Source organism: Glycine soja, chromosome 2, assembly GCF_004193775.1.
Source record: "Glycine soja cultivar W05 chromosome 2, ASM419377v2, whole genome shotgun sequence".
NCBI classification, from domain to species: domain Eukaryota; kingdom Viridiplantae; phylum Streptophyta; class Magnoliopsida; order Fabales; family Fabaceae; genus Glycine; species Glycine soja.
Window position 1 is genome coordinate 7,023,429 of NC_041003.1, and position 72,089 is coordinate 7,095,517.

The window sequence follows — 72,089 nt, forward strand, 5'->3', positions numbered from 1 at the left end:
ACTTTTTAAAAGTTATCTTATAAAAAAAAATCTTCTTTAAAACTTTATATTCATTTTACTTCATACTACTATTTTCTCATTATATATATATATATATATATATATATATATATATATATATATATATATATATATATATATATATATATATTTGTTAGAAAGTCTATGCACGCAGTCCTTAGATTTATTTGCATCCCATCAGATAGATAAAAGCTGCTGACAGTCGTAGGTTCAGATGTTGAATGGAGAACATACATCATCACAAAGAAGTTTCAGTTACATTTTCTCGAGAGTTTTCTGTGTCAATGATAAGATTCAATTTAGATTCGACACAGCGAAGAGGTGACGGTACAACGCTAGCTGCTAGATGACGTTGAACAATGATCAACATAAAACTATGGTCTGATTTTGTTGCATGTCACCCTTCTGGTAAACATTTGCATTTTCAGCAAGTGACCTTCTGGATTTTGTTCTACGTACTATCCACAAAGCATAGATTCATTGTCCATCAGTGAAAGCCACCTTAATTACCTGCTTTTTGATATATTATATTTGTAGACTTTTCCATTTTTTATTTTGGCTATTTGAATGACGTTGTATGCTTCAATCATGGATATGCACGTATGGATATATATAGCAAGATTGTTATATGCCATTTTTAATACATTGATTTTGCCTACAAAAAAAAAAAAACAAGATTGTTATATTGGGGCATTGCTTTCATTTTACTAGCCGTAGGTTCATGTTTGTATTATGATAATATTAGTAGTAATAATTATGATTCATCTAGTGAATTAAAAAAAATACTAAACGAGGATCTAAAAGTTGAAATTTATATCAAAGAATTGGGTCCATGTCTGTGAGTTTAATCTCTTAATAAGTTTTTGCATCAATCAAATTTTTTAATGGAAAATAAAATGAGCATATATTAATTAAGTTCACAATACTTTTTGAATTCATGTATAAGAGAAGAATTATTACATGAAGACGTGTGATTAAATGGGTATTATGAACTTCACCTGCTTGAATATTTTACTCTCTTAATTATTATAAACAAAAAAATCTTATACATTTTTAAAGCGATGTGTATTCTCAAAAAGTATTTGGTATGAGTGAAACTAAATTTTACTGTGCAAAGTCTTATGTTGGAGCCTTATAAATGTCGAAAAACATAATTAAGTTAAATAAAAGGATAAGGTTAATCAAGATTACAATTAAATAATACTAGTACTATTAATTATATATACGGAGGCAGTCATGACTTTTTGGAGTACACAGTTGTTAAATTAAGTGCCTTCTGTACCCCAAAAAAGTGCCTTAAAATCTCTAATTAAATGTGTTCAAATTTCTTTGAAATACTTAATGTTCAAGGCTATATATATATATATTTGAATTTTAATTTAATTTAAAAATAATTATATGCCATCTCTAATACTAATAATAAAGTTTAATAAATATACATTGTGTGTATAAAAACATTTTACATTTTAGTGTATATCTATTTTCTCTTGAGAAATTTCCGAAAGAATCGTCGATCTTTATCATGATGATTTTAGGTTTCATTAAAGCTATTTTGGGTTCTTTAATTGAAAATATCCATTTTCCTTCAATATTAATCTAGAATACGTCTTTTTTAATTGTTCTTGATATGCAATGTGGAACACCTCATCTGCTCTAGGGTAACCCATATGGTACTTTACTATTTATAATATATAGTTATTCAGTGACTCGAACTTTTGTTGTTCACCGCGTGTCTGGCACTAACGTCCAGAGTGATAAATTGCTTGCAATCAAAATATCATATTACTGTTTGGTCGGCAATTAAAATAGGATATTCCAAAATCTTTTTTTCTTTTTTTAAAAAATAAAATTAAACCTCAGGTATGCAAAAACTCATTATATTGACTGAAATACTTGTTAAATTAAAAATCTGAAACGGAAAATTTTTAAAATGGTAAAAATAAAGTTCTTATGATGAAATACAAAAAATAATAATAAATAATAGTTGTTAATTAACTTTTTATTACTTAATAAAAGATTAGAAAATGATTTTACTAGTAGTTTCAATTCGACAATTTTTCAAAGTAACAAAACTTTCATTTAAGGCCCTTCATTTAGCCTCTCTTTTCTTTAAATTATTACTTCTGAATATCAAATGTTTTATAATTTCCTCGAAATATCGATCACTATATTTTAATTGATAATTTATTTCATACTTAGAATATGAAAATAAAACTGTAAACACAAAATACTACGCCCCCATATATATGTGTGTGAGATTCAGCTGACAAACTAGGCCCATATATTAATAAAATTTATTTCCACCCCAATTTTCAAAATCCATTCAAAGCATATCTTATGTACTGGTCAAACCCACGCTAAAATGAAAATTAACTCTACACACAAATGTATCACATCTCATTATCTAATTTACAAAAAATAATTTAATAACTAGAACTAAAATTAAAATTAATCTTAAGAAAATGATCAAGTAAAATAAGATAGGATTTCTTATCTAACAAGTTATAAGTTCGAACTCTATTTTTCGGAGTAAGATAAATGTAAGATTCTTTTTACCGTGTTTTTTTAAGTCCAGAAAACTTTTTTATGTTAGACTTGGATGCTATTATCTCTCTTTCTAAGTTTCAACTAAAAAAAGATTTAAATATCTTTTTGAGTGCTTAAAATATAGTATTTTTTTATTCCTGTAAAATTAATTTTTTTTAGTTTTTATAAATTATATTTGTTTTATTTTAATTTCTTAAAATATTTTAAATAACACTCTAAACAATGAAAAAAATATTATTTAAACCACTAAAATACGAAAAGTGCATACCGCATTTCATCCGGTCAATTAATCATAAGAGCAAATTATCACTTATTTATTTTATTTTTGCTTAGAGTAAAATTGCAAACGCTTTAGGGGAAAAAAGTGTCATAAATGGTGTAGTGATGATCATGTGCTTAACATCAACAAGATATGTTGATGGTCAACAATGGAAATCTTCTCGTTCCAAGAACAGTAGTGGAGACTTTTTCTTAGAATGCATGATTCTAACCTTCAATTCAGTAGAATCTAGAGATAATTGAAGGGTAGAGAAAATGTGTACCTTACCATAGTTGATATAATACATTTATAACTTGTTGAACTTATTTATGATCGTTATAGTTTCCAAAATTATTTAGAAAAATATTATAAATAATATTGAGTTGAAGTTTTAAATATGCAACCACATTAAATATTTATAAAAAAAATTGTTTATAATAATTTTTTTTGACTCAAATAAAAATTGTTTTATATAATTTTTTTATTATGTTATTAGCACAGAATATTTATCGATTTTATCGATAATTAATTTTTATTAGAAAATTTGATTAATTATTTTTAATAAATTCTTTATTTCCTCTTAATACTTTTTAAGATGAATGTTAATCCTTTACATAATTAAAATATAAATTTTTTTATTAGAAAACAAAAAATTATGCTTCTATAATTTTTTTTGTTGCTTTCTTATGATTTGTATATTAAATATTTTTTTAATTTCTTAATCAATATTCTAAAAACATTAATTTAACTATTTTTTTAAAATTCATAAAACTCTAACTTAAAATTATAAGATGGAGTTTAATAGCAGTTAGCTAGATCAATAAAATGTTGGTATTGTGGAGATGATTTCTAACAATTCCTACTTGATTTAAATGCTTGACTAATACAGATTTAGCATGTATTGTAGGTTTTGGACATTAATTGCACCGGCTTCCCTAGTCTGCTGGGCAGTGTCTGAGTACAGAGCAGATGGATTTCTGTGCCTGATGAAGCTTTCCTACCTAGTTACAACGGATTTGGCCAATGATTAATAACAGTTGAATTGATGATAGTATAAGCTTAAACAATAAAATTAAACACTGAAGAGGGGCTTTGTGAATGAGATTGAGTAGAGTACCATCATCTAGCATCTATCAATTATTACTAGACAGTATGATTTTTGGCTCCAAGAGAGAGACTTTCTGCGTGCATGTGTCTCTATGAACGAGGGTACTGCAACGGGTGCGTTTATGTCTCAAACTGTAGCTGTGTAACAGAATATTTATTCCTATCCGTAGGTGGTAAATGCATGGCAATCAATATTGTGGGGCACATCCTTTAACGCGCAAATAGGCACCATTTTCATCAGAATAGACAAAATTGTAGGGCACCCACAAGTCAAAGATGCATGCAAGATTGGCATCTGCCAATTGCATTATTTCGAATAATATAAACAGCGCCTCTAACCCCGGGCCTCTCAATCTCTCTCTCATCAATCCTTTTTATCTTGTCTCTCTGGTTTTTACATAATTTTGCTTAAAACGTACGTGGCTTGTTTTCTGCATAACGTAAAACTCAATTTGATGAAGTCATGCATTTGTTATATATATTACTATTATAGTTGAACTAATTAATTACTAATAACAAAGTACGAGTATGTGTCCCATCAGGAGTAGAGTTTAGTGGAATATGGACCAGTTCCTCATGATAAATTAACCCTTTGATCTTATTCCAAATAAGATTGTTTCTAAAAAAATACTCATGAAAAAACAAAAAAGAAGTATAAATTTGAGAGGGTTTTTTTTTTTTTTTAGATCATAATAAGAAGGAATTTTTCTGTCTTGCCTAAATTACTAATGCCCTTCATTGCGTTTCCTTTCTTTTGCCCAGAGAATGTGTAAGTGATTGTAAAGATTTCCATTAATAATTTAGGGTCCAATTGTTTGAAATTTTTTAAAAGAAAAAGTAATTGTTTAATTAAAAGATATGTTTTAAAAAAATTTATAATAATTATGTATTTTTTAAGAAAAGAATGTTTATATTTTTCTTAGTAGTTAAAATTCATTGATAATTTTTCTAAAAAAATAAAATCAACACTCTAAAAAAGTTTATTATAAAATTACCTTGAATGAATGACAATTATGTTTTGAGATGCATTATTAATTAAGGTAACAATTTTCAGTTTTGTCATTTTTTGTAACTTAATTTTACAAATTTATTTTAATTTGTTGTTTATTCCTTATAAAAACTTATAATAAATAAGGAATATAAATATCAGCTGTCAGAACAGATATAATAATATGTATTACTTGTCAGTAAAAATGAAGAAAACGGTAGAAGAAAATTTTTCTATCATGGAAAGTACAAACAATACCAACAAAATCAAGAAAACCACATAGAAAGGGAGAGATGGATGGCAGCAAATACTATGTATGCTTGAAAATTCAAGAGAGTGGGATTACAGACACATTAAACTTATGAATAATATATTATTAGCACGTGAAAGATAGTATTAATGCAGGTTTAATTTGCATTAATTATTACAATTTTAATAATTAAAATATAGATAGATATGGTGTTATGAGAAAGTTTATATATATATATAAAAAAAAAGAATAAACTAATTCAAGAAATTTAATAGAGAACCGAATATCACCAATCATTTTGTAAGATCAAAAGAAACTAACATGAATCTGTCTATAATTAATTGACAAATGTAATGAAAGGTTATAATTTGCATTGGTCACTGTGAAACTGGAATTAAAATAAAATAAAACCTCAGAAAATCAGACCATCAACAATAAAGAGCAGAATTGGATACCCACCAATCCGTATGAAAAATACCGACCTGTACTATTTCAATTGAAAATTCCTCCCTTGTATAGCATCTCTTAGACGTACATATAAAATATACCAAAAGCATAATATAATCTATGCACTCCATTACTTCTAAAACTGACCGCTATATATACCTCTTTTCTGGACCCTTTGTGTTTTTCTGGGGATGCAAACTGTAGACAAAATTACCAAAATCAACTCTTATACTTTTTTCATTATATATATATATATATATATATATATATATATATATATATATATATATATATATATATATATATATATATATATATATATATATATATATATATAGGTCCACAACACTTATTCTTTTCACAAGTACATTTTTTTCTTCTTTAAAAAACGTGATTAGCATTAGATGCTGATGAAAGCTTTAACAAAAATAACCAAATTGACAGCAGAAAAAATTTACCCGATAAACTATGTTGAAGATGAACCTTTCATTGCTTTTTTAGTACTGACACTCATGAAGAGAAGCACATATCTTTGTGTTCACTGCAAACAATACAGTTACCGTATGCGGTGTTTTAGACTCAAATATATTCACACAGTGAGTGAGGTTATTACTCACACCTCAAAAGATTCCTCCCTGCTGGTGGTGGACCCTCCTTCAAGGGTTTATGACTCCATGTGTGATGCTGGCATTTTCTGCTACTGGAAGGGCCCTGTTAGAACACAAAGGGGTTCGGTCACTGTCCCTACAATTTAAGCCTATTTTCTTATTCTTTTTTCTTCCATTCATTTTTCTACTTTTGCATCCCATTTTAATTTCTCTGAGCCAAAATTTTACACTTCATTTCCATTTTTTTTAGAACCAAAACCTATAACCAACATTCTCTTCTCTCCCCTTGTACGTTTTGAAGAATTGCTACTGAGTTTGTGGAGAGCAGGTAGGAGAATTAAAAGAAAAAATTAACAAATTAATTAATCAAATAAGCAAGATAATGTACAATGAAAGAGGAAAAGAAACAAAAATCATTGACAAACATTTGAAGAGTAACAAAATTGAGAAAAGGAAAAATTCAACGAAAGAAATATTGAAGAGGAAAAGAAACAAAATAAAGACAAACCCCCCAATTAATCAAGGTTTATTGCTTATTCATTTTATGTTGAACCTCGCGTCTCAAGTCTGAACTTTTTTCTCTATCATATATATAACCTTCCCCCTCTCCCTCATCAAGTTATTTATTTAGCTAAAAAAAATAATTAATTATTTTCTTTTTTCAAAACAAAAAAACATATAATCTTACTGACTATATGCTGCTATTGTACCAAGTACTTCCAACCTAGATTCCCCCACCCTACTGGCTACCCCTATACCCATGTGTAATTCTGAAGTAAGTGCATTTTCAAAATCTTCAATACAACCCCATCACCATCCACCACCACCACCCCTATCACATTTCACTCCCACACCACCATTTTCCGACAATCCTGAACCCAAATTAACCCACCATTCTCTAATTAATGCACTTTTTCGTTGATATTTGTTTCTCTCACTCTCCAGAAGCTGGTTTGCTAGCTACTATCTCATAATTATCACTTCCTTCGTCGTCCTCGTCCTCGTCTTCATCTCCAATTTCCTTGTCGGCTTCGTCCTCCTCAACTTCCTCGTGCCGCCGGTCCATGGGGTCATTCTGGGCGTCTCCCATGGTCACTTCTGGCGGCACCACGTGCGTTTGAGGAGGCCATTGTTGCTCAGGCTGCACCATGAGCGGCGCCATCATGCTATCCGGCTTCATCTGCCCCTCTCTCTTGTTCTTCTCCCTGTATAGAGCCTCCAACTGGTGAAAATAGGGACAAGTCTTGGAATCTTCTGGCCTCTTCTTGCTGCTTTCCTTGACCTTCTTGAAGTACTTGTTGATGTTCTCCCACTTCTCTTTGCACCTTTTGGCATTCCGGTTGTACCCCATTTTCCTCATCAACGCTGAGATCTCCTCCCACAGTGGCCCTTTTGGTCCATTTTCCTGGTACTTTGTTTCCAGGCTTGTTCTTAGGTTTATCAGTGCCTGTACCTCCATTTTTGGCCACCTTGAAGAGCTCGCTCCCATCGTCAAATTCTCACCGTTATTGTCAGCTTTATTGTTTTCAACATTACTCACCACTATTTGTTGTTGTGGTTGTGGGGCCTCAGGAACTATTGTTGTTTGTGCTTGTTGTGGTGTTGGTGTTGGTGTTGTAGTTGTTTGTGGCACTGGTTGCTGTGGAACGACAGTGATGCTGTTGTTGTTGTTATTCAATGCTGGCTCAAGATTGATTTCTTGTTGCTGATGTTCGGCTATCTTTTGCAAAAATGTCATAACAGCAGCATCTTTTGCTGCAGCAATGGACCTCTCCTGTGCTAGAATCTCCCTTTCCCTGTTGATCCTTTGCATCTCTTGCATTCTCCACGCTTCCTCTCTCACCACACGCTCTTGTTCTCTTTTCTCAATGGCCTCCAAGAACCTCCTTTGCAGCCCCTCCTGCTTCTCTATCACCTCCTTCATCAGCCTCTCAAAGAAGTCCTTCCACTTCCTCTTCCTCTTGCGCCTCATTCCCCCTCCCCCCATCGTCGTTGTTTCCTCCGACGAAGTCGATGAAAAACTCGAATTCGACAAGAGATCTGCGGAGAAGTTGGGGAAGGAAGCTGGGGTGATGGTGTTTGGAGGGTTGTTGTTGGTTGTAGGGTTTGGTGTTTGTGTTGGGAAGTATGTTGTAGGGTTTGATGATGGAAAAGAAGGGGTTGTGATGTTTAGTGTTGATGGTGGTGTTATGTTGAGAATGGCTTGAGGCAAAGGGGGTGTATTTGTGGATGGAACAGTGGCATTATTAGACACTAATGTTGATGGTGTAGTAGTTGTTGTTACCACTATTGACACTGGTGTTGCAAGTAGTGCTGTTGTTTGTGGTGGCTTTGAAGGTGTTGGTGTTGGGGATTGCATAGCATGGATTGAAGGGTTGTTTTCAAGGGCTTGTAATTGATCAAAGAAGCGATAAGTTTTGCCTTCTGATTTCCCACTTCGACCTTCTTTGGTTCTCTTGTGGTACTTGTAAACGTTCTCAAACTTCTCTTTGCACTTCTTGGCATTTCTGTGGTAGCCAAGCTCTGCCAGTTTCCTGATAATAATAATAAAGCCAAAAGAAGACAAAGTAAGAAAAAAAACTAGCTTTACGGCTTTATCTTATCTAACCAAATTCATGGCATAGGTGGCAATGGAAGCATAAGATAATAGAGAAAAACAAAATTTCATCTCAGGATTTCAAGTACCCATGAACGGAAATGAGGGGAAAGGAAGTAACTGAACACCTTAAAATGAGGAAAACTAAAGGAGAATATATAATATAACAATTGGTGTAGTAATTGGAGTTAAAGTTTTTAATTAATATCAAATGCAATAATGAATCAATGAATCGGTGAAACGGAAAATGCTTTCCCATGGAAAACACACATGAACCCAAAGTGAGAAGATTGTGCAATCTACCTTCATTCATTCCCAACCAAGAGTGGGTAACCGAAATAAGGCAGGAAGAAAATGTTGCTTTTGAAGACCCAATTTGAATTGGAAAACAGACCATGTATATTATCAAAAATGAATGTCAGAAAATCACATCACATATCCAACTCTAAATTACATATTTTCATAAACAACAGTTGCACTTTAATACTTTATAAAAAGGGCAGGCAGGAACGGAACTAGAAAAAATTATTAACGCGGGCAAAATTATAACAAATGATAAACAAAATTAATAATGACTAATTTTTACTATAAAAATACTATATTTATTATAAACAAAAAGCATATTCTTTATAAAAAAAATTGCTGGATATTATAATAAAAAAAATTATTTATAAAATCAATTGAAAACAAAATTAAATCCTAAAATATAAAAATTATTGCCTGAAGGAAAAAAGAGTGCCTCAAATGTTCAATATTTGTTTACAGCACAATGAGTTGGTGCATAGTTTCCAAAAGACGACTAAAATGACCAAAATTTGTATAAAAAAACTGATAGCTTTTCACGTTAAACCAACTATATATAAATTAGTAATAAGAATGAAATAAACAAAAAATAAAAACTAAAAGATAATTAAACAAATCCAAATGAAAGAGTGCAAAATCAAGAGAGAGAGAGAGAAGGAAAACATTAGGAATTGAAGTGAAACACATTCCCAAGAGATGAAAGAAGAAAATTAACTTGAGCAAGAATTGGGAGTTTTCAGATCTCCAAAATAACCAACAACTCAAACTGGTAATAGTACTCAATTAAGGTGATGAAAAAATAATAAAAATTGTGAGTCACTCACCTAGAAACCTCTTCCCACAAGGGACCCTTTACACTTGCGTCTCTAAAAGCCACGTCCATATCCGACCGTATCTTCAACAAAGCCAAAGTCTCTTGTCTTGGCCACCTGTTCCCACCAAAGCTCTTGTCACCTTCCTCAACTCTATCATCCCCTGAATTTGATCCGCCGCCGCCGTTGGCACCTCCTTCATGTGCTCCTCCTGATGCAGCAGCACCACCACCAACAACCGGTGGTGCTGCCACTGCATCACCAGAGCCTCCTCCTCCTGTTCCCAACACTGCTGAGTCCCCCAACATATCTATTAGTTTCTCCCTCTCTTTTTATAAATTTTTTTTCTAGTTCTGTGGTCTCTCTAACTATCTATCTACCTCCCTCTCTCTAGAAAAAGGGTGAGAAATAGGAGGAGGAGGAGAAGAAAAAGGGTGGTGAATTCTTTGATGGGTTTTTATCATAGATGTGTGTATTGTATATGAAGTGTATGTTTGGTGAATTTATTTATTTGGGTGGGATCTGCCTGGTGGTAATATATACTAATCTCATTATTACTTTTTTCCTTATTTATTTATGTCAAAATAATGAATTTTTTTACTTTTGTATTATTTTTATAAATAAATATTGAATGTATTCTAAATTAGTGAAAAAAATATTTTTAAATAGTCAATAATTAAATCACATCACATATAGTATTTTTCATAATTTTTACAATAATTAAATAATTGTATATTGTTATTTAATTACAAATTATAATATTGTTTGACTTTAATAATCATCATTTTAAAATTTATGTTTATTATAATTTTGAATTAGTAAATAATATAAAATTAAATTCTGATTTAATTGATTAATAATGTAATAGACTTTATTTTTATTCAAGGTGGAATCCTCTATCTTTCATTTTTATATTGTTTTTTAAAAGGTTTTTTTTTATAAAAGGTATCATCTGGGGGAAAGTAAATTACTAAATTCATGCACCTGGGTTTTCTCCCACTGTAATAATAAAGTGGCACAGAAAGATATATACAGGTATTTATTATTTATCGTTGTTTATACACGGAGAAAATAAACATTGATTAACTGGTCCAGAGTGTTTCGAACAGGTGCACAAAGAGACGATGGACATAATAACTTGGGTTTTGTCTATGCAGCTAAATTTAGTTAAAGGCCGAGTCATGTAGGTCTGTTTTTTCTTCTTTTTTTTCCAATTTAACTTTCTTTTTTTTTCTTTCAAAATATTGTGTTTATTTGTTTAGTTTAATTGTTTTTCTTTCCCAGACAAGATTATTAAACTTGAGAATTTATGTAGACTAATAAAAGTTTCATAAGTTCAACTCATAGACTCATAATAGTCTACTTCATATAAAAATAATAACAAAATATTTATAAATACCATATTAATTAAACATTTCAACAATATAATAAAACAAAACAATAAATTATAAAATTCAGAATATTTAAATAATCAAATTTAGTAATAATATATCATTATTAGATAATAACTTACAGATATGATAATAGTGGTAAATCGTTCTCACTGTGGGTTTGATGTTATTAAAGAATAAGAGTTTGATATTATTAAATGTGAGAATTTTGTATTTGAGAACAACACACTAAACAAAGATATATTGAATATTAAATAGCCAAAAAATAATAAAAAATTACTTATATTTTGGTTTAATGTTTTTAATTTGTTAACTCGTTGATTTAGTAATAAATTTAAGAGTCTACCGATTTTATTTATATTTTATCCCGAATTTACTAAAAAAAATTTACTCAAAAATCAACTCACAGATAATAAATAAATTTATAAACTCATAAAAATTAACAAATTATCTTAAAAATTTGATAGTCATATCCAAAACGCCTAAAAGCCTGAAGATTATCTTTTTAGTCTTTACACGTTTTTTTCTGTGATATTTTTGGGGGTTTTGGATTTCAGTGGTTGTTGGGCACGTTGAGCTGAAATGACCAAACAGGACATGAACACGACTCTGCATGGACCTTTAATCATTGAAGTTAATCTATGATGTGTTTTTATTTAGATTAACAGGTCAGTGTGATGTGAGCCTCTCCCCTTTTATTTAAGACTTTCGTTTATTTATTTATTTTGTTTTCACTGTATCAAATGTGTGATGCCTAAAATGTCCCTGATTTATAAAATATTAATTTTACACACCCTAATTTCAACTCATTTTGTTTTTGTTTCTATTTCATTTCATTGTACATGTTTAATTTTATTTCCTTATTATTTCATTTTATCCCGACCATATAATATATACATCTCAATAGGGTATGAAAACATTTTTTTATGTATAAAGTTAATTTGAAAGAGAAGAAATCGTGTACTGTGTGGTACTCTACATGTGGTCTTTGGGTCCTACATGTGATGGTGACCATCACAATTTTGACAAATTGTACTTAATTGACAAAAAGCGAAGTTTAAAATACTCCTGTTATAATGAAAATTTAAAGAAAAAATTTGTTGAAGGAATGATATACAGACATTAATTTATGGCTTAATTTGTTAATAAAATATAATGGAGAATCCCTTCCTATTTTAAAATTACGGTCAACCATTTATAGTGAAATAACATATTACTTATTGGAGAAATTTTCAGAATTTAAACATAATTCATGTAATTATCATGAAGCGGAAAATTAACTACGTACTGATCGAGTTAACCCCATTCGCGTGACTAATTTTATCTTCATATGCTTTTAAATTCAATTTGTGAATTAGGACGGAAAGTGCAAGTGGTATTAATTAATTTAAAAATCATCAGATTTATTTTCTTAGTAAGATGTAATTTAGTAGTATATCTTAAAATAAGGAGTGGAAAATTCAAAAATAGATTTTCTACATATTTTTTTAATAAATTTATTTATGAATTCTCTACTTATTCAATGTTATAAAATCATTGTTAAATAATGTTGGCATTTGAGATGTTTGAATTTGACTTTGACTAAATTGATTTTGACTGTGAAACTGCGATAAAGTTTTCATCGACTAGGATTTGAGTTATAGGGATAATAGTTCCGTTTTCTATTGCAGTTTAGTGCAAGTGGAGAGAGGTTGAGTAATTATAGTACTCTCCGACAGTTAGTGATAATTTTAATATGAAAATCATATGTAATTTATATACAATATTATTATAAGTTAATTGAAATGTATTGTTAAAATAGTTTGGATAATTTGGATTGTCTACCACTGATCCCTCAAAAGAAGGTTATTGTAAAGTTAAAAAAATAGAAAATATTTGTGTAATTTTACAATTTTTTATGAGTGATTAATATGATTTATTCTCTTTTTTCTTCTTGTCAAAAAATCTAAAGAGACACACTAAGAACTCTTAAAATGTTCAAATAAAAGTGATTTAAAAAAATATAAGGCTGAAACAATAGACTCTAAAACTATATCGATTATATGTAGCATATATATATATATATATATACCAAAAAAACTTGATGGATGCTGGTCATGTTATTAGGCCAAGCCATTTATGAACAGAAGTTAATAGTGGCCAATCCAGTTGGATTTGTAACCTACCGTTATAAATGGCATCAAAATTTCGATGGCAGTCACTGATCCAAGGAGAATTATTGGATTGCTAACCCTGAAACAGTAGAGGGGCAGAACGAAAACAGTCACTCTCAAAGAGTTCTTATTTTACATATTTAACATTATATTAATTTTAAAAGGAGTATATATTAATAAATTATTTAACAATTTTGAAAATATAATATATATGTATAACAATAATTTTTATTTCAATGGAATATTTTGAAATAAAATTATTTAATAAAAAGGTGTGTATCCAAGATGTCGTCTACAAAAACGTGTCAGCAGCACACCTCAACAAGTTAACGGTAGGAATTCTGATGAGATTGTCATATGGTGGTGGTGTGATGGTTGGTTTCATACAAGGAATGTTCCAACTCGGTTACCCCTGATTGAGTTGGAACTGTGTTGGCCTCTGATGCTTGCAATTGAGCTCAGATGACGTCGTTTTCCTCCCGCAGTGCCTTGAGGTTGGCTTCTTGTTTCTATCTCAGTGCAACCATTTCTTTTGTGTTCCTCTTTTGGGGAGCTTCTAATGGCTCTTGAAAACTTTGGATTACGAAAGCTTTTTCCATCTATATTGATCTGATTGTCGGCTCTTGGTTGTTACTGTATACTTCTATGACCAAAGGAAATTTTCCTCGATCCCATGATGGGTGCCAAATGTTCTTACTAGGATAAGATGTCTCCTTACCTGCTTCGATATGTATCACTCTTTATGTTCTTCTGGTACTCACCCCCACCAACAGAGAAGAGACTCATGCACACAAAGAGAAGGGAAGAAAGAGTGATATAGATCAGAGTAGGTTGGGAGACATCTGATCTTGGTAAGAACACTTATTATCTTTTTTTTATATATCATGTGGTGACCAGTATGGATTCATATATATATATATATATATATATATATATACATATATATATATATATATACACACACACACATATTTTTTTTATAGATTAAAAGTTCAATAAAATTATAAAATAAAAGTTTACAAAAGAGAGAATGATTTCTAACATGAAAACTCCATCAAAGAAAGGGTAAAAATCATAGGTCTTTTAGAGTCATACATGTGTTTCTTAATAATCCTCCAAGCTCCATACGCAACTTGGCAATGTTAAAATCAACAAGGTACCATTTGTCAAGCCTTGCATACCGATAAATTTTTTAGGTTGGAGATAAAGATGATGCAATAACAGAGCATTTGATTTATCAAATAGAAGTTTTTGTAGTCTTTTGAAGGTGAATCAATAAGTTGCTTAGAAAAAAAAATTATGTTTTTATAGTTTTGTTGATTTTCATAGAAGGTTGGATTTAAACAAATTAGCTTTTATTATAAAGAGAAAAAATGGTTATATAATAGATCAAATTAATATTTTTACATTATCATCCAACAATCACATCATCATTTTTGATGAGTTTGTTGATTTTTATAATAATTATATTAAAAGTCATATTAATAGTGATTTGTGAATAGATGACAATCTAAAATTAATTGTTTATATTATCAATACATGATCCTTAAACTTATAATAAAATTTATAATAATAAAAGATTTAGGGTGAAAAATAATTGGGGAAATCGTAAAATTGAGAGAGAGAGAGACAAAAATCTTTACTTTTATTTCTTTTATTTTATTTTCTCCACTATGATCAAGTCGGTAAGTAAATAATTGAGTCCAAAAACAATACAAGTGGGAGTTCAAGAACGTATACAAATGGAAGGATATGGGAGGCTACTCAATCAATATGCCATTTAATGCACAGAACAATCAAGGGTTATTAGCTTTTTGTAATTTGGGCACCTATAACATCATTATTAGGTGTACAAATCAAATTTACAGATCGAGGACGTGCGGAAAGGATATTTTTGTCAAAACGAATGTTGCAAGAGGATGGAGATAAACAAAACAATGGCTAATGACGTGGGTATATTGGTAAAATGAGAAGTCTTATATACAGGTAATTAAAATTAATTTCACAAAAAAAGGTAATTAAAATTAGTAGAACCTCCCAGGTTTTTTTTTTATATTTGGTTTTGTTCAAAATTTTAAAGGAGTATAATTGTAATTTAAAGTACAAATTTAAAAATAAAGTAAAAATATTTTACTTTTAATTAAAAACTTTTTAAGTTAAAATTTTCGTTTTTATACCTATAATATTTGACCTGCATCATTTGTTTAGGATTAAAGAAAGAGAAAGGCTAGGGTATGTTTCTTTTGAAAATTATTGTTGTTTATTCTAAAGCTATTTTTTTCTTTCATTCTCTTTGATTTTTAAGAGTTTTTCTCTAAATGAGTTTGACTCAACTTCTCTTTTAAAAATTAAAAGTAAAAATAAAAATCAAAACTACTATATAGCTAGTATTCATTGTATCAGAGAAAAAAAATCTTTTGTATGAAATATATTTATAAAAATCTGTTCAATAAAAAAATGATACTACAAAGTAATGACAATTTGCATGACTTTAATTAAGTGATCCATAATTTGAATTCTAATAAATAATATGAAATAAATTATGTTTAAAAAAGAATATTTATCTTATATATGTTCAAAGGTCTTAACAAAGATTTATTATTATTTTCAATAAAAATAACTTTGTATGAATACCACTGATAAAAAAATTACAAAACTTTTCATGTAATGGTAAAATTTAATAGGAGTATATTGAAAGTATAATATATATTATAATATAATATATATTTTTATAATGTTATTTAATGATAAATTATTATATAATAGAAAATTGATGATTTTTATTATAATTATTTTAAAATTATATCTAAACTAATTTCTTCTAATTGTTAAATAATATATCAAAATTAAAGTCTTATCATTATTACTCCACTGACATCATAAAATTTTGTTTTACGGGATTGTTTCCATATTTAGTTAACAAGAATATCTTCACAAACAATTTTTTTCACATGTTTAAACCTATGGCATCATAAAATCTCCTCCATTACCCGTATCAATTATTTTAAAACCATGAAATCTTCTATCATCCTTCGGTTGAATCAGTATGAAATTTGCAGAAGTAAAATAATTAATAGAAAAAATGCTTTTATTGAATTTTTAGCTGCTTTTTAAAAGGATATAAAAATAAATAAACAAATTAAAAGGAGATCATATCAAAAGAACTTATCAGATATAGATGGATCACCCCACAAGGTTCACCATAGAGTAATAAGATTAAAAAAATTCCTAATGCATAAATATATTTTATAACTATATTTTCTTTAATTAAGGTATTTTAATACAATTCTAATAAGCTGGAAAATAATTAACGAGTTTAAAATTTATGCACTCTTAGTGTAATAAATGTAGATTAAATTATTCACGTGGTCATTTAACTTTATTTTAAGTTACAATTTATTCTTCAATTTTTTAAAATTGTAAAATGACTCCTTAAGTAGTGTCTTTTATAGCATGTTTATCATTTTTGAAACATTGATAATTTTTTATTTATTTTAGAACACAATTTTAAACCTTTTTTTTAGTTATTTAATACATAAAATTTGTCTTATTATACTCACCTATATAAAAACTGTGAAATCCAACTAATTTTTTAATAAAAAAAGACATAAATATGATAAAAATTACATGAAAAATAATTCTTGTGGACAACTTTTCATTGATTTTGGGAGATTTTTTAGTTTTTTGATTGTTCATTGTACAATTTTCATATAATATTCATCTTCTTTGTGTCTCTTTTTGGTTCAAATATTAGTTATGTTTCATAATTTTTATGTAAGTTTATCTAATAAGATAAATTTTATGTTTTGAATCAATAAAAAATATTCAAAATTATACTCACAAATTAAAAAAAGATCATCATTACTTATAAGGATCAATTTACAACTTTTAATAAATAATATATAATAGACTAAATTATAACCTAAAATCAAGTTAAGGGACCTAATAAATAATTAATTTTATCAATTTTTTGCATTTTCAATCAATTAACAATCATCACTGATGTGATTTTTAAAATATTATTATAAAAATCAATACATTAAAATAAAATTATTTTATATTATTAGTACACAATTTATTTTCTCACAATTAAATTAAAATTTTAAGATGAAATTGAAATCATTATTACTCTTAACAGTTCATAAAGTTGGACATATAATGCGAAACGGAATTCCAATTATAACAAGCTTGCATACTGTTTTTCTATAAAAGTCACTCAGCCCAATTTAATATTCCTTGAAATTGTTTTAAAACACAGTCACACATGCATGTCTCAAGCTAATATTATTTATTAGTATATGTATAGCTTTCTGTCTTCTCCTTTGTTCATTGAACATGTACAGAATGAAAGAATATCTGATTGGCCAATATTAATTGTTGTTGTGAATAAAACGAGAGTAGCTCATGTACAAAAAATAGTGGGTATCTCATCATAACATTTGCCATATCTTTTTCTCTTTTCTTTTTATAATAATTGTTTGATTTATTTTCCAACAGTAACTTGCTTAGGCACATTGCTTGTCTTACAAAACATGAAAATTTGATTTTACTAGTTCATGTGTCTTATTTGCTTCGCTGGCAGTGCCCTCTCTAGAAGGATAGGACATATGCCTTGTAGATCTTCTCAACCTAGAGAAGATGCCTTACCCACTAGCTATGCCCACTATTTTGGTATTTTACAGCCTAACAGATACCACAACTGTAATTTTCTCTCTCCTCGCCTTTCTCTCTATGCACACACCCACAATGTATTTTTTATATTTCATGTCCATCTTTTATAAAAGATAATATTATACAATGTATGATCATCAGATATTAATGATATTCCAATGCAAATTTGAATTATGGCAAACTGTTTTGGGGGAAATTTATTCCATCTATAGTATTTGTTTTGTATTTGTAATTTGTATATTGTAGTATTATATAAGGACCGAGGAGCTAGCTAGGGTTTGCATAATCTTAAGCAGCATGCTGTGCAATAATATAATTGGGTTTAATGACATACATAATGCAATGACTTTGACAGCTTGTCCCAGAAATTTCGTTTTATAAAAAAAAATTGAATTAAGGAACTTGATGAGTGCAACGTTATGTGTCAAATTAAAGCATATTTTCATCAGTCCCATAAGCATTGAAAAACAAAATAAGTACATAACCAACATGCATGCATGCATACTTGAAAAACAAAGCGGTTCGTTAGAAGAAAAGATATCAATGGACAAGGTTCTAGACACCACCGGCAAAGAAGGGTTGACACTAATTTTAAAACTAGCTACATTGATCATTGAACTAATTAAGCCACTGATTTAAGTTGTAATGTTTTAATAATTCAACTGTAATTGAATTGTAGTCAATGTGATATCAATAAAATAATGTTAAAGAAATATAATATCATAATTTTATAAAATTTAAAATTAAAATTATTTTATAGATTTTTAGCATCTAAAATATATACAAAAGTCCAAATCTAATATATCATGATACTTATGTTTAAGTTTCAACAATACTCATTAAAAATAAGAAATTTATATTTAGAATAAAAAAAGAAAAGGACAAATATTTTAGGTTATTTTTTATTTTTAAAAGAAAAAAAAATCAAAACATCACCGTATTAAGTATTTTTCATTAATTTAACATAAATCACTTTTTTTCCGGTCATTTGCCAGTTTTCCAAATCTTTAATTGGTTTTTTTCTCAATGTTGGTTATATGATTTATTTGAATCGGACACTACATTGGTTTAACTTTTTTTAAAAAAAAAATCAGCGCTACATTGGTTTATTGATTTTCCGATCTAACTGATTAGTCCGATCCAATTTTCAGAATGTGGTTTTAAAGTATATTGAATTATTTGTTAGACAATTAATTTTAAATTATCAAATAATAATTGCAATGTGCGTTCAATTTAATCTTAACGATAAATTTATAATGAAAAATACTTTTTTATCGTACAATACTATAAATAATTTTCTAGCATTAAAACACAATGTGGCAAAAAAATTATTTGAATGATTGGAATTTACTAAATTCTAGTAAGGATTGAAATACTTGTTTATTAGTTGGTAAATACTTCACACTTACTACATGGTGGAAAAAAAATACCTGTTTACTTACAACTCCAATGACATGTTTGTATATTTTTAAAGAACTTCCCGCAGTTTTAAGGATGGAAAAAATTGTTTAGCAGAAATTTACGTTCTGTTATCTAAAACATGTTCTCATACAGCGAATCTTGTAATTAAAATAATTCTAATTAATTAAAGGAAATAGTGTAAAGCAAGTTGCTAAGTCTTATTTGCTTGTGACTCGAGAAAAAATTCACATGACAAATATATATATATATATATATATATATATATATATATATATATATATATATATATATATATATATATATATATATATATATATATATATATATATATATATACCATTAGTTAGTTAACTAATAATCATTAGTTAGTCCGTTAGTGTTTCCTAGACTTTATCAATTTAGTTATTTTTTTAGTTTTATGTTATAATGTTATAACAGATAATAGTTAGATAGTTTTAAGTTGGTTAAGTTAGCCAGACTTAAAATAGTATTTCTATTTTTTTTTATAGTCTAGATCAATAGAGAGATTATATCCGGAGGAGAGATTATTTAGAGTTTAAATAAAAGTGATTATTGTGAAGAGATTTAGAGTTGATTTTTTACTCAAGTCAAATCACGTTTCTTTGAAGTTCTTTTGTTCATCCCCTTTTTCTACATTTTTGCTCATTCTTGTTCAAATAAGAAACTCATATATTTTGTGAGTAAATCTGGCATTGACACAACAAACTGGTGTAGTGAGCGTGGATGATTTTGGGCTCGATTCAAGCAATGGGCTCAGTCAAGTATGAGGTTGAAAAATTCATAAGGCAAAATGATTTTGGGTTATGGCGATTGAAGATGAGAGTCCTTCTTGTTTAGTAGGGCCTTGTGGAAGCACTTGATGGAGAAGCCAAACTCGAAAAGATGATGGCTAATGGGGATAAGAAAACACTACTGTAGAAGGCACACAGTGCAATTATCCTTAGTCTCGGAGACAAGGTGCTGAGGCAAGTCTCTAAGGAAACAACTATTGCTAGGGTTTGGTCAAAGCGCTTGAAGGTTTGTACATGACCAAATCTTTAGTTAATCGTCTTTACCTATGCTCACATTAGGCAAGACAAATTGGAACCTAGAGCTGTCAAGGGCATCTTTCTAGGATATCCTGAGGGAGTGAAAGGGTATAAGTTGTGGTGTTTGGAGTATTGTTTTAAGAGGTGTTTAGTGAGTCGTGATGTTGTCTTTAATGAAGTTGAGATGGCCTACAAGATCAAGCCCAACATGGTTCAGTCCAACACTGATCAGAGTAAGGAAACTGGTTCTGAAAAATTAAATTTTGAGGTAGAGACTAAGGACAAGCATGCTAAAACACAAGTTGTTAATTGGCCTCTTGATGAAGAGAAATCTAAAGAAAAACAACAAGAAGGAGTTGGCTATATGCTAGCTCAAGATAGAACCAGAAGGGAAATCAAACAACCTGTGAGGTATGGATATGCTGATCTAATAGCATTTGCTCTGGTAGTTGCCAATGAAGTTTTGGAGGAAGATCCAAAAACTCTTAAAGTTGTATTAGCTAGTAAGGAGAAAGAGAAATGGCTAAGTGCCATGAATGAAGAGAATAAGTCTCTTCATGACAACCATACATGAGAATTGATTAAAAAAAACACTGGTTCTAGAGTGGTCAGCTGTAAGTGGATCTTCAAGAAGAAAGAAGGCATCCAAGGAGTTGAACCAGATAGATTTAAAGCTAGACTTGTTGCTCGAGGATGCACTCAAAAGGAGGAAATTGACTTCAATGAAGTTTTCTCTCCTGTAGTGAAACACAGGTCAATCAGAATACTTATGGCTATGGTGGCAGAATTTGATCTTGTGTTAGAACAAATGGATGTGAAGACAACATTTTTGTATGGAAAGCTTGATGAGGTGATATTGATGAAACAACCCGAGGGGTTTGAAGTCAGAGGTAAATATGATTATGTTTGCAAATTAAACAAATCCTTGTATGGTTTAAAGCAATCCCCCAAGCAATGGAATAAGAGATTTGATGAATTTATGACTCACATAAAGTTTCATAGAAGTCACTATGATAACTGTGTTTATTCAAATTTCTTTCTAAAGTTGAGTTTGTGATATTGTTATTATATGTTGATGATATTTTGATAGCAAGTAATAGCAAGAGTGAGGTTGAAAAATTGAAATCTAAGTTGAGCAGGGAATTTGAAATGAAGGATTTGGGAGCAACCAAGAGGATATTGGGAATAGAAATCAAATGGGACAGAAAAAAGAAATTGTTGTATCTGTCCCAGGAGTTATATCTCAAAAAAGTTCTTGAAAGGTTTGGAATGTCAAATTCCAAACCTGTAACTACTCCTATGTCTCAACAGTTTAAGCTCAGTACAAGTCAAACACCTAAGACACATGATGATATAATTTACATGGAAGGTATTACATATGCTAATGTTGTAGGGTCACTGATGTATGCTATGGTATGTACTCGCCCTGACATAACCCATGCAGTAAGACTAGTAAGTAGGTTCATGGCAAATCCAGGCAAAGCACATTGGCAAGCCTTGAAATGGATACTCGGATATATTAGAGGATCACTTGGAAGAGTTTTGGTTTATGGTGGAGCTAGGAATAACAGAAGAATAGTTGCTATTGAAGGTTTTGTAGATTCTGATTATGCTGGCTGTTTAGATTCAAGGAAATCCCTCACAAGATTTATGTTCACTACTTTTGGCACTACAATTAGTTGGAAAGCTAGCCTTCAAAAGGTAGTGGCTTTATCAACCACTGAAGTTGAGTATATTGCTCTTACAAAAGCTATGAAAGAATCTATGTGGCTTGAAGGCATTGCAAAGGAGCTGAAGATACAAGATGAAGTGATCACAGTACACTGTGACAGCCAAAGTGCTATAGATTTATCCAAAAATTTTGTGCATCATGAGAGGACAAAGCACATTGATATTAAGCTGCATTTTGTCAGAGAAGTTATTGGTCAAGGATCAATTATAGTAAAGAAGATTTCAACTGGTCACAATCTTTCTGATATGATCAGAAAGACTCTTCCAAGCAGCAAATTTTTTCATTGTTTGGACTTAATTCGGCTGAAGGGTGATTGAATCTTGTTTCTGTAGTAACTGCTTTTGTTCTTGTTAATGTTTTGTTATTGAATCAAGGTGGAGAATTGTTGTATGTTGGTTCACTAACAACCATTAGTTAGTCTCTCTTAGACTTTATCAACTTAGCTATTTTTCTGGTTTTCTGTTATTATGTTATAACAGTTTATGATTAGATAGTTTTAAGTTGGTTAAGTTAGTTAGACTTGAAATAGTGCTTCTATTTTTTTCTGTATAGTCTAGATCAGCAAAGAGATTGTACCAAGAGGAGGGATTATTCAGAGTTTAAATAAAAGTGGTTGCTGTGACAAGATTTAGAGTTAATTTTTTACTCTAGTCAAATTACATTTCTTTAAAGTTTTTTTATTCATCCTTTTTTTTTTTTTTGCATTTTTGTTCATTCTTGTTCAAACAAGAAACTTATATGTTTATCAGTAAATATGATCTTGACACAACAATATATATATATAAGTTTAGAAGCATAATTGGGTACTAATATATGATATAATTTCATTAAAAATAAATATTTTTCTTTTTTTTGCAAAAGAGAATATTAGTAACATAAAGTGTTCCCTGAAAAAAGTAACATAAAGTGTACTAGTAGTGCTCTAAAATACAGAGAGTCATCCTTAATTTGAACAGACATATACAATCATGCTTAAAGTGCTCCGGTTATTATTAACAATCTAATAACTAGTCCTAATTTTAATTTGAATAGTGTACGTTGAGCATTAAAACAATAGAATATATACATGTACAAGTAACTTGTTTCATTTTTAAAAAAAAGTAACTATAGTTTGTTACGAGGTAAAGAAAACATTTTATACCTACCTACATGAATAAGGATATATATAATAGTTGCAATTCACATAATTCGAAAGTAAAATATATACAAGTATTTGTGTGAATATATATATATATATAGACACACACGGGCGTACGTATGTTTATAATCATTTATCATTTATATAAACAAAGGTACACAAATGGGGGCTGCAACTTGCAATCTTTATATAGGAAATTGAATCGGGATAATATAATTTGAGAGTAGTGGAGGTTGAATCTATTAATTGTAACGTTTCATTGATTACAGTCTATAACTTTGTCTTTTTTATAGAGAAGAACATATACTACCGCAACGTAAAAAATATTACTCGTAAATCACTAGCTAGAGGGTATATATAATATGAGGGGGGTGAATCGAAGAAGGAACAAACCCACCTCATATTTTGTTTCTAGCAATAAAATTTCCTTTAAAGTACCAAAAAAAAAAAAGATGGCACTGCAGAGCGACCCAGAAGACAAGGAAGTTCCAGAAAATAGGAAAAATAAAAGGGGGAGTGATTGTTATTTATGTGATTGCTTAGAGGTAGAAATTAATAAATTAAGAAAAAAATAAAAAATAAATAAAAGGGCATATAGATATATACATACATATGCATATGCATATGCACTCATTGAATACGTAACAATTTGTGGATCTCTGGCTGACTTTATATTTATATTACAGGACCCATATGAGAAAAAAAAGTTTTAAATGTAGACAAAAGGTTTACTTCACATGGGAGCGTGCATGTGATGTGAATGTACACTTACATCTTCTGTCTACCATGTGGATTAACCCTCAGATTTTTCTGTCACCAGCTAAGCAATCCACCAAGTTGATTCTTTTTTTGTCCCCCCCTTCTCCATTTTTCTTATCTTACCCTTACCCTTACGGTTACCCTTCTTTTTTTCTTTATATATTTCTTGTACAAGTTAATTAATTAAAAATCTCCTAAATGACACCACCACAACAATCCCAATAACTAGAAATAGGGAAATTATTTAGGTTTCGTTTCTAAAGGGGTATTGAACTTCCTAGCTCCGGCTTTTTTTTTTAATTTTTTTTCAATTTTTTATGATCAAATCATTGTGGCAAATTGGAGCAACAAGTCATGGTGAATTAAAGGCATTATGCTACAGCTATTCTTAACTTTTTCTATAAAAAAAAATTGATACTTGCTTGCTTCTTTCCTTTTCTCTTATAATAAGCTTTGCGATTATATGATTCCCTCATCCTACAAGGATTTTAAGCCGCTATATTAAGCAAAATATCCGTTACCCATCTTTTAATTAATTCACTTTTTATTTTATTTTATTTCAAAAGTTGATAGCATTCTTGTATAGAAGCTTCTTCAGTGGAGCGTTCAACCTCTTTTCTCTCATTCTTTTTTCTTCATCATGTCATGCCTTTAAGAAAGCTTAATTTGGTATATAATACATAGTTTAAAGCTTGTACTACGGAGTAAACATATTTAGAAAATGTTAGTGGAGAGTAAATTACAAGCAATCATAACCATGTGCAAAAGATTTGGTCTTTAATAATAATAAGCTTATAACCTCTCATTTGTAAGCTACCGTCAAAAAAATCCCTTTCAAGTCTTGTACCGTAGATTCATTATTGGGACATGGAAGCATGGGCGCACACCATATGGTAATAAACAAAATCCTTAGCAATCCCAAGGATAATCTTAGCATTATTATCATTTATGGGTAATTAATGTATAAACCATAGCAACCACATATACCAAAGCTATGCCATTGCCAATTTGCAAATGTTAACCCTAATAAAAAATTTTCTTTCTCTTTTTATCCGCCAGCCCTAATAAAGATTCAAGAACCACACTTTTTTGGTCAACAAGAACCACATTTAAACAATGAGTGCGGACGGTAAAAAGGCCACAATGTGGGCCCTGAGAAAGAAAGCACTCGAAAAAGCCCATATTGGGCAAGGAATAGTGGAGGGCCCATAAGCCCATCACCAACAACTTACGGTAAGGGGAAGAACTCTCACGTCCACTTCTTGGCCTTTTCATTTTCCATTTAATTAATTTTAATGATTTTTTTATTAAAAAAATCGCCACCCCCTCCTTTTTCTTATTATAATTTTCACTCATATTCATTTCTGTGATGTAAGATTCAAAGGGATGATTGGATAAGCACGATATTACACTATATAAGCCATGGGCACTACGTTATTTTCGTAACTTACTCTCTCTATTAGTCTCTTCATCAATCTTATTTATCATTCAAACGAACCATAAAGGAAAATAAACCGTCAATATCAAAGTCAAACAATTGGATAGGGATGAAAATTGAAAAGTTGTTAAAATCTTGAGCTCGTAGAGGATAAAACTAAAAAAAAAAAAGAGCCTAAATATAAAGGTTGAAAGTTAAAAAGCATCGAAGGAGGAGTCACTATTCTTCAGCCACGTCTAACTTTAGTGCCGTCATTGCTCATGTGTGTCCCATATATTTTTTTATGATCTTGGGTTTCTTTATTCACTGTTTCACACATTTTGATCACTATAGTAATAGTGACGGTGTGTTCAATTCAATAGGGTGGATGGGAATGTCCACATCTGGGGCTTCATTGATTCCAATTATCTGGCGTCAGTGACATTCAATATCAGCTAAGGAAAAAGTTCAAAATTCCAATTTTGAGCAAAAGAGAACAATTCGGTGGACACTAATATATACGTGGGTATATTCATTAGCCTAAACCTTATGAATTCGATTTTAGGAGTAGTATAAGAAAAGAAAAGTTTAAGGTAACATTTAGAAGGATAAAAGAATACCACCTGAGAGTTTTACATAATTAACTAATAAGTATGTGCTAACTATTTTTTTATTTGTCTTGATGACTCATACTTTTGACTTTTCTAATTGTTTAGGTTAAATAAATTCTTAAGTGCCATAGTGTGAACATAGTTGTTGAAGATGGATTCATAAGAAAATAAATAAGAAAATTGGTTGAGCATATATAGTAGAGAAACAATGTGTAAATGCATAAATCATTAGAATTGATTTAGTAGTGGAAGTTTGGAATAATATATGCATGAGATCTAGATTTAAATCTTGGTGCCATCATTATATATAAAAATGTATAAACGCTAGAGAAATCATATTAAGAATTACACCCATACACATGTATATATTTTCAAGTCAATATTGGACTAAGTCATTGAACAAACAATGTTGTGCTAATAATTAATTCCATAAAAATTCATTTGCAGTTCAAAATGATAATGGTAAAACTTTGGCAGTTAGCGTGAGAAGTTATATTGAGAGTTTTTAAAACAAGTGTAAGATTCCTCCAATTTTAAGTTTGTGATATCATTCAAGTATATATGGATAATGGATAGTTTTTATGATTTATAATTGGTAACGATTATTCTTGATCGACAACCTACTTATTATAGTTTGGGGTTTATATTGACTAGTTATTGATACGAACTACTACTATAATCTATATATAGTATATACTGTAAAAATTTTTGAGGGTTTCCTAGATTATCAATTATAGAAAACCAACAGGATCTTGAGATTTATGGTTCTCACAAAACAATCAATAAAGAATAATAGATAATTATGTGTACCTTTCTCCATAGGATCTTCTCTGGTGCACTTGAAAATGAGAGAAATAGGATTTCACTTCCTTTGGCCTTTCTTTTCTGTCTCTCTCCGTTCGTGATGGCTATGGGTGAGAAAAGAGCACTTTCTGGTCAGGAAGGGGACCTTATTTCACATTAATGGGTATTAAGCCCCTTTTATAACCACTACTCCCATCAAGTAGCAGTTAATCTAGAAACTTCTCCTATTAAGCCCAATTACAATTTAGCCCTTAATTGTTAATTATTTATTTATTAGTCCCTACTAAGTCATATGCCTCTCACATGAGACATTAATTCTAACATTCTCCCACTTGGCTCATGTGACATTAATAAACATTATGGACTAAATAAATAAATAGATTAACTAACATAATGCGCATTAAAAATTGACTAAATTGTTTTACACATTGGGTACATCATAATTTCATGATTAAGAATAGGAACCAATTCGAGTCATGGCGGTTGTACATCATCTAATCGACATAGTCCCTTCCATGTACTACAAATTAGTCTTCTCCTTAATATGACCATTAGTTAGGAGTACATAATTGGTCCAACATAATGTCTTCATTCAAGACAAAACCTGTTAACATTACTTTAACACAAACATGCATGCAAACATAGAGAACAGGTAATCAGAAACATATCATAATTGAGCTCAGAGTGTCAGCAAAATTACATAAGGTAAATTACACTTAATGATCATCAATAACAATAATGCCCATACTTTCAACATGTTCTATAAATGTCTTGGGCGGTAATCCCTTTGTCAAAGGGTCAGCTATCATAAGCTTTGTGTTAATATGTTCTATTGACACTCTTTGTTTTTGAACTTCTTCTTTCACGGCAAAGTACTTCAATTCCATATGCTTAGCACCCGTAGAGTACTTGTCGTTCTTAGAAAAGAATACTGCTGCGGAGTTATCACAATACATTTTCAGCGGCCTAGCAATACTGTCGACAATTCCAAGCCCTGAAATAAAGTTCCGCAGCCAATTAGCCTGAATTGTAGCCTCAAAACATGCTACAAATTCAGCTTCCATGGTGGATGCAGCAACAACTGATTGTTTTGCACTCTTCCATGATATTGCTCCTCCGGCTAAGAGAAATACAAAGCCAAGAGTGGATTTTCTTGTATCCACACATCCAGCAAAGTCTGAGTCTGAATATCCAATCACCTCTAGGTGATCAGACCTCTTATATGTAAGCATGTGGTCTTTTGTTCCCTGTAAGTATCTCAGAACTTTCTTTGCAGCTTTCCAATGTTCCATTCCTGGATTACTTTGATATCTTCCCAACATTCCGGTTGCAAAGCTTATATCTGGTCGAGTGCAGGTCTGAGCATACATAATACTCCCAACAACTGATGCATACGGAATTGCTTCCATTTGCTTCCGTTCCAGATCATTTTTAGGACATTGTGCGAGACTAAATTTGTCTCCTTTCTGAATTGGAACGGGAGATGCTGAGCACTTTTCCATCCTAAATCTCTCTAGTACTTTATTGATATATGCCTTTTGAGACAAGCCTAACAATCCTTGTGATCTATTTCGGAATATTTCTATCCCTATCACATAGCTTGCCTCACCCATATCCTTCATTTCAAAGTTACTAGAAAGAAACTTTTTAGTCTCATGAAGAAGACCAAGATCATTAGTTGCAAGCAATATATCATCAACATACAGGACTAGAAACATAACCTTACTCCCACTGACCTTCAGATATACACACCGATCAACAGTGTTTTCCTTAAATCCAAAGGAAACAATGGTATCATTAAATTTCAAATACCATTGGCGGGAAGCTTGCTTAAGACCGTATATTGATTTCTTTAATTTGCACACCATGTGTTCCTTCCCTTCAACTGAGAATCCCATTGGTTGGTCCATATAAACATCCTCCTCTAAATCTCCATTCAAAAAGGCAGTTTTCACATCCATCTGATGTAGCTCCAAGTCATAATGGGCTACTAATGCCATGATAATCCTGAAAGAATCCTTTCGTGAGACTGGTGAAAACGTCTCTTTATAATCAATGCCATCTTTCTGAGTAAATCCCTTAGCAACAAGTCTAGCCTTGTAACGTTCAAGGTTGCCATGAGAGTCACGTTTAGTCTTGAAGACCCACTTACAACCAACTCTCTTACAACCCTTTGGTAATTCTACAAGGTCCCAAACATCATTATGTTTCATGGAATCTATCTCTTCTTTCATGGCATTTAACCACTTCTCAGAATTATCACAACTTATAGCTTGTGAAAATGAAACTGGATCATTATCATTAATGCTTAAGTTGTACAAGGTTGCCATGAGAGTCACGTTTAGTCTTGAAGACCCACTTACAACCAACTCTCTTACAACCCTTTGGTAATTCTACAAGGTCCCAAACATCATTATGTTTCATGGAATCTATCTCTTCTTTCATGGCATTTAACCACTTCTCAGAATTATCACAACTTATAGCTTGTGAAAATGAAACTGGATCATTATCATTAATGCTTAAGTTTGTTTCTGTTTCATGTAAGTATACTACATAGTCATTCGAAATAGCTGGTCTTCTTTCTCTTTGAGACTTCCTTAATGCTACTTCCTGTGGTTCTTCCATAATGGGTTCATTATGTATCATGGGCTCATCATTGTGTTGTACTTCTTCATTACTGTTTGTAGCAGTAACTGAAGTAGTAATCACCTTACTGCTAGAGGCAAAAGATAAAGGGACTTGCACTCTAACTTCTTTAATTTCCACTTCTCGTGGAACTGTACTCCCACTGATTTCACCGTTTTCAATGAACCTTGCATTTCCAGTTTCGACAATTCTCGTACTATGATTAGGACAATAAAACATGTACCCCTTTGACTTTTCTGGATAACCAATGAAATATCCACTGATTGTTCTTGCATCCAATTTTCTTTCTTGCGGATTGTAAATTCTTATTTCTGCCTGGCAACCCCAAACGTGCAGGTGCCTCATACTAGGTGTCCTATTTGTCCACAGTTCAAAAGGTGTCTTTGGAACTGCCTTACTAGGAACCCTATTTAACAAATACATGGCAGTTTTCAAAGCATACATCCACAAAGATACGGGCAAGGTTGAATTGATTAACATACTCCTAACCATATCCATTAAAGTTCTGTTACGCCTTTCTGATACACCATTTTGTTGTGGCGTACCAGGCATTGTGTATTGCGCACAAATGCCTCGTTTCTGAAGGAGCTTAGCAAATGGACCTGGGTGTTGCCCAGTTTCATCATATCTTCCGTAATACTCACCACCTCTATCAGATCTAATAATTTTCACCTTTCTGTCTAATTGTCTTTCTACTTCATTCAAGTAAATTTCCAAAGCATTCACTGCCTGAGATTTCTCATGCAGTAAGTAGACATAACCATAACGTGAATAATCATCAATAAAGGTGATAAAGTATCTTTCCCTTCCGAAAGAACTAACATCAAAAGGTCCACAAATATCTGTATGCACAATTTCAAGAAGCTGAGTGCTTCTTGTGGCTCCTTTCTTTGTGTGTTTTGTTTGTTTTCCCTTGATACAATCCACACAAATATTTAGATCCGTAAAATCTAGATCAGGAAGAATTTCATTCTTTATTAATCTTTCTATCCTCTCTCTAGAAATGTGACCTAAACGTTTATGCCACAAGAAAGCAGATCGTTCATTCACTAAACTGCGTTTAGTGCCAACATTATGATGCAGAGTTAAAACGGTTTCAACATACAAACCATCCAATTTCAATTTATATAAACCATCACAAAGAACACCAGTACCAATGAGATGATTATACTTAAATAAACTGAAACATCCATTACCAAAATTAAAAGAGTATCCAGTAATATCAAGTTTAGATAATGAAACCAAATTCCTAGATAAACTAGGTACATAAAGAGTTTCCAGTAAATCTAAATGATGTCCAGTGTCGAGTTTTAAACGATAAGTCCCGACCGCTTCCACTGGAGCTTTCACTCTATTCCCCATGAAAACAAACTTCTCATTTGGGCTTATGGTCTGGATTGTAAGGAATCCCTGCATAGTATTAGAAACATGAGTTGTACATCCAGAATCAATCCACCATGTATTATGGGGAACTTCAGTTAAGTTTGATTCAAAACATACAAGAGCATTGAGCTCACCTTTCTTTTCGAACCAAGACTTACGCTTTGGGCAATCTTTCTGGAAGTGTCCAGATTTTCCACAAAAATGACAATTATTGTTCTTTGATGCTTTCTTCTGGATTTGCACAGGACCGTCCTTGATCTTTAATGGTCCTTTGCCTTTATCATGTTTCTTTACAAATTTTTTTCCAGCTCCTTGATTCCCTCGGTGGCTTACATAATGGATTGAGTGACTTCCTTGATTCTTAAGCCTCGTTTCTTCCTGAACTAACATACTGTGCAATTCATGCACATTCCATTTATCTTTCATGGTATTATAGCTCATTTGAAACGGGCCATACTCAGACGGTAATGAGTTTAGAATAAACTGAACAAGGAAGTTCTCATTCACAGCCATTCCCAAGGTCTTAAGTCTTGCTGCAATGTTTGTCATCTCAATGACATGTTCATGCATAGTACGTGAACCATCAAACTTCATGGTGGTTAGTGTACTCATTAATGTCCCAGCAAGAGACTTATCAGCTGTTTGAGAGCGCTCTCCCACTAACCCCATAAACTCTTTAGCATTATCGGTTTTAGGGAGCGCTGTCTTAATACTGTCTGCAACAGTCATTCTCATGAACATTAGGCTGAGTCTATTAGATCTTTCCCAAGCTTTATAATGAGCTTTCTGTTCATTGCTACTAGCATCAGTAATAGTAGCAGGCTTCTCTTCCAATATAGCAAGGTCAAGATCCAAAACACCGAGATGAAATTGGACTTGCTCATTCCAATCAGAGAAGTTAAGCCCATTAAAAATTGGTACAGATGATACATGAGAATTCAATGAGTTGGGAACAGGTACTGCATAATAAAACTTCACATAAGCATTTTGGTACATGAAACACAAGTCATACATATAATTTACTCAGATAAAAATCAATGTATATTGATGTTCTCCTTTGGGTGACACACCAACACACAACATACAAACATGATGATGCTAATAAAATTTTAACATTATTTGACAATTAAATATGCACCAATTAGTAGTATCTATTTCCTTTGGGTATATAAATAAAACTAATGATACACACAAATCGCCTACAATAATATTCATTAATTATAAGAACAACTAATCAACCTTTGGGCGATCCATAAATGCCTTATAACAATGAATTTCAATTACCCATAAGCCAACAATCATATAATTTAGCATCCATTATTCTATGAGTAATTGAAATAATTATTAATTTAGAATTAAATAACCTTACAAATTTGGCCACTTTGGTGACTAACAAATTTAACATACATTTAATTCCAACCAAATATATATGGCCTGCACATACTTATTGCTATTAACAATTCATAGCCATTCCATTAATTCCATTCTAGGCCATAAAATAATATTTGCATTTATTTGTGTTTTACATTCTAATACGTTCAAGCAAATATATAGTATATACATATATTTTAATGCTACCAATAATTGCAAAACATTCACATTAATTTAATTATAGAACATAAACTTTCAATCCTTTAATCATGTTTAATGATCATTTTTTTTTGAAAAAAAAAAATAGGCAAGTGGGATTGTAAATAGCAGAAAGGGGTTTGCAAATAGAAATTCGAAAAAGAATCCTTCCTTACGGCCAAATTGCAACGTACATGGCAGCACTCTTCAAAATTGGAATTAACAATAGGCACTTTCTCCATAACATGAAACTTGCGGTTACGTAGCGGTATATGGCTTTCTCCAAAACGTAATTAGTATTTATTATTATTATTATTATAATATATAATTTTCATCTCTAATTCCAATAAAATACATGAATTGGAAGTCCAGTAAAGATCACTCTGGCTTTCTTTCTCAAAAACAAAATTTCCAAAAATTATACCGCTTTCATGGCTTTCCTTCTCATGAAATTTTATATATCTAGAATTTCATACTTTGCAGCGGAAAATATAATTAACACGAAAGACACGTTATCAAAAACATGTAATTGAAAATACATGTAACATAAATTAAAAATCCCTAAATTTCATAATTAGGGTTTATGCATGATTGGGAGAAATTAAATCATTCTAGGAGAATCATAAATTTCATAACACACGCTCTGATACCACATGTAAAAATTTTTGAGGGTTTCCTAGATTATCAATTATAGAAAACCAACAGGATCTTGAGATTTATGGTTCTCACAAAACAATCAATAAAGAATAATAGATAATTATGTGTACCTTTCTCCATAGGATCTTCTCTGGTGCACTTGAAAATGAGAGAAATAGGATTTCACTTCCTTTGGCCTTTCTTTTCTGTCTCTCTCCGTTCGTGATGGCTATGGGTGAGAAAAGAGCACTTTCTGGTCAGGAAGGGGACCTTATTTCACATTAATGGGTATTAAGCCCCTTTTATAACCACTACTCCCATCAAGTAGCAGTTAATCTAGAAACTTCTCCTATTAAGCCCAATTACAATTTAGCCCTTAATTGTTAATTATTTATTTATTAGTCCCTACTAAGTCATATGCCTCTCACATGAGACATTAATTCTAACATATACTACAAATGGCTGATGCAATGAGGCCTTTCAAGTAATCATTTTGGGCAACTTTTCAGATTATGATCAATTGACTCTTCAAAACCCTACCACCATATATACTTAAATTTACACGAACTCTTGTCTATAAACTTAGACATAATAAACATATTTAATCACACATGAATACACACACAACACAAATTGTTAAGTTGATATGACAATTTATCATCGTTTTTATTTTTGTTATACTTTGTAAAATGTAAATACATGTTATTGTCTTTCCAACCGCTCTTATGGAATCTCTCTTTGTTGCAATTTTTTTATATATAAAATAAGGAAATGCTCAAGACCCCAAAGCAGAGACAAAATTTCGATATTTATGCATTGTCCAATCAGTTTTCCATGCCTATTTCTTTAATGTTTGAAGATGATTGGAAAAAAAAAACTCAGGTTTTCATGTTTCAATAATTGACTGTCATCCTTTGTTAACGATTTAGAGCTCTATTAGCCTGATTTCTGAGTTGCATCAAGATAATCATGGAGGCCTTACTCTCTGTTTGAGTAAAATAGTTGATTATTTTGTAATGTTGGGACCAGGTTAACCACTGAAAATTGAACAATTGATTATGTAATAGGCTGTTAGGCCCAAAAACGTCCTGCACCTAAATAAAAGGATTTTATTGGATGGACTTAGATATTTACATTACATATATTACAGTATTTTTATTTTAATTCTTTCAAAATAATAGGATGCTGACAGGTAGATGATTATTATTTACTATTTCACTTATTGGAAGCAGTTAGATTATTTATGTATATTCCTCTTATGAGATCGTACGAGAAAAAAGAATGATCTTAGTAGTATTTTTTTTATCTTCTCTTTAACTTTTCTAATGATAGCCTCATAGTATCACCGTAGCTTTATTTTAGATTCCTAACATACAAATGGATAACTGATTATCAATATCACTAAAAATTAGAAATGCAGAATTACAACAATACATTTAGAACTCATGTTAATCGATTACCACTTTCTTAAAATTGTGTTGATCAATTTTCATCTATTAATCAGCAACCACGCCTCTGGAACTAAAGCTAATCAACTACCAGATCCTATTACCCATTCAATGTATTTAATCGCTGCTTCTTCTGTTGCTGTAAAGTTTATGTTTGGTAGTTAAGTTTTGAAAGGGAAAAGAGAGGAAGGCAAATTTATGTTTCAGTAATTAACCAAATTTTGTATGGGTGGCTAAGTAGTTGGGGCATGGAAGTTAGATTTAAGCCCTTTATCAAACTTAGTTAAGACAAGCTCAATATTAATTTCTAAAGGTTCCACTTTTGGGGTTGATTAAACTCCTTAACACCCCCACCAAGTGTTCTTCAAAGAAGGTACTATAATATGCCAAGGTAATGATGTCATCTTAAGATGTAAATCCATTGCACAAATTAGAAATTAGAGCCAACAAGGATCTGACAAACCTCAAATTATAGCTTGTGGACAAGTATCTATTAAGGCAATGTGCTACATTTACATTAGGCAAGCACCAAGCACATATAAGCTCTAATTTTCTAAAATTAAAGACTATACACCCTCATTTGCCAGAGATGCTGGAACTGTTCGATTTTGAAGAAATCAAAGAGTTGCAGGGTTCAATTATGCAATAGATGTGAGCACAAGCCATGCAGTTCTAGTGCACAAAACACATCAATGATCCCAAGATAGTCTAAGAAACTTCAATTTTTTGTAAAAACAAAAATTTGACTGCCACTTTTTCCTCCATAATCGCCATGGCAAAAGCAGCCCACCGTAGACTGTAATGCAAAGCAAGCAAGGTTTTAAATTACGGTTCCAGTCAAGATCGTGAATTTGTTGCAACTCTTGATATTACAAGAAATTACAAATAAATCTGGCCAATGCATGTTGTAGTCATGGAGACCCCAAAAACACTCGAGATTGCTGCTAAAATTGTGGTTGCAAAATATATAAACTGGGATTGAAACTCTAATATTATAGAAATTGAGATTCAATATTGCATAATTGTATATTCAAAGAATTTTCCTACATTTCCCCCCTTCCACCTGTCATGTGGGAAAAGTGGTTATGTTCTCTGCCCTTCCCTTTATTTTCCAGAATTGCTATATGGTACCACAATTTTTGTACCAATTGTATGCCACTGGTTAAATAATAAATTAAGAGATAAAAAGAAAAGTAAGAATTTGACACTAATCATGCCAGTGTTAGAATACAATTTTGTTCAAAAGAAAAAATTCATAATATGTAGTAATTTTCTTTTCACTCTTATCCCCTCCCCCCCCCCCCCCCCCCCCCTTTTTTTTTGTTTTTTTAATAATCTGATGGACAACCCACTAACAGATTAAGATAGTCTGATACAACCTCCATTATCAATTGATAAATTTCCTTATTGGAACAATAAAGAATTTTAGTTTTCATGAGGAACTAAATTTTTCAACCTATAATTCCCAAAAAATAAAAAATCTTCTTTAGTACCAAACACTCCCTAAAGGAACCAGGCTTCAATGAGAAATTAAAAAATAAGAAGGCTAATAACATGACGCATAACAAGTTTTTCTTTTTCTCTGGTTATTCTTCATCGTCTTCAAACGTTGGTCATCTCTTTTTCTCACTGCAGCTGTTCTTGTTCTTAATGTGTTCAATGTTTTTCGTGCTCTGACTATTCAAATTTTTCTACTAACGGACTGGTTCAGGTCCCATTATTGGACCAGGGCCCAAGATTTATCATTCAATTACTATTGTTTTTCCTTGTTTACACTCTTCTTTTATCTTATCTTCATTTTCAGTGTTTCGAATCCTGGTTAGCGGCATGTAGCAACCGGCCACAAAAATGCTATAGCATTATTTTGAAATTTTTATGTAATCAATATAATGTATTCTATATACATATAAATTCTAAAAATGATAAAAATTACTCAAAATTAATTGACATTCATAATTAACAATAAAAAGCCATAGGTGTTTTAAACAAAACATTCAAGTAAATACCAACAAAAGTCAAATACAAGTTTCCTGGATAGGAATCATCAATCATCATCTTCTAACTCCAAGTCTTCTTTATCATTTTCTCTAATATTTCAGCTGTAGATTTCATTTTTGGAAATTGAAATCACAAAATAGTGTCTCTATTCAGTTCATTATTTCGTTGGCTACAATAAACTACTCTGCTATGGCAGCCCCTATAGCAAGCCGGGGTCACTCCACACTGGCATGTCACTATAGCATGCTATTTAAAACCATGTGTCCTTTCATGTTGTATTCTTCTTCTTAGTCTTAATAGATCTCTTTTACCAAAAAATAACAATAAATAACACGAATATCAAAATTATACGACTGCTAGATAATGATTGGGAAAGAACATACAACATATAATATTCAAAATTTAATATTCCAAAATAAAATATTAAAGCAATTTCAGCCATCCAGTATATAAATATATGCAACAGATTTTTCAATAAAAAAACAAAGCCTAATAATCAGTAAAACTTTGTGCATCATCCATTAGATTTTTCAATTTCTCAAATATGAACAACACTAGGGGGTTTCATTCTTTCCTAAGTTTCCCCATAAAAGTGTATACTTTCAACTACAAAAACACAACTCACCAAAGACATGCCATCTGATGTCTTTGTAAAAAAAAAAAAAAAACACATGCCAGACGAAAACCTAGTAAAAGCCAACACCTATTTCCTTTCGCTTTAGTTCTATAGCAATACGTTCATTTTCAAGCTTCTCTTTCATTCTCCAGCTTCAATTGTTCCATTTCCCGGTCTTTTTTCTAACTAAACTCTTGCCACTTGAATCTTTGTTTCTCTAGCTTCAACATCTCGGCCAAAATTTTGTAGCTTTTGCTCTTCTAACTGAAGTGAACCAGATTCATCCCATTGCTTTTGTAACCAAGCTCTCATTTTTTTCATGTAAAGCTTGATTCCCATCAGATTGGACCATATGAGGATGTGAACTTTTGTTATACTCTTTATTGTTTAAAGCACTCCCAAAAGTAGCAGCATCTTCTTGCCCTTGCCCTAGTTTTAAACTCTTAAAAGGTTGTCCTGTTGCCCTATAACCTTTACTATTTGCAGGGGAAGTATAATTCTCTTCAGAGTCATCATGATCGTCAATTTCCACATCTAGAACATCTTTGTCATGATCACCGTGATGGGACTTTCTGATACCATCATTGTCGTGATCATCTCTATTTCAGAGAGCCAACTGCAGTGATAGTTGCAATGCTGGATCATGGGGTAAATGCAATCTACTACCATTATGTTAAGAACACATCTCTTTATAAAACAAATGTCTGGAGCTCAATATTTTTTGAACATCGTACTTTTCTTTCTCAGAAAGATAATCGATCAAATCCAATAGAGAAGGATTTTGAACAACTTGACAGGAAGTTCCTCTCCCAAGCATATCATTAAGCTTTTTGTACCTTTTATTTAGGTCATTGAATTTATCCTCACATTGTTAAGGTGAAACATGATAACCTCTTTCAGCCATGACCTTGGAAACATATTTCCACTTCCCCTTCCCATTCTTCTGTAGGACTGTAAATTTTCCTCTTCCACAACCGTTGTCAAAAGTTGCATCCTCACCTATGTAAGACACAACCGTTATTAGAAGCTTCACCATCTTATCAGTCCACTTCACTCGCTGCCAAGACAACCCTTTTTTCCCTTTACCCACTTCATAATGACCATCAATACCTTCCTCCACAAAACTTTCATCACTTGGTGAGTTCTTGTTTCTATCCCCTGACTAAACTCGATCATTGACAAAGTTTGATGCTCACAATTCTGAAAGGTTCCCATTGTATGAGGAAAACCATCATGAACTGAAGACCCTTGGCAAGGATGAGCCTGGTGTTGGTTCATGGAATGAGGATGTTTCCCTTGTCGATGAATCCGCATTGATCTACACAAATCAAAACCACCAAAAGAACCCCCTGCCTTGAAGCATACCTCCTTGTGACCAATTCCCTTCCATTGCTTCTCACAGTCAATAAAAACATATCAAACCAATGAACCCATTTCACATCCAATTCTACTTTACACACATTTTCAAGTGCTTTTCACAAAACACACATCAAAATCACACAAACCCCATGTATATTCAATCTTCCAACTCCTTTTTCAAACCCACCTATGAGTCTTTCTAGATTTTCAAGTAAAAATAGCACCTAAATCAAACTAGACCAGGATAACCATTCTCGAAAACATCATTTCATACACCAACATTCCCAATCCACAAAAAAAAAAAAAAAACTCACAACACAATACAACAAAGGCATCCACCAAAGTGCTAAAATCCTCGAGCAACAAAAAAAAATGCTCAACAAACATTCACAAAAAAGGACAAAAACCTTTTAGAGGCTCACCAGTGAGGAAGCTCAACAACTTTAACTCTCTTATCAAAATCTACAAAAAATTAGACACCTCCAGAAGCAAATATTGGACCTTTTTCTTGAACCAAGTCAGGAATACTGGAACAAAGACCAACAACTGAAAATAAAACATCGTCAGTAACTGAGGAGTGAAGAAGTGCCGCAAGAAAACAAGGGGGAAAAAAAAGAAAAAAAAAGCGAAAGCACTAAAGACAAGTGTTGGTTTGTGATGTGAGCACATTCCTATGTAACCACGCTATATATAAGATACTAAGGACAACAACGAAAAAAACTTAATGGTTCAATGTATGAAGAAAGTGGTCTGGACTAATGCAAGTATTTCATTGTTTCTTGCACAATAAATAAAGGAGCATTTATTTAATAATAAAAATTGAATTCGACATTAAAATTAAATCCTTTCTTAAATTTAATAATAAAGATTTAATCTTTCCTTAATGTTATTGAAGTCGAATCTTAATTTTTTTATGCAGCAATTCAATTCTTAAGTGCTCTTGTGATTCTTTGTTGTATTTGAATAAACTTATTTTGTTTAAAAGTTATCTCAAATTCTGAGTCCAACTTAATTTATTTTGTGGACAGGGTTTATCAAACAAAATATGTGGATTATTATAAATTCTCACACATTATCTTTAATTTTTACATATAAAAAAAATTAAATCCACTCAAATCAAATGATTAAGCACATATTTAATTTATATTTTTGACTTGGTATTACTATCTTTTTTTTTCTGTCTAAGTATATATTTTTCAAAAGGTTAAAATAATATTAACTATTATTTTTCAATTATAATATACTACTACTATTAAGTCATTAACTAAAATTGATATTAGAATATTTTAATAATTTAACATACATATTTAAAAGATATTTTTCTGGACTTTTGGTCAATTAAAATAAAAATATATAGCTCATATTGAACTTTTTTAATTTTGTGAGAAGAATTAACTATTAAATTTATAAAATAATTTTTTTTAATTTATAGAATAATTGAATTATTTTCTAGCATATTTAAACATAAGTATAATTTTTATTAATTTTAATTTTAAAAATAAATTCATTATAATTACAATAATGGAAGTAGTTAATAATATTATGTAAATTATTCATGTACTCAGAAAAAATTATAATATTTAGTATTTTATGTAGTATTTTGAATTTTTACATTCATAAAAAAATTTTACACTAGTTTTATTTGTTTTTATAATAGTTGAATTGTACCATATGGCATTCACATATTTGTATAAAGATTTTTTTTTTACCGGATTATGCATGAGATAAATAGAGAATTTAAATGTTTTATTTGATTTTTATTTAATTATAAAAAAGGCATAAACATTTGTTAAACAATATGAGAATTTTTACTTAATTTTTTTTACCATGATTAAATGTTTAGATGAGCAACCATATCATGAAACTTGACACCACACTTTAACTCAAAATCTTAAAGCTTAGGTTTATAGGTCTTCTCCTCACTTATATGATATTCAACTTTTTCACTTCTATTCGATATGAAATTTCACTTCACTTTAGACTCACTTGGGCTTTCTCTCCCACCCTCTCCTTTGGCTAAAGCAATAACTCTTAGCTCCTTCAGAGATTCTCTTTATGGTTTTGTGTCATGGTGGATTTGAAAGTAGCGCAACAATTTATTTTTGGCAAAATTGCATTTTTGGTCCCCCAGTTTATCTCCAGTTTTGGATTTGGTCTCCCAGTAATTTAATTCATGAATTGAGTCTTCCTATTTTGTAAAATATGCAATATTGGTCCCTCGGATCACAATTGGACGTTGACCGTTAGCAATTGATGTTGACTGTCATGTGTCACGTTCTTATTGGATGATGACTGTCACGTGTCATGTTTTGATTGGCTGTCAACTCCATGATAGATGAAATACATTGTTATTTTCATTGACCAATCAGAATATGACACGTGACAGTCATCATCTAATAAGAACGTGACATGTGACAATCAACATCACTTACTACCTGTCAACGTCCAATTGTGGTCTAGGGGACCAACATTGCACGATTTTACAAAATAGCAGGACCAAATTCATAAATTAAATTATTGGGGGATCAAATCCGAAACTAAAGATAAACTGAGGGACTAAAAATGCAATTTTGTCTTTATTTTTTGTGTGGACAAGTAGGTTATTCAACGAGTACTCATTTGTTGGGTTTATGCTTTGTATGATATATTGTTTCAGCTATACAAGAGTAGACATGACAATGGGACACGAGGTGGGGACAGGTATTGTCTCCTCAATCCCCGACCCTAACTCCCCAACATGTCCCCATACCCGTACCCGATATCTGACGAGTTAAAATTTATTATCTCATTCCCGTACCCATTGGATATCAGGTATCCCCGATCCTGTCCTGTATCCGATTCAAATTAGAAAAATATTTTTTTTTTGTAAAGGAAATATTAAAAATTTGATTTTAGAAAAAATAAATTGATTGTTAAACATTTATTTTTAACTACTTATATGTCAATAAATTTATTATAGCGCATGTGTCTCAAAAATCGTTAAGAAAAAAAATATTAAATTATGTAAAAATTATAAAATAAAATTAACAAGTAATAAAAATTCTAGGCCTTTTGATTAAATCATGCAAAAATTCTAAAAATTTTAAGTGACGGGACGGGTCTGGGTTAGGAATCGGGGCAGATGTAGTAATTTCATACCTGTACCTGTATCTGACTTTTGGTTATTGGGAAAAACCTGAACCCAAACCCATATCCGGTCAACATAGATATTACCCGTCAAAGTCAGGATAGATTCGTACGGTACCCATGGGTACGGGTTTTTTTTTTGCCATGTCTATACAAGAGTCCGGTAAGTTGGGAGATGCTTCGCTCTACTTACCCAAATGGACTCGCCCTCTTCCTGGTAGCTATATTCCCTCAACCTTGGCAATAAGGACTGATGGTTTGGCTTCGTGGCCACAATGTTGATTGGATTGCAGGGTTCTCTTCATCATATGGATATGGTGATGCCCTTATATGAAATCATAACGCTCCTTCATGGCCTCTTTTTTGCTTGGGATTGTGGATTCCACAATGTCTATTGCGAGATTGATAATACAAAGTTGTTGAGGTAGTGTGTTTTGGTATCTGTCCTTCGCATCATTAGTATGTCCACCTCTTGCTGCAAAATTTCCAATTTTTAGTAGAGAGTGATCTATTTCCTTTATTCATACTATTGCAAAAAAGATATTTCATACTTAAATTGGGAAGTTATATATATATAGATAGATAGTTAGATGTAACTTTTTTGAAAAAAATAATTATTGTCGGAAGTTAAAATAAAATATTATAATAATTTATAATAGTTTAACTAAAAATATGAAAAAAATGACATCAGGTAAGATTATTCCTTTTATAATCATTATAAATTAAGTGAGACCAACAAAGTTACTCATTTTATGACAAATGTCGAGGTTAATCAATTTCAACCTTTTTGTACATGAACTTTGTCCTTCCTACTCTTGACACTCTCTTGCTTAACGAATGTCAATGTCAGTTTTCCCCCCCCCCCCCTTTTTTACTGATATTAGTAAGAAGTTGTCATAATTAAAAACAGTGATAAATTTTTGTGAAAAATCATGAATGTACTTATGGACCAATGAGGATTTGATTAAGGGATACGCATTTGTGTCATAGTTTCTTTGATCCAAGAACAAAAGTGCTTTTGAGAATTCTGTCCCGAAAAAAGCTCTATATTTTGTGTGCTAACCACTGTGCCACTATCCCGAGACGAGTAGAAAACCCTAATTATTCGAGAATGAAGTTGGAGATAGAGGACATAACCGTGTACTTCCCCTACGACAAGATCTACCCGGAGCAATACTCGTACATGGTAGAGCTCAAGCGCGCCCTCGATGCCAAGGGCCACTGCCTCCTGGAAATGCCCACCGGCACAGGGAAAACCATCGCACTCCTCTCATTGATCACTAGCTACGTCCTTTCCAAGCCCCATTCCCCTCTCAAGCTCCTCTACTGCACCCGCACCGTCCACGAGATGGAGAAGACGCTCGCCGAGCTCCGTCTTCTCCATCATTACCAACTCCGCCACCTCGGCCCCGCCGCCAAGATCCTCGCCCTCGGCCTCTCGTCCAGGAAGAATCTCTGCGTTAACCCGCGGGTTCTCGCCGCCGAGAATCGCGACTCCGTGGACGCCGGCTGCCGGAAGCTGACCGCCTCGTGGGTCCGGGCGGTGGCCGCGGAGAATCCCAGCGTGCCGAGTTGTGAGTTCTTTGAGCAGTATGAGAGGGCCGGGTCGTCCGCGGTTCTGCCTCCTGGGGTTTATACATTGCAGGTTGGGGCTTTTGGTTTTGATTGGGTTTGGATGTTAGTTACCTGATTCATTGTGAATTGTTTGAAATTCTAAGCTTGGATGAAGAGGAATTTGATTTTGATCGGTTTTGGGTGTTTGTTAGTTCTGAAAATGTCTGTAGCAAGGTTTTAAATTGTGGCCGCAGTTTTGGTTGGGTGAAGTGTTTGGTTTTGATTGGGTTTGGAATTAGGATGTTAATTACCTGATTGTGAAATGCTTGAAATTCTTGGAGGGTTTTTATTAGCATGGAATCTAGTTGAGGAATTGAGCTTCAATCTTAAAATATTTTGTAGTGTTAATTATGTTTATGATTGTAATGGGTTTATCGAGTTTAAGCTTGCTTATCCTGGCTTGTTTATGACACTTCACGAAGTAACTTCCGCATCATTTTTGGACAAAATTAATGAACAACATAAGTAGCTTACGTGTAGTGAAGGGGTGTTTACAGGTAATTTTGGATTTTTAGTGTGATTGATTGAGAAGTGTAATTTCAGTTGGTTTTGGATGTTCCCTACTTTTGAAATGTTTGATTTTGTTATTTTTAACACGGTTGATTAGGAGGAGAGATAAATTTTTGTAGGTTTCGGTTGTTCTTTGATTATACTGGAGTGTTTGGATTTTGTGGTTTATTGAAAGATTGAATTTTAAGGTTTTGAATGTTCACTAATTTTGGGCGAGCCCTGGTGCAGCGGTAAAGTTGTGCCTTGGTGACTTGTTGGTCATGGGTTCGAATCCGGAAACAGCCTCTTTGCATATGCAAGGGTAAGGCTGCGTACAACATCCCTCCCCCATACCTTCGCATAGCGAAGAGCCTCTGGGCAATGGGGTACGAAGTACTACAGAATGTTCACTAATTTTAAAATGTTCAGAGTCTGTGGCTGGTTGGTTGACTTTTTGTTTTTATTTTTTAAACTTTAGTTGTTCCTTATGGTTGTGCTTTTTTATTTTTTGGATTTTAATGAATTTCTGAAATGTTTGAAACTGAATGTGTCTGTGATTGTAGGACTTGAGAGCATATGGGAAGGAGAAGGGGTGGTGTCCATACTATTTAGCACGACATATGGTGCAGTTTGCCAACGTGGTGGTGTATAGCTATCAGTATTTGCTTGATCCGAAGGTGGCTGGAATAATATCTAAAGAAATGCAGAAAGAGTCAGTTGTTGTGTTTGATGAAGCTCATAATATTGATAATGTCTGTATTGAAGCACTTAGTGTGAGTGTGAGGAGACAGACTATTGAAGGTGCTAGAAGAAACCTTAGTAGGATGCGTCAGGAAATTGACAAGTATGTGCTGTTTCTAGCTTTCTCCTTTTGTATGGTGCCAATTTTTTCACTATTACAACTTAAATAGGGAAGAACAGGAGAATAAATTAATAGAATTTAAGAATTCTGTGGAATTTGGCATCTTCTGTACAATGCAAATAACCTTTTATACGTTGGTTAGGTTGATTCATAAAAGGAAGAATTATGAAGGATCAAACTTTACCTAGGGGCATGGGGAATTCCTGCCCTTTTTCCTGTGCAATAGTGCCATTATTGCTTTATTTTCCATTTGTACCCATAGCTGAAATTTGATTCAGATTCTCTTAACTATCGGAATTTGAACTGGTAGGAAGGTTCAAGGCCACTGATGCAGGTAGACTCCGTGCTGAATACAACAGGCTTGTTGAAGGTTTGGCACTAAGAGGAGACCTGCCTGGTATGTAGGATGAGAGTTTTGTTCTTAATGTCTTAATTCTTAAATGTTACCTCTGGTCATCACTAACTAAAACTTCTTTTCTTTACGTAGCTACTGATGCCTGGCTTGCAAATCCAGCCTTGCCTGATGATATACTAAAGGAGGCTGTACCTGGAAATATTCGCCGGGCTGAGCATTTTATTCATGTTTTGCGTAGATTAGTTCAATACCTTGAAGGGCGCTTAGATACTGAGAATGTGGAGAAGGAGAGCCCTGTTAGCTTTGTTGTCTCTATTCTTAACCATGCTGGAATTGACCAAAAATCACTAAAGTTCTGTTATGATCGCCTTCATTCTTTGATGATGACATTGGAAATTACAGACACTGATGAGTTCCTTCATATTCAAACTATATGTGATTTTGCCACCCTTGTAGGAACGTATGCCCGTGGTTTTTCTATTATAATTGAACCTTTTGATGAGCGAATGCCACATATTCCAGATCCTGTATTACAGGTTAGCATTGTTGTTTTGATTTTTATTTACTCTATTTGCTGTTTTAACCTTAAAATTAGTTCTGTTTTGCAACATTTATTTATTTCCTGTGTTTATCTAGTACTCTTTTTCTTACTCCTTTTTTATCAATAACATTTCAGCTTTGTTGCCATGATGCTTCTCTTGCTATCAAGCCAGTTTTTGAGCGATTTCAGTCTGTTGTGATTACATCTGGTACACTAAGCCCAATAGATTTGTACCCTCGTCTTTTGAATTTCAATCCTGTTGTCAGTCGAAGTTTTACCATGTCCTTAACAAGGGATTGCATATGTCCTATGGTGCTTACCCGTGGCAGGTATTCCCATAATTTGCTCCCCTGTATTTTAAAACAGACTTTGTTAATTGTTAATACATTACATTTTAAATCCCTGATTTTCTTGAAAGAGACCTCTTTTACTTCCCCCTTTATTCTATTTCTAATGTTTTAATATGTTTATTGTTTTAGTGATCAGCTTCCAGTCAGTACGAAATTTGATATGAGAAGTGATCTGGGTGTGGTAAGGAATTATGGAAGACTCTTATTGGAAATGGCTTCAGTTGTTCCAGATGGGATTGTATGTTTCTTTGTTAGTTACTCATATATGGATGGAATAGTCAATACTTGGAATGAAAATGGAATTTTAAAGGTGAGGGGACTAGTTAGATTCTTCAATATCCAGTCCATTTACTGGTTGAGTAGTAGTATCTGTTATATAGTTTGGTGGTGTGCTAAAAGCATCTTTGTTTTTTTTTCCAGGAAATAATGCAACATAAACTTGTCTTTATTGAGACTCAGGATGTGGTAGAGACTACATTGGCTCTTGATAACTACCGCAAGGCTTGTGATTGTGGAAGAGGTGCTATCTTTTTTTCTGTTGCTAGGTATGATAGCAGAAAAGTATCCTCCTGGGTTCTTGCATGATAAAATATTAATCAAACTGCACTTTCTTTTCATGTGTTCTATGATTTTGTTAATGAATTCCTTAGTCTCTTTGATGCTCTTTTTTGTTGAATTGTACATTAAAATGGGATCTTGAGATTTGAACTCTCGATTATCAGTAGTATTTTGCTTTTGTATGTACATGCTCATATACATACATGTTCCCTTGCTTGATGCACATTTAACAAACTAGATTGTTTAGATTTTAGAAATTAGAATAGCATGTGCAAATCCCCCGATTAAGGCAGAATTTAAGGTTGATTTTTTATAAACAACAAAAAGCCTTTTCTCATTTGGTGGGGTTAGCTACATGTGTCGTATGCTGCCATTGTGTTTTGCCAAAAATCAAGTTGCCAAAGAGGCCATTAGATCTAACCTTTTAAATGGTCTCATTAGAGGGTTTTTTTATTTTTTTTATATCTTCCACCTATAACTATTGGCTCATCTTTCATTTGATAAACTCTTATTACTAGGGCTAATATTGCATCATAGGCATGATTAGCTATACTTTCTGTACTTAATACATTCTTTCATGATCTTATCTCTAATATATTGTTGTATGATCTTATCTATTAGTTTCATTCTTTATAAAAAAAAGAGGAAACTTCTTTCTCATTTACTAATTGAGCTACTAGTTGCTGCGGTTGCTTACTACTTTACCTATCTATTAAGTTCATCTGAGCCTAAGAATATGTCTACTTGTTTGCAGGGGAAAGGTTGCTGAAGGTATAGATTTTGATCGACATTATGGCCGACTAGTAATCATGTTTGGTGTTCCTTTTCAATACACATTAAGCAAGTGAGTTTCATTTGACTAAATTTTTGAATAAGGATAATTTAGAACTATTATATTTCTTGTCAAAATTATGGAGGTTGAATTGCGGATTGCAGAACTTAATAGAGTAATAAATTTTCAGGATTTTGCTTGCACGTCTGGAATATCTACGGGATACTTTTCAAATTAAGGAAGGAGATTTTCTGACTTTTGATGCATTGGTTTGACTCTCTCTCTCTCATATAAATTACTGCTGATAATTTGATCATCAGATTCCTAAACTTTTCTGCTTAAGCAGAGACAAGCTGCTCAGTGTGTGGGTCGTGTTATCCGTTCAAAGGCTGATTATGGAATGATGATTTTTGCAGACAAAAGGTTAGTATCCTTGTGCCCTTTTGCTTCCATGAACACAATGCACATTTGGGAAAATGTGAGGGTTGCTTATGGTATTCTACGCTGACGTTAAGCAATTGCTTTAATTTGATCAAGCCTCTGATAGTTTCCAACTTGCTAGTTTCTAGTTTTGATTCAAAAAGCGCAAAGCACGATGCACTCTCTCTTTGTAACTTTATGGAATTTGTCCTGAAATGGATTGGAAGTTATTGGTTGTCTTTAATAATGAATGGCAAACAAAAAGAATCTTGACAAGCTTCAGAATCCAGTTTGTTAAGCAGAGAAAGAAATATGCTTGTTCAGGGCCATGACATGTTTAGTTTCAAAAACCAATATAACCAACAGATATAATCAGCAAGAATTGGTAAATGTGTCTATAAGTATCAATAATTATAGTCACAAATTCTATATATTATATAGCAAATTACCAATTTAAACTATGAAAGTCTGCATGAGTTAATGGCCTATTCTACCTATGATGATTGCTCCATTTATGGTTTTGGCTTCTACTTTTCTCTTTGACAGTAAATAGTAATACATTGTCGGTTATAACTTTTGCACTCTGCAGGTATAGTCGTCATGACAAACGTTCAAAATTGCCGAGTTGGATACTCTCTCATTTACATGATGCCCACCTGAACTTGAGCACAGACATGGCTTTGCATGTAGCACGTGATGTATGTCCTTGTAATTCTGGTTTGACGCTTGTGTAGTCACTTGCATACACTACATTGTACTGAAATCTCATGGATGCTAGGGCATCTTGTTTTTGCTTTATGTTGCATTCTTCTCTTTTATACTCTTTTTCTGTTGGTTATTTCCCTTCAGATAAATTATGCTGCTATTTTATCTGAAGTATGATTGTGCCAAATTGCCAAAGACTAGGAGTTTGGAAGTAGCAATTAAGACTGATGCCTTCTTGTGCACTTGATAATGATGTCATAAAAACCTTGTCTCACAGTTTAACTAGAAGATATGTATGCGCAGAAGCATGCATGCATATGTACACACTAGTTGATGTCGGAACAAGTTTACAAAAATGGTTGTGACCTTGCCAGTGTTGCATGATAGTGATACAATATCTGATAGTATATGATTTCATAATGGGACTTTTGTTATCTGTTGAATGCAGTTCCTCAGGAAAATGGCCCAGCCATATGATAAAACTGGTGGCACTGGCAGGAAAACTTTGTTGTCCCAGGAAGACTTGGAGAAGATGGCTGTCAGCGGCATGGGTGATGTGATGTATTGAGGCTTCCCTGTGCATGTCTACAATTTTTTTCCGAACCGGGGTGGCTTTCATATGGTTATTAATTCCATATGCAGTTCCCGTTTCCTCATAGATATAGAGGAAGTGTCATTTTGATGAGAATGATTCCATGGAGCAATCCATAATGATGAGACACACCTTGTTAGTATTGAAATCTAGTTGAGGAATTGAACTTCGATCTTAAAGTCTTTTGTATTATTTAATCATGTTTAGGCTTGTTGTGGGTTCATGGAGTTTAGGTTGGTACTTTTGCATGCTTATGATGAGACACACACCATTATTTAACGTATTTTTTATTTTAGTTTGTTTATAAATTCATTTGATAATGATTCATGATAGACACCTTTTATCATGGGAAGGTTTAGACGCCTGTCATTTGAAGCTTCATGAAGTAGCTTGTCTTTTTTGGACATTTTACGTGAAAGTATATATAAACTTGAGTAACGAAAGTTGAACCAAACCCACTGAATTTATGAACAAAAGTTGTTTACATTTTCGCTTGTGAATTTTAATTTTTATTGGCGATTTTAAATCTCCATAAAACAAAAGCTTCCGTAATTGCTATCAAAAGTTTGCGTTTCCTAGCAGTTTTCAACCTCCGTAAAATAAAAGCTTTAAATACCACCTTGGTTTTTCTATTGTCAAATTTACAATTTTTTTTATATATTTTGAAAGAGATATTTGATCTTCTATTTTAAAAAAATTGAAATTTTGGTTCAATTTTTAATGTTAGGTTTGGGATTTAAAAATAAAAGAAATAAAATATAAACAAAATTAAAATTGTAGATTTTTTAAAATAATGAAATCAAGTGAAAGGATTAAAATTATAAATTAAAAAAAAAGTTTAATGTTTATGTATTAATGTAAAATAATCGTTTGAATTATTTTAAGATAATTATTTTATAAATTAATAAATTTATTATACATAATAAATTATGATTAAATAATTATTTAAAATTTTTTACACTGCTCATGTATAATTCGTTTTTTCTTGAACAAAATAGAAAAATTAAAATTATATTTAAATCTAAAATAATACTAAGACTGTTTCATCTAAAATCAGGATTGCTTATAGAGGATACATGTAATTAAAAAAACATATCAATTATTTGTTATTTTATTCTCCAAATATGAAAAAACTTATAACATACCATACTATGTGTTTAATTAATATGTTGGACACTATTTCGAATCTTGGTTTATGCTTTGCTATATTTTTTTCTTTACAAATGAATTATTTAGTTCTTTATTTTTCTTATTCAATTTAATCATTTATTTTTTAAAAAATTAAATTTGTTCATTTATCTATTTAAAACGAAAAATATTGTTGCCGGAAAAAGAAAAATTTCCGAAAAATAATTTCATCATCCACAATTCCTCATCCATTTTTTCCCAAATTGGAAATCACAAACCCTAATCATATTCTCTTTGAAATCACCACCAGATCCTCCAAATACCTCCCCTGAATCATCGATTCTGGTTCCTACAAGCCTGTTTCACGCGCCAACATCTTTGGCTTCGATGTCCTCCAGTCCTATTTCAGAGCACTCGATGTGCCTTGTGTTGCCCCGCTCTCTCCTTCGTGATTTTGGGGTACAGAACTGCGATGGAGGTCGGCGTCGACACAAGACACAGGACGACCACCATACACCCATATCTCATTTTTTCTTGATTCCGAGGAGAAAGCAGCGACGAGAGGGGTGAAGTCGAGGATTTCCAGATCTCGTTTTTTCTGGTTGGGAAGAAAACGAAAAAATGAACGCATCATCCAAGGCTCCAAACATGCCATTTGCTCTTTCAAATTCCATCATCCTCAAAGGTTATTCTTTTGTTTCTGATTTTTGAGCAATTCCATTAAGTTGATTTCTGTTTGAGCGGGGAGTAAACGAAGCAGAGGTTGAAGAAAAGGACGAGGAAACATTTCACATTTTAGGGCCATTTTTAAGCATCCATATCAATGTTACTTTATTAATGGTGTTAACCTCACAAAGAACCAATTTGAAGATAAATAATTAAATTGAGTTTTTTAAAAGATAAAAAATTAAATTAAATCAAATCAAATAAATAAGATCAAAAAATCAATAATTTATTTTGTTTTTTATTTTTTTAAAAGAGAATGCTCTCTAATTCGAAAAAATTGTAGTGTCTAGTTCTTTTTTTTATTAGAAATATGGAGTATAGTTTACAACTATATATTAGAAGGTTTAGTGATCCTCTCCAATTCAAAAAGCTGGACAGTGTCTAGTTTACAAATCCCAATGTTTATATATTTGTTTTTATCCTTTATATATATATATATATATATATATATATATATATATATTAAATTTATTAAATATTAAAATTAATCAAGGGTTGAGATTTCATGTAGTTTGAAAAAATCTCAGGATATTTTTTCATTAGAAGGACCATTGCCGACAAATCTTTAGCATGAATAGATCCTCTGTAGTTTTTTGTTTTGAACTAAATGAAATCTCAACCCTGGTTTATTTTTTATATTTAATAATTTTAATATATATATATATATATATATATATATATATATATATAAATATGAATGGTGAGGTTTATTAAACTGTATACTCACTGTTTTTTTAATTGGAGAGGATCTATGCTCGATAATATAGCAATTTGATTCATCAGAACTTCAAAATTATAACAAGTGTTTTATTCTAAATAAACAAACAAATAAATAAGAGAACATTATTATAATTTACAAGTGATACTTGTTGCTCATTTTTGCTGGAAGCAAGTATCTTCATAATTCAAAATCATACAATTAATCCTTAAAACGTAACGATTACTATAATAAATTTTGTCTCTTTTAACAAATTTTTTTCTCATGTACACAACTAGAACATCGAATCCCCTACTAAGAAAACAGTCATTCGTTGCTCATTAATGCTATCACGCTAGATCCAAATTAATTTTGATTTGAAATTTACAAATTATTTAGTTAATTGATCTTCAAGCTCATGATATGGGCCCTAAAAGACCTACTAGGCCCAGGATTCAACAAAAACGCCCTACAAATACTTCGACCCTAGAAGAGGCAAGAAAAAAAACTTGAAATACCTCCAACTCCAAGAACACAACCACTCAAAAGGGTTGAAAGAGAGAAAAGGGTTTAAAAAGTAGTGAAGTGATCAATGTCTACAGAGGAAGAGAGTGCGGTGAAGGAGCCTTTGGATCTCATTAGGCTCAGCCTCGACGAGCGTATCTATGTCAAACTCCGTTCCGACAGAGAGCTTCGTGGCAAACTTCACGTAATTCTTCAATCTTTCTTTGTTTTTTTTTCCTCCAAATTTCTCTGTTGCTTTCTTTTAAACTCTTTTTGTGACTACCCTTTGACACATAGGATGTTTTGTGATGGAAAAATATACAGTTTTTAAGGTAATTGAAATCTGGGTTTGTTGCAATTCCTGCAAGTTTGTGCCTTTTTTACTGCCCTAATGTTATACCGGCTGTGAGAATAATGGGTTTGTTTACTACTTGCGTTTGGGGATTGAATTGAATCATTGGTGGCTCGAAATTTTGGTTTTTGGAAGGAGGTGTTTGTTGCTGAATGAAAAATTGTGTGTTTTGAACTATATTTTAAAATAAACAGGTTTGGGATGAGGAATGATAAGTATGAGCTGTTAGTTTTTAATATATTTGTTTATTTTTGTTAGTAGGCTAAGAAGTTTATGGTGGATGTTAAAGATTGGATTAATGTAATATGAACTCTTTGGGGTTTTTAAGTTGTTTTACGCTGTAAGGAATTTCACTGGTTATGTGAGAGTAACTAATTGAAATAATTGTGTGTTTTGTAAAGGTTTTTTCTTTTCTTTTTATAAAAAAGACCTGCTATTAACTAATGTTACACTAGGTCAATGATTTGGTTCTTTTTGCGTGCGTTGGGTGGTGGTTTTTATGTATGTGTTTGTTTAATGTTATTGCATTTCTATAAGATTTTGATGAGCTTGTAATTTAATTTACCGAAGGGTTCCTATTTGAAACTAACCCTCCTTGAGTTCAGAATGATTCTTACAAGTTGCACATCACTGTCATTGGTTATGCTGTAAGATTTTCTGTTTGTTATTATGATAATCATGATGACTGATGAGATGAACTTTCAGCATGAGACCTGAAAACCAAGGATGCATAAATAAATGATGTGCTTGATAACTTCAGTCAAATAATCTGCTTCACCTTGTCAAATTGCTGTCTTGCAGCTGGTTGCCAAGTACTATGTCAATGTCTAATTGTAATCTAACTAATGGTATAATTTACTTAATTATTTACATGAATGAAAACTATTAAACCTTAAATTCTTAACTTCTAAACTTTTTGATCTGAACTCTAATGGTTTTGTTGCTTCTCACATCTTATGTGCAAAGTGTAAAAGCACTCTTTGACTGAGACGTACTGTGTTACCTAATATTCAAACATGTCTATAATTCATACATTAGCTAGAATAAGATTGAATTTGTGAGTCTCTAAGTTGGCTTTCAATTTGGATCTGATTAGCACTCAACATAGCCTTTCCTTAAAAATTTGTTGAAGGATTCCTCTTGGTATAAATCTACAATAAATTACTTAAATACACAGGAAAGAATTGTCTTTCTTTCTCCTTAATTACTTGATATAAATCTATCATAAAATTATTATTTCTTTGTAATAAACTTCTATTTCAATGAAAGTGATCACATATAGAAAATATGCATTGCTTTATATTTAGATTTCCTAAGTAAAATTTTGTAAGGGGAGAATTCTTTTAGAATTTTTGTATCTGCTTCCTTTCCTGTCTCTTGTAAAAGTGCCCTTGGTGATTATTTTGATCTTTTAAAATTTCGTTGGTTTGATATTGATTTTCCTTTTCTTATTTTGTACTGGGTTTTCTATTTGGGTTTGTAGGCTTATGATCAGCATCTTAATATGATTCTTGGCGATGTTGAAGAAATCATTACTACAGTGGAAATCGATGATGAGACATACGAAGAAATTGTGAGGGTAAGTTGGAATCAGTAACTAAGAGAAATACACATTTATTTTTTGGCAAAGCTTAATGGTAGAAATGTGAATAATTGCTGGAAATTTTAAATAATTTTAGATTACTTATTAGCATTGTTGAGGGGCTGCATCTATGATGACATGCTCCTGTTTAGGAAGAAATGGTTATAGCGTTCAAGTTAAACGTTAAGGAGAAACATTGTTTGAATGAAGTGAAAATAACTATGGCCAAATGAATTGCTTATCAGTGAGTGATGCATAGTAAAGCTAGACACTTCTGGGTATTTTTCAAATGAAACTATAGGCCTTTCCCCCCACCCCACTATTAGCGTTATTATTTCGGAACTTGGATGCTAAAAAATGTGAGTAGAACTATTTGCTTGACTGGCTTTCTGTTAGAGAAAACAAAAAAATTGTCTTTCCTAAACAGTAATGCACCATGGAATTTTGTTCATATCTAGGGAATGCCAAATTCATATTTACTGAAATTCTCGTATCTAATCTAACCGAAGGCAAATACATGCTAGATTTATTTTGAAGGTACTTTTCCTTGGATGATCTTTTTGTTTTCCTTTTGATTGCAGACTACAAAGCGGACAGTTCCTTTCCTGTTTGTCAGGGGAGATGGGGTGATATTGGTTTCCCCGCCATTGAGGACCGCATGACTGGACTGATGAACTATGTGATCATTTCAATAACAAGTGTCACTGTTTATGAAATTGTATAACTTTAAGTAGTGATCTCATTTCATATGATTAGGTTAGTTACTCAATTGGCCTCGTGTGCTAGAGATTTCTGTTAGACAGTCAATTTTCAATTATCTTTGTAACATGAGAGAATCATGGCATGCACATAAACAAGGATTTTTGCTGCAATGTGGAGCTGACATTATATATTAGTGGCTCCATAAAAAGTGTTGGTCATGATTCCTGATTTGATGCCTTCATGTGTTTTACTATTAGTTCCCATTGAAGATATGCGAACTGGGCACGTTTGAATACAATTTAATGCTATTATCTTTAAAATATCTTTCATCTCTAAAATATCTTCCATTTAATTGAAGTGTTAGTTTCCTTGATTGTTTCTTATCCTTGATACCTAGTTTCAATGAAGGGTAAGTTGAAAAAAAAGTATTTTTTAATAAAAATTAATGTAATTAAATGTGATCAACTGACTTTTTTAGTTATTCGAAAAAAAAACCTGACTTTTTAAAGTTTGTGTCATGTTTTTTATTAATGTTTAAGACCAGAGGAAGTAAACACTAACATTTTTTAAAGATTTTTTTCTTTTAGATTATTTGATTTGGAAAACATTAAAGAAAATAATTTTTTAGATTTTATAAATGGTCTAATTATTATAAATTTTGTAAACATTTTTTAATTAATAAGTCATTTTTTTCGAAGAAAATAATCACCTAAGTCTGGCATCTTCATTTGAAGAATACGGGAAGCTTATAATACTAAGCACAGTAGAACCATTTAGTTGTCTTGAAATTGTAAGAGTTGAGGGGGATGCCTACTTCAGACTTTTTGCGTGGTTAGTTTTTGTTGAGATAACGAGGGTAACTGGAGCCTTTACTTCAGTTTAAACTGTGTAATTTAGATCTTTCAAGTCAATTAAGCAAATAAATTTTCTATTAAATTGGATAGATTGTTTTAGATCTTAATTCAAAGTTGGCCAATCGAAACATTACATTTTATTTAAAATAATATCAATTTTTTTCATCATTCCATCTTAATCTCGTCCTACAAAATACTTTAAAATTTAAGAGGTTGTGAAGAACAAGATGTGCATATCCCTTGATAACCTGGACTTTGTTTTTGTTGTTTTGGGTGAATGGACTTGGTTATTTATAGTTTTATAGATTTCCTGGTATGTGAAAAGAGGAAGCAATAGTTATTTACTGCAGGAACAATGAAAGAGGGATCATACTGTGCCAATGGAAACCCCACAATCAATGTTAGACGAGCCATCCAACGGATCAAAGCAAACACAGTACCTGCCCAGTAATTAAAAAACCAAAAAATCCACACAAACTAATCAGAGCAAAACATTTTCTGTAAGATTTGAAATTGCAGAATGCAGATACTGTCACATGAGGATTGTAAATTGCATAACTCACAATTGCCTAACATGTGACAGTTGTTGCAACTGCAATTTAAAACCTCGTACACAGAACACAAATTAAATTAAGAGTACTAAGCAACAGAGAGAAAGAACAACTTTCCACGCTTAGAAGGCTCCACAACTATTGCTTCCTCGTCTTCTTCAGAAACCAAGATGCACAGTTCAAAGAAAACAACACCATCACCAAAAGCCAAAATAAAATAATAATAAAATAAAAAGTGTAAAATGTGTTTTAGTTTTATTCCCTACACTTTAAAAACAATGAATTCCATCTTCTGTATATTTTATAGATGGTAAATTTTGTCTCTCCTTAGTATCTAAAATCTATAAGGAGGGATACAATTCATCAATTATAAAAAATACAAGGATTAAAATCATCATTTTTAAGTATAAGGAACTAAGACCAATTTTGATCGAAAATTGAGGCCTAAAACACGTTTTACCTAAAACAAAAAAGAATCAAATGAATGACTGACGGTTCGGCCACTGCTAATGAGAGCCTTGATGAAAACCTCGTTGGAAAAAACATCCAGTTTCTTCTGTTCTTCACCCTTGATTCCGAACACAAATGGAACGAAAATAAATAAAATTCAAATACACAAGATTTTAAATTGTGATCACGTTTCTTGATATCATGAGAAATTGCAGACAAATACGACCAAAGCCGCCAAAATTGCAGTGACCTTGCACACCATCATTTAAAACCTTGCCACACCCAACAATAAAAACTGATGAAGAACTTAATTACCTGAACATTGGTCTCTCCAGCGAGTCCAATAAGCTTAGCAAGACCAACCTTGTTAACAGTGGAACAATGTGACTGAGCAAGATGGTGAAATCACCGCGTGACTCAGGGCGGTGCATCCATTTTCAAACTAATAAATGATGATGCAGTGGTTCCACTAGGTTCCAGGTTTGCATTTCGAGCCATAGTTGACGGTTAAGGGATTGCCAGATATTCTTTCGATAATAATAACAAAATATAATACTACTTCTCTAAATATAAGACAGTATTAGTAATTACAACTTCCTAAAACTCAAGAATATGGAAAATTTGGAATCTCACTTCATTGATTGACTTACAAAATATGGAACATTTGGATTTCAGTTCTAATTATGATTCAAGTGAAATGCAAATCCCAGAATACATTGGCTCCTTCAAAAACTTAAGATATCTCAACCTATCATATATAGGTTTGAGTGGGAGGATTCCTTATGAACTCGGAAATCTCTTAAAGTTGGAGTATCTTGATCTTCAAGAAAATTTTCTTGATGGAGCAATCCCTTCGCAACTCGGGAATCTTACAAGTTTACGATATCTTGATCTAAGTTATAATTTTGAAATTGATGGGGAAATCCCCTGTCAGTTTCGAAATCTCTCACAACTGCAATATCTTGATCTTGAAGGAACTCATCTTTCTGGAGCAATCCCTTTTCAAATTGGGAATCTTCCTATCTTAAATACTCTTAAGCTTGGTCAGAATTTGGATGTCAAATCTATGGATACAATGTGGTTGTCTAGTCTCTACTCCTTGACACATCTTGGCTTGGATTCTTTACATAATCTTGACTCCTCTCACCACTTGCTACAAACGATCAGCAAACTTTTTGCGAACCTAAGAGAGTTGAGGTTAGTTGGTTGTAGTCTTTTAGATGATGATATTCAATCTTTGTTCCATTCTCATTCCAATTTTTCCACTTCTCTTGTTATCCTTGATCTTTCTTCTAATATGCTGACATCCTCAACATTTCAACTGTTGTTAAATATTAGCCTTAATCTTGAAGAGCTTTATCTTAGTCATAATAACATTGTTTTGCCATCTCCTTTCCATTCATACTTTCCTTCTCTTGTGATCCTTGACCTTTCTTATAATAACATGACATCATTAGTATTTCAAGGTAGTTTCAACTTCAGTTCAAAACTTCAAAAACTTTATCTACAACACTGCACAGTCTTACAGATAGAAGTTTTCTTGTTTCATCTATTTCCACAACGAATTCTTCATCTTCTCTCGACACCCTTCATCTCTCCTTTAATCTATTGAAATCATTAGTTATATTTCATTGGCTTTTCAACTTCACCAATCTTCAAACACTTCACCTTGTTGGTAACTTGTTAGAAGGTTCCATTCCAGACGGATTTGGGAAAGTAATAAACTCTCTTGAAGATCTTGTCATTAGCTCTAACAAACTGCAAGGCAAAATTCCAGCTTCCCTTGGCAATATATGCACATTGCAGCAATTATACCTTCACAATAACAACTTGAGTGGGCATATTTGAAGCTTAATTCAACATTTTTCATGGTGCAACAAGACTGGCATGCTACCTAATCTTACAAATTTGCCGTCTTTGAGGAATTTAAATCTTTCCTACAATCGCTTAACAAGAGAAATACCTAAAAGCATTGGGTTGCTATATGAGTTGATGTCTCTTCACCTGGAGGAGAATTACTTGGTAGGTGACATCATTGAATCACATCTCACAAATTTGACCAAATTGGAGGAGTTAGACTTAACAGACAACTCATTGTCTCTCAATTTTGGTACTACTTGGGTTCCACCTTTCCAATTATATGTTTTGGGACTAGCTTCTTGTAAGTTGGGTCCTAGTTTCCCAAGTTGGATCCAGACTCAAAGTCACTTACAGTTTCTAGATGTCTCTCATGCTGGGATTGATGACTTTGTACCAGATTGGTTATGGAACAAGTTACAACTATATATGCCATGAATATGTCTTACAACAATCTCAAAGGTACAATTCCAAATTTACCAATGAGGCTTACCATGGATTATGAAATATCAGTGTTGCTCAATTCAAATAAAATTGAAGGTGGAATTCCTACTTTTTTGTCACAAGTTACAATTTTGGACCTTTCAAAGAATAAGATTTCAGATTTAAATACCTTCTTGTGCGGAAAAGGTGCAGCTACAAACATGCTCATTTTGGATTTATCAAATAATCAAATAATGGGAAAGCTGCCAGACTGTTGGGAACATCACAATTCATTACAAGTTCTTGATTTAACCAATAATAGATTGTCAGGGAAGATTCCAGAGTCCATGGATACTCTTGTTAATTTGGAAGCTTTGATCTTACGAAACAACAGTTTAATTGGAGAACTACCATTCACATTGAAGAACTGCACCAGTTTAGTTACATTTGACGTGAGTGAAAATTTGTTGTCTGGTCCAATACCCTCATGGATTGGGGAAAGTCTACAACGACTGAAAATCTTGAGCTTATGAGTAAATCGCTTCTCTGGAAGTGTTCCTGTACATCTCTGCTATTTGAGGCAAATTCGTCTCTTGGATCTTTCAAGGAATAACTTGTCAGAAGCAATTCCAACATGTCTGAGCAATTTTACTGCAATGATGGAAAGCAGAGTAATAAGAAGAAAAATTGTCGGGAGACAAATATTGACATATGGAGTTATGCACTCAAATATCTATGACTCTAATGCGTTATTGATGTGGAAGGGTCAGGAATATTTGTATTTGAATTCTGAGTTTCTTTTGAAGAGCATTGATCACTCAAGTAATGATTTAACAGGTGAAATATCAAAAGAGGTTGGATATTTACTTGGATTAGTTTCTTTGAATTTATCAAGAAACAGATTAAGAGGAGAGATTCCTCCTGGGATTGGGAATTTAAATTCGCTAGAGTTTCTTGATTTATCAAGAAATCATTTCTCTGCTGAAGTTCCTTCGACTCTTTCCAAAATTGATCGTATTGCTGTGTTAGACTTATCTAACAACTATCTCGATGGAAGAATCCCCTGGGGAAGACAGCTTCAGACCTTTAGTGCTAGTTCCAAGAAGTATTGCTTTACTTCATTATATCACTTAAACATTTTCTGAATCTCATCTTTCTTTAGTTTGTGACTTTACCAATGGTAGTTACTTCTCAACCATGATTATTTTTCTTGATGTAAAGAAATTATAGATGGTGTGTTCTGTTTAGAGAAAATTTCTAGTTTTCAAATGGCTTCTCCGATGTTAAACCTCTTAAATTAAGTTTAGTTATATGCTTTTTGTACTCTAATGACCGACTGGATTTTCAGTTTCATTTAGTTTATCACTAAAATTTTGGCTCTAATTTTTCTTCATCCCCATTAATGTCTGTAATCTGAATTGATCACAAAATTTGCAGTTTATGGCCGATTAGCTACAACATTCTAATCTGGGACAAAGGCATCGTGGATTGCTGGAAGTTTACGATATGTAGTATTGAAGTTTACATTATAAAATCTGACAAATCATATTTCAAAGTAATGACTTGCAAAATCACTGTGTCAAGAAACTTGTTGATGTAATAGTTTCTATTGCATGTACAATCTATTTTTAATTTAATTTTAGCTTTAAGCCAATACTATTAATATCTAAAATGTGAAAGTTTTGCCTTCTATCTTGAATTATGATGTCTTCTAGTAGCTTGCCATGCACTTTCAGCAATGTTGGTGGATTGCACTAATATTGTCATCAGTGTCAATTGAGTTTCAACTTAATGACTATTTTCATGTGCATATTGCATATGCTCTGCCAAAATCCAAAAACAGCATTGACAGAGAGGCTAGTCATGTCAATGGTAAAAAACAACTCCAAAAAAAGAGTAGTGGTTGATCCCACTGGTAAAGAATATTATAACGATCGGTAAAGAATTTTAATGTTAGTTTGATTATATTATGTTTAAGTAGTCTATTAAGAAGCCACAAAGTATCATTAAGCCTTAGATGACTACTGTAAATCATTAGAAAATTGTATGTTGCGGATAAACATTGTTTATTTTGGGACTTTTCTTTTCACAATCTAAGAATGAGAGGCTGCCATAGCAGAAACAATTCAATTGATAGCCTAAAGAAGATTTCGATTTATTTTCAAGATAAAAGTAAAATACTTTGCATATTTCCATTACATAAACGGTACTTTTCTCTTTTTTTATATGTTTTCCATTTTTGAAATAATATACTTATGGTTGAAGAGGTACATGTTATGTAATAACTACGAAGATCAACAAGTTTTAGAGCTTTTTTTCTTTTTGTCCATATGATTGGCCTGCTTAATTTTCTAACCCAAGAAATAGATTATATTAGGAGTAAATAATCATCTAAGTCTACACAAAACCAACTCGGTCACATCAACATTGAAACAAAAATACATAAATGACCAAATTTTGGTAGGAGATAATGGATATTTTCAGATAAGAGAATGGTAACAAGGATAAAAAATACTCACGTTGAGCCTAAATAATCATGACATCATCTATATATTAAAAAAAAATCATGACATCATCTTCATAATGATTGAATTAAAAGTTAAATACACGTGTTGGGGAGCAATAACACTCGAGATTAAAATCTAACTAGGCATTAACCGGCGCCTTGTATGGGTTTATAAATAAATGTATAATAATAGTATACTTCAGAGAAAATAAAAATAACTAAACCAAGAAAACCAATAAATTATAAAATAAAATTCACAAAATAAATAGTAAGTTTAAGGTTAAGAAATTTACAAAAATTGATATCAGCTATTGTCAATGTTTCTAAATATTATCCTCATTAGTAACCTATATCTTAAAGAGGGTAACAAATTATAAACTGAGAGGAGTATGCCACATAAGCATAGGAACGCCACAGTCTGCAACTCAAAATTGATATATTATAAATAGATAAATGAATAATTGCATATTACCTCTCCTTTATAAGTTCTCTTATTTTCAAATATGCAACATCTTATTCACAAGCATATAATGCTAAATTTTCAAGTTTTGGTTAAAAAAAATGCCTTACATATTTTTTTATAACTGATATTTTAATTAAATTTAACCTTTTAATAATTACAAATTAATAGTCATTAAAATATATATATATATATATATATATATATATATATATATATATATATATATATATATATATATAATGACTAATTGAATACAATTTCAAACTATCATTTACTTGGTAATAATTGTAACACTGTTATACAATTAATACCAATTAATAATATGACACAATTTTAATGTTCTACCATGACAAAATTATTTGATTGCATTTTTGTTATTAAAATATTCAACTTTTATTTGGTTAGAAAGTAAACCGTAATTATATAGGCTTTATATGAAAGAGTAAAATAATTAATTTGGTGTATTTAGTTATCTTTAGTTAATTAAAAGTAAAAATTGAAATAAAAAAAAGCATACCTTGACCCTTGAAAAAGAAAATAAATAGAAAACACAATAAAAGGAGAGAAATTATGAGTGATGAGAGTATAAAAAATAATATTATAGAAAGTAATAAATGAGTGATGTGAGAGAGAAAAAAAATTTAGAGACAGGAGTGATTTTATGTTGAAATGTAAAATAATTCTGGACATCCATGCACCATCCACTTGGGGCATCTTGAATATTTTGGGACATCTTATCCTTTACTAAACATGCTTCTACAGTCATACACAATTGCTTTTTAAAATATTTATAAATAGATGAAATTAATATAAGAAATCTTTATGTAAAAATAACAATAGAAAAAGTATCAATATCTCATTCTACAGAAAATTTGCGATGACATTAATACTGACCTAGTGTCTAGAGTCCAACCATACTTACATTCCCTTATCATGTCCATGGGCATATACCATAATACTGCAATAGCAACATAGTTGTATGCTCCGAACTTGCAGTTTACTAATTGATCTACATAGTTAATGGCGATAGAATAAAACTGTTAACAGGAAGACATGCCAATTGCCACCAATAATACAGAATATCTCATCATTATGCCATGCCAATTGCCCACACCTGATCTTGCATTTTGAGCCTGTACTATCTTGGTACCTGTACCCTGTTTCTTCTCATTCCATAAAACATAAAAATTGAGAAGATAGAATTGGAATGGTGCTACAAAAATGAAGATCGACTAACATACTGAGTAGGAAATATCAATGTTGTTGTCTGCCAATTCCAAGGATCGAAATGGTCTTATGAACAATATAGTAATATTGTTGGTATTATTATTATTGAAAGATTTTAATAGAGTTTAGTAACTGATTGCATGGAAGTTAATAACTGAAATATTCTAATTAACGTAGAGACGAGTACTAATTATTCTACTTTATTCTAATTATTCTTTTCAATATCATGGGAGATTTATATATTAAATAGATTGGAACATAGAATGATATCGTATTCTTTCAAATCCTCTCTTAGAGATGAGTACAAGGAATTTGAGAAGTTGATTCAAGAAGACTTGCGGGAGGTGGACGACCGGTTGGAAGAAAAGGTGATGATCATTATTTTCTTTCTGTGCTATATATTTGAGCATTACTTTCTAACTTTTGAGATTCACATACACTATAAACGTGACACATGATGAAATGTTTGTCATTTTGAGCAGATTGATGTGGCCGAAATGATAGAAGAGGAGGAAGTTGTAGAGCAAAAGTATGTCTTACTGTCTTTAATACTACTGTTTCATTATTTTCTCTTTTCTGATAGATTTTTCACATCATCAATGAAACACGTACTGTTTCAATTGATTTGCTCTCTGTCATAACATGGACATCTATACATGTGAAAAAACTTATCAAAAAAGCATTACAATATACTTACCATATTAATATGCATTGTAACTCTGATAATACATCAATCACGATTATAATGCTAACTTCCAAGATATTATACATCACTAAACATGATATGTCCACTTAAAAAGAAAATGAAAAATATGCAAAAAAGCCTAGAAGTCTATAATTTCTAACTAAAAACTCACTTTTCTCTACAATTGATGATTAAAAACGTGTTATCACATTTACAATAAAAAGCTATAAATATTACAAGTATATTTTCCTAACGAAAATTTAAAGTTAACATTATAAGTTGCTCTGAAAATTTGAAAGCCATATCTGAAGATTTTCATAGCCATTTTGTTTAGGAAAATAAAAAAATATGATAGATATTATGATTATATATCCTTTACTAACTATATTTTGAGTAACAACGAGTTAATAAGATAAAAATATATATTTGGTTGGATGGATAAATATCTAATAAAGAATATCAAGAAGTTGGTAGTTTCAATTTTCGTACAAATGAAATATTGGACACAGAATAAAGCTATATTTGTCTTTTATAACTTCGAAGGGAAAAACGTGTCTTGTTCAGCTGAAAAATAATAATCAAAGAATCACGTACAAGTAATGTCATGAGTTCTCAAAGAAAGTACAAAAAAGAAATTCATTGAGATTCTGTTCTCTTTTTCTCGTTTGTTTGATACATACAATTTAGGAGTAGGCTAGGGAGATTATGTTCTCTTCTTTTAAAAATAGGAAAGGAATCTAAAAAATAAGAAGAAAATCGGTCCATCACCACATGAATAATTGTGGATGTCTTTGCAATAATATCTTTCAACTCTTTTTTTTTTATAACTTGACACACGTTCTTTTCTTTTCTTTTTTTTCTTTAAAGATGAGAAGAAATTAAAGAAAAAAAAAGAAGAAAATTATGCATGATTCTGAATTTTCTCCTCCTTACTTATGGAGAACCACTTTATGCAATCAAATAGCATGAGATGATTGCCAAAAAATTAATCAATGGTAATTAAAATCTAAAATCTTGATCTCTTGTCTAAACTTAATGCCTATCGTTTAACAAACCCTCCAACACACATAAACACGTACACAAAGAAAAGAAAAACAAACTAAGTACTTCTATATGTTGGTTATAATACTAGTGAAACCTTTTCCTATGTTGATGATCTTTGTGGTGATCTCATAATCCTTTTCCTATATATATGAATTCTATTTAGTTAATTGCTAGAATTTGGCCATCACTCTTTTCCTCTCTACAACAAGGTCAAAACAATTTTATAACTGAGTGCAATTTCCTCTTGAATAAAACTTTCAAATTTTTTATATCCTTTGCCGTGCAATATATTTAAATCAAATAATGACATTTGAATGCTTTTTCCAACATTAAATAGCCTCCATTGAAATCCCATCGAAAAATTAAAAAATTAATATAATAAAATGCATATCATGTTACATTATTTAATTTGAGAGGATATTAGCAAGATCATCTATGTTTTTTCTTTCCCTCTTTCAACTAACACACCATATGGCTCACTGACTCAAATATGATAATATCTCAACCCATTATATCAAATGAAAAACTCCAAAGCTTTATCAATATCATCATACACAAAGAGCATTGCATGTGTACAAATTACAAAACGCTTTGTGCTAATTACCTAAACAACTTTCTTCAACCCCATGCATCACATCTCATCATTTTTAGCAAAAAAACAATGAGGGCCTTCAATATTTGAAGGTAGATAGAGCATGTGCAATTAAGTTACAAAATGAAAAGAGAGTCTAAATAGCTGCATATAGTTAACACAGTTAACTAATTAACATGACATATATGAAAATAAAAATTAAAACAAGCCTTAATTACATATTATAGGATAGGAAACTATACTAAAGTGCACTTGATCCAATCAACTTGGTTAGCCCAAAAGTGATAGCCATGGCCATCCAACCCCCAAACAAGACCCTCAAAGCAGACCTCAATACTGGAGCCTTACCCCACAGAGCCCCTAACCAACCAAACACCACCAAAGCAAAAGTCACAGCAGCAACAATCACTCCAAGCCTCACCTTATATTCCCTTATAAATGATGCTGCAAGCAATGGCACCATTGCACCAACAGAAAAGGCCAAAGCTGATGCTGCTGCTGCTTGCAAAGGGTTTGGCAAACTATCTTTCTCTTCATAATTGGTGTCTTCCTCTTGAATATCTCTCCCTCTACTTTGTCCCCTTTCCTTTTCTCTCTTCCTTTGAGCAACCTCAATGTCTAGTTGTGAGTAAACTGACACAAACTCACCTATGGCCATGCTACATGCTCCTGCCACCAACCCTGCAAACCCTGATAAGATCATGGCCTTGATGTCATGCTTCACTGCTCCAACACCCATCATGATTGATGCTGTTGAGACCAACCCATCATTGGCTCCCAAAACCGCAGCGCGGAGCCATTGAGATCTTTTTGAGTAGTCAAAGATGTCCTCATGATCAGCTTCAATCTCTAGAGTTGTTGTTGCTTGTTGTTGTTGTTGTTGCTGTTGCTCAAGGTCATTATTGGTTGGAAGGACAAATTTGGCTTGGTTAAGGTTAAGGGATGCTTGATTTGATGACATGATGAGAAAGATTGAGCTAGTTAATCTAGAAAAGAAAAAGATAACCAATTAATAGAGGATGATCGATGAAGATGATGATGGTGATGAAGAAGAACAAGAAGAAGAAGGTATGTGGAGAAAGTGTGGAGGACACACGCTACCAACAAGGGTATTTATGGATGAAAATCGTCTATGTTGGAGGCAAAAGTGGGGCAACACCACTAGTTAAAAGACAAAGATATTATATTAACCAAATGCTTTAGAAAAAAAAATTATGTATTGGGTTTTAAAATATAATAAATTTTGTCTCACTTATTAAAGATTGCATTAAAATTATAAAAGGGGAGGAATAATTGAAGAGGAAAGTTTACTCAAATTGTAAATATAGTAAAGGGGTGTGTGGGGGACTAATTATACTTTGAGATATTATATTTACAGTAACTTGTGCTGTAAGCTTTTTGGTTTCGCAAATAATTGAGGCTTTCTGCTGATAAATTTAGAAGATCGTATAATCTTGTGAACATGAGTTGTTTTGGATTGCACTTTGCAAGCACAATCTATACTTTTTTCACTATGTTGGGGTATGTAATTTGTATGAGGAAACAATTAACTAACCAAAACAGAATAAAGCAATCCTTGAAGTCTCATAATTTGGAAGGAAATCTTGCAGAACTGGAGATGTGACGTCGTTTTTCTGAATCAAAAGCATCTGAAAGTTGGAAATAGAAAACAGATTAATAACTGTTTACAGAGTTGTTTGAGACCTGTGACACCCACTTAAAACAAAATTAACGATCTTAACAACAGCAAATTCAGCAGACAAATAATAATCAAGTGGCAGAAAAATAATATTTATTATTAATGTAATGTAATGTCACATACTGCTTTTGTTCATAAAAAAAAAGATTTCCTCTTTTATAAAGTTCCATAACATATATGAGGAGACTGTTGATCAGATAAAAAGCAGCTGCACCAGCCAATAGTATATCATTGAATCCAAGACGCAAATGAATTAAAGATAAGGGAATGATTTATTTGATGAAAAAACAAAGTAAGGTTAAATAGGAGCCAAAAAATTGAAGTTTTTGCTAAGCACATGTGTGTAAGTATATTATAATAGGAATGAATAACAAGAATAAAGATTACTATACATCATCTACTTTGTCCCTAAAGAAGTGATCAAAAAAGGGATATATATTTTAGGCAGTTATAACTCATGACACATGAATCATATATATGGCGTGACTCACACAAGGACAAAGGTGTTGTTAATTCCCATATGCAACGGTTTCCTTTCTCCATGCCAAAATAAGGGGCAAAAGTATATTATTTTGAGGCATATTTCCTGTTCCTTCGGTTGCAAAAGCACAGAGGATTTCGTGTTGCATTTTGAAACATTGGAAATTCACGTGACTCTGAGTTTTAAGTTAAAGGTGTAATGATGGACGCGTTTGTTCCTCATGGGATACGTGGGTCGGTTGATAACTCTAAACCATAAAAGCACATAAATTTGGGAGTGTAACATGCAAGTTATAGACCATGCTTATTTTATTATAGTAAGTTAATTGAGTGTAATTCTCGGTTACAATTATAAAAGAGGAAAGTAAAATAAAAAAAGAAAGAAAAGATAGTGAATAAATAGGGTAAAAAGATCACGGAGAAATTTTTATGTTTCAGGACCATCATGAGACCGTTTTTTACATAATATATACAAAATTGAGTCTTAATAATTTTTTAAGAGAAAAAAGTTATACACTAGCTAACATTGTAAAAGTATTAAATTATAATTTATCATATGATAGATTTATTAACTTTTAAAATAATTATTTTTAAATAATTAAAATGACAATATATAATTTAATGATAATATAAAATTATTTTACATGATCAATGTATAGATATTAAATTTTTTTTATAAAAAATTAAAAACTTTTATTTCATTTGATGTAGAAATTGATCGGAACTATAGATACATAATGTTTGGACTATTTGATATATAATTTCTTGATTGCAGTTGGGCTATTTGGGAGTGTGATGTTACTACCAGAATTCACACAATTTATTAAGTAAACAAATGTTTTTCAAACCTAGCATTATGATTTCGTAAAATTTAAGAAAGTAATCGATAATCAATTTAGAGTTTAAAATATACGAAATTACATGTGTTGATCATGGTATAACGATTCAAACTGCATTACCTGAAATGAAACACCCACTAATATAGAAAATTAGAAATAGAGTAATTATGAGATAAGGTCCACCCCAGCAGTCATCATTTGATATTTGATTGTGAATATATACAATGTAGAAAGAGAATACTGTGACACCAAACCACTACACATACGTATCGATAGACTTTTTCCTTCAGACGATGCTTTTGACTTCTACTAATTCTGCAATTAATTGCAATTTAATTTCTATTTTTCTTCGGAAATATAATATGAAACTGCAAATTCAGTCACTACATTGTTATTTTAGGAGCCACCATGTTACGACGTTTTGTTTCCGTTTTGGATCCAAAATTTGTCCTTAGTTCCGTTTAATTCCAACTATCAAAGAGCTGCATAATTCGAGACGTAAATTTAATTTCATATCAAATCCAATAATAAAACTACATATATTTGCCCTGCATTACTTGCTATTTGTTTATAGAACAGTAAAAGTTACATATCAATGTTTTAAACACGATGTGAGATTTAGTTATTTTTTAACCCATAGGGAGGTTTAACTTAACTTTAAAAGCTAGTTTAAGAGATAAAAATTGCTCTTTATTTATACATTTTAATGTGACTTTATTTTTAGATTATATGAAATTTGGGTATTTCTCAATAATTTTTTCTCTGGTAATTAATATATATCAGCCATTACTAACTATTAATTTATAAGATTCTCCTCGTCAAGCTACTACATGAACAGGGATGGAGCCACACACTAATGATAGAAGGTCTATGAATTATTGGGTTTTACTATGCATTTAACATGTAACTCTTTAAATTTGGATTGTTGAAAAAGAATGAGACTGAAAAAAGTAAAATAAAGTTATACTTTTTCCAAAATAGTGGCGATCGAGAACATGAGTGAATGTGACATAAACAAATAGCAAGATTGGAAATAGTGATAGTGTTCTCAAGATCTTTCACGTAGTCCATAAATATAATTAACCCTAGCCTAATCTAAACATACAGTATTCAAATTAAAAGGTTAAGAAAAAACTCAAAGCTATATTAATACATGTATGTTACAAGGAGGACATAGCAAAATGATATACATAATATCCTATGAGGAAAGGGCAATTTTTTTTTTACTCGACTCTAACCAGAATGACCACATTTTTTTTAGGCATAAGTGTCCCCTTCTCCTGTATTTTCTATATCCCCTTGTGTATTTGATGCATTCTTGAAATTTTTATATTAATTATTATTTAACTTTCTTTCATGCAGCTTAATTAAAAGATGAACATAAGGAAGCCATAACAAAAGAATAAGAAAAGAGAGTGATCACCAAAAAAAAAAAAAACTATCCGTAATTACTCTTTGTTGTTAGGATAAATCATGGTGAAGCGTCTATCAAATAGTTTTAAAAAAATAAAATTAAAGCTTAACATTTGAGTATAAGATTAAGTAAATAGTTACATAAGTGCTTAAGATGCGGCAATTAATGTAACTATAAATAAAAGGAATTAAAAAGAAATACGTAAAGAATATCAAAATTCTGATAACGTACGTAACTTTAAATGTAAGAGATAGATCACAAATTAAATGTAACAAAACCACAACCTGCACTTCACCTAAAACATAGATATAACAGCTAGATAGATGGATATACATTGTGTAACTTTGGGCTTCATCAACTTTCAGTACTAGACTCATTGTTCACAATGAAGCCGGCACGCTCATTCAAGAGCAGTTTAATTACCAAAAATATATAAATAAATGATACAATAAAAAATACAAATAGAATTTTTTTAAAATGAAAATGTTTAAGTATTGAACTGATTATTAGTTAGAGACCCCAAATAAAATAAAAAGTGTTTCAGTTGAAGATATTCTCCTTTCTTCTCAATTAATTAACCATGTAATTATGGAAGGGAAAGGAATACAAAATACAGGTACATTGCCAACACTAGCTACTCCTGAAAAGCTAGGCTGCCATAAGCCCTATGAAACCCTAACAGAAGTAATTAAAGAGGAAATTAAAAAAAAATGTCTTATTTTCATTGAGACTGCTTATTAACTATATGCCTAGGTCATGTTTTCTGTATCAGAGCTCTATGATATTTAACTTTATATTAGTTCAAATCGATGCATGGGACCGATTTCAATCATCTCGATTGAGACCAGGGTGTATTGTTTTTCTTCCAAATAAATAAAGTTTCTTTCTTGGACTATGGATCTCTCGCTTGCCACGCCTCCTTAATCCCACTTTGATAGTGTTAGAGTGCATATACTTGAAAATCTAAGAAGGAATCTTTTCATGTATGTAACCATAATGACATATACAAAAGACATATATATTTAACAAAATTATTACTAAAATTTGTAAAACGAAGAGCAAGGAAAGGAAGGAAGACTAGGGTTCCACTAGAAGATTTGAGCAACATCCTTGATTAGTAAAACACCTAAATATGGAAACCAAAATAACAGAATGAAGGAGAGGGATCACCAAATTAGGATATCAAAACACTACGAAGAGCATGAAAGTAACACCAACCCCAGAGCTTGCCAGCAATATATAGCAAATTAAATTTGAATTATGAAGATATTCTATTAAAAACTAAGAATTAATATTGAAGCACTAAAAATAAATATTAGTAATTTATTTCATGCAACTGTTGTACAATACCATATCTCTTCATAAATTTTAAATTTAACTATACTATTAAAAAATCATTTTTTACGACGCACATTTTAAGATGGTTTCCTAAAACCGTCTTAGAATATGCGTCGATGACATTTTTATAATTAACGCCAATATAACTACAACAGTCTATGACACCCATCTTTGGAGGTAAGGTGCGATGACATTTTCATAATTTGAAGCCTTCATTCTATGATGGGTGTCAGTAGAAAACCGTCTTAGTTAATTTAAAAAAATATAAAAAAAAAATTTGTAAGCATATATGTTTTTTGTTTTTGACAAAAAATATTTCTTGTTTGTTTACCATTTGAAGCGTACACGTTCTGAACCCGAAGCGAAGCTGAGATCGTCTGTTGTGTCGTCCCGCTGTGTGTCATCATTGACCCCTTTGGCAGTGCCGCCCCGCCAAAGTCAGCCCTAAACCCTAAACGAGTAACCCGTGCTGCGCGCGCCCCGTCGTACCCTTCCCCGCTATTGAAGGTGTGTGCTCTTTATAATTTTTTGCTTTAACCTTGTACCTAGCTTGATGGTGTGTGGTCTTTTTAATTTTTAGCTCGAAGGTGTATTGCTTGTTTGCTGTAAGTAGTGAAGTTGGTTAATGTTTGCTTGTATTTTCATACCCAGCCCTAAATTAATGTTTGCTGTAAGTGAAAGATACTCAGATTCATTCCCTTAAATTGAGTTTCAATATAGTATCAGGCCTATGACATTTGGTTTTAGATATTCCATTTCCAATTACACAAAAACCACAACCATTTAGCAAGAACCTAAGAACTTTAATTGAATAAACTGTGAATAGTTCAACAAATACGTGATGGAGTTAAA

At 31.7% G+C, this 72,089-nt stretch overlaps 4 protein-coding genes and 2 pseudogenes across 5 annotated transcripts; 2 read left to right on the top strand and 4 right to left on the bottom strand.

The window, feature by feature from the left end:
- Nucleotides 1-5,638: 5,638 nt before the first annotated feature.
- LOC114384297 (trihelix transcription factor GT-2-like) lies at nucleotides 5,639-10,427 on the bottom strand. Of its 2 annotated transcripts, XM_028343968.1 has the most exons (4): nucleotides 9,951-10,427; nucleotides 6,239-8,761; nucleotides 6,078-6,160; nucleotides 5,639-5,817 (listed from the first exon to the last, which is right to left on the bottom strand). In XM_028343968.1, the coding sequence occupies exons 1-2, from the start codon at nucleotides 10,244-10,246 to the stop codon at nucleotides 7,162-7,164; spliced, it is 1,896 nt and encodes a 631-aa protein (XP_028199769.1). In that variant the 5' UTR covers nucleotides 10,247-10,427; the 3' UTR covers nucleotides 5,639-5,817; nucleotides 6,078-6,160; nucleotides 6,239-7,161. The 2 variants fall into 2 exon arrangements, with proteins under 2 accessions (XP_028199769.1, XP_028199761.1); XM_028343960.1 differs by having other exon boundaries at nucleotides 6,078-8,761.
- A 26,856-nt stretch (nucleotides 10,428-37,283) lies between these two features.
- LOC114384328 lies at nucleotides 37,284-39,367 on the bottom strand (annotated as a pseudogene).
- A 3,446-nt stretch (nucleotides 39,368-42,813) lies between these two features.
- Nucleotides 42,814-49,470, top strand: LOC114384340 (general transcription and DNA repair factor IIH helicase subunit XPD-like). Its single transcript, XM_028344003.1, has 12 exons — nucleotides 42,814-43,511; nucleotides 44,533-44,813; nucleotides 45,146-45,228; nucleotides 45,319-45,722; nucleotides 45,863-46,056; nucleotides 46,207-46,387; nucleotides 46,498-46,622; nucleotides 47,390-47,479; nucleotides 47,598-47,676; nucleotides 47,754-47,830; nucleotides 48,417-48,525; nucleotides 48,981-49,470. The coding sequence occupies exons 1-12, from the start codon at nucleotides 42,978-42,980 to the stop codon at nucleotides 49,098-49,100; spliced, it is 2,277 nt and encodes a 758-aa protein (XP_028199804.1). The 5' UTR covers nucleotides 42,814-42,977; the 3' UTR covers nucleotides 49,101-49,470.
- A 2,631-nt stretch (nucleotides 49,471-52,101) lies between these two features.
- LOC114384350 (sm-like protein LSM3A) lies at nucleotides 52,102-55,137 on the top strand. Its single transcript, XM_028344015.1, has 3 exons — nucleotides 52,102-52,384; nucleotides 54,015-54,110; nucleotides 54,695-55,137. The coding sequence occupies exons 1-3, from the start codon at nucleotides 52,268-52,270 to the stop codon at nucleotides 54,773-54,775; spliced, it is 294 nt and encodes a 97-aa protein (XP_028199816.1). The 5' UTR covers nucleotides 52,102-52,267; the 3' UTR covers nucleotides 54,776-55,137.
- Nucleotides 55,138-55,869: 732 nt separating this feature from the next.
- LOC114370045 lies at nucleotides 55,870-57,101 on the bottom strand (annotated as a pseudogene).
- Nucleotides 57,102-65,369: 8,268 nt separating this feature from the next.
- LOC114384356 (vacuolar iron transporter homolog 3-like) lies at nucleotides 65,370-66,616 on the bottom strand. The gene has a single exon (XM_028344026.1). The coding sequence runs from the start codon at nucleotides 66,426-66,428 to the stop codon at nucleotides 65,709-65,711; it is 720 nt and encodes a 239-aa protein (XP_028199827.1). The 5' UTR covers nucleotides 66,429-66,616; the 3' UTR covers nucleotides 65,370-65,708.
- Between the last annotated feature and the right edge of the window lie 5,473 nt (nucleotides 66,617-72,089).

Coding starts and splice junctions, on each gene's coding strand:
- LOC114384297 (XM_028343968.1), bottom strand. CDS start 10,246: ATGTTGGGGGACTCAGCAGTGTTGGGAACAGGAGGAGGAGGCTCTGGT. Junction 8,762..9,950: donor TTGTGGGAAGAGGTTTCTAG/GTGAGTGACTCA, acceptor TATTATTATCAG/GAAACTGGCAGAGCTTGGCT.
- LOC114384356 (XM_028344026.1), bottom strand. CDS start 66,428: ATGTCATCAAATCAAGCATCCCTTAACCTTAACCAAGCCAAATTTGTC.
- LOC114384340 (XM_028344003.1), top strand. CDS start 42,978: ATGAAGTTGGAGATAGAGGACATAACCGTGTACTTCCCCTACGACAAG. Junction 45,723..45,862: donor TTCCAGATCCTGTATTACAG/GTTAGCATTGTT, acceptor ATAACATTTCAG/CTTTGTTGCCATGATGCTTC. Junction 47,831..48,416: donor ATGATTTTTGCAGACAAAAG/GTTAGTATCCTT, acceptor TGCACTCTGCAG/GTATAGTCGTCATGACAAAC.
- LOC114384350 (XM_028344015.1), top strand. CDS start 52,268: ATGTCTACAGAGGAAGAGAGTGCGGTGAAGGAGCCTTTGGATCTCATT. Junction 52,385..54,014: donor AGCTTCGTGGCAAACTTCAC/GTAATTCTTCAA, acceptor TTGGGTTTGTAG/GCTTATGATCAGCATCTTAA. Junction 54,111..54,694: donor CATACGAAGAAATTGTGAGG/GTAAGTTGGAAT, acceptor TTTTGATTGCAG/ACTACAAAGCGGACAGTTCC.